This window comes from the organism of the source record quoted next, unplaced genomic scaffold, assembly GCF_019419815.1.
Source record: "Pyrus x bretschneideri cultivar Hongxiangsu unplaced genomic scaffold, Pyrus_bretschneideri_v1 Contig50, whole genome shotgun sequence".
Classification (NCBI taxonomy): domain Eukaryota; kingdom Viridiplantae; phylum Streptophyta; class Magnoliopsida; order Rosales; family Rosaceae; genus Pyrus; species Pyrus x bretschneideri.
In genome coordinates, this window is record NW_025999788.1 from 1,666,768 (window position 1) to 1,738,856 (window position 72,089).

Sequence of the window (72,089 nt, forward strand, 5' to 3'; positions counted from 1 at the left end):
CTAACACATAGGCAGAAACTTCCCAGTAAAGTTACCATTAGTAGTTCGTCCCCATATACAACCGCCAATACTATCCACACAAATTTTGATAAAACAAAATACTATCCACATAAATATTAACAATTTTATCCACAATTACTTTAGGAAGGACATAGATCAAACATTCTATATTCTAATTCCCACCATAGCAAAAATCAACCATAGACGACATAAGCATAGTTCGCGAAGGTCGTTGAAGAGAAAATTTTAGAAGAGGCCCACAATTTGACCAATAATCAATCCAAACTTTAATATTCATACCAAATTCGATACCCTAAACTAAACTTTTTTTCAGCAATTGAACACCATCGATGAATGATTTGTTAAAACTTAAAATGCACTATGAAATCCTTCAAAAAAGTGTAAGCTTTCGCAACATAATAATACATGGATGAGCGACATAGTTAATTTTTCTCACACAAATACACATTACGATTTAAATGAATGTGTAATGATTTTTTGCGTAGTCTAAAAAATTGCTTTTGAAAATAGCTTCTCCCCCAAGATATAAGCCTGAACGTGAAATTCGGTTGGGCCTTAAAGAAGCCTGCACTGGAAAAAAGAAAAATTAGACAAAAATGCAAAACCCTAATCTGAGAGCCTATAAAAGCACGGCCTCTCGCTGTGCTTCTCCATCTTCTCCTCTGTTTTTCTGTGAGTTTTTCTTTGTTTTCGATTAGGTTGAATGATAGAATAATTACAATAGCATATCAGATAAATTAGGGTTAATTAAGAAATAGTGAGGAAAGTGATGAGAAGCTTTGTCGCCCCAGTCTTACCCGCATCAACATATTTGATGCTTCCTGGTGATTGACTCTCTTTCTGATTCCTCCTTCTTTTCTTTTTCTTTTTTTCTATTTCAATTTTTTTTTAAATATTTTTTGGTGCAATGAGTCTGGAAGAGGCAAATTGGGGGAGGTGTGATGATGATTATCCATTCAATCATCCTGAATAATCATATTCTGATGACTAATTATTAATCAAAATTACATGCACTACCATCTGATCTCTCCCTAAATCCTCCACCTTCAAATTCCACCATAAATAATTCTTTTTTTTTTTTTTAATATCAACTCATGTTTTTGTTTAAATAATTGTAATGTAATTTTGCCCATTGGTATCTGATGTCCAGACTAACAAATGTGGCCGGGCATTTCCTAAGAACTTGGGCAAAATCGATTGACAAAAACAGGTCTTGCGACACAGCTTGCTTGCTTAAAAATATAAGCATTCTGTTACTTAATCCCTGCTTACAATTCTTTTCTTTTAATTAATTTTATAGTTTTGCATGCCTTGCAATGTCTTGGATTCAAGAAACTGCTTTGCAAAAATTGAATTTATTGATAAAGGTATGGCCGTGACATTTTAATTGTTAAAACCAAAAATACCGCATAGCCAAGTCGGCTAGAACAGTTGTATGTTTGTCGCGACTGAGATGTTTAACCTAGAACCTATGTCGAATGTGGTTAAATCCACAGATGTCAAAAGACGCTCCCTCGACCAATTTACCACAAATTCAGTTCAATCTTCAAAATTTTCTTAGGTCAGAGATCAAGAAACAAGATGTAATATGTCGCGTCATGTCACATAATGTGGCATAGAAAATTAAAAAATGTGAGTGCGAATAACAGTTTTCTATTGAAGCCCATGATTAACTTGCAGAATCTATGACACAATCTCGAACCAAATGCGTAAAATTCATACCAGAATCTGCTAAGAACATGCAATTTGTGCATTCTGGAGGTGGAAGAAAATAGGATCGTTCCTCCTCACCCCTGCATGGACATATAAAACGAGCTGCAGCGTCAGAAACAACATATGAGGAAGAGAGAATTATCGTCCCTAGAATCCTTAACACATAAATGCACGAATGGTTACTCGACTTGTAATCCGGTAGCTGTGTTTTAGACTGCATTGTTTCAGAAGGGAGATGAACACTAATCCCTAAACACAAAAACCGCATCATTTGGCCAGAAACACAGTATCAGTGCAGAAAATACACATACACATACCATCCGTAGATTCTGTACTCCGTTCTCTCTCCACCTCCGGTATAGACACGGCATTCTCAAGAATAGGAGGCTAATTATCGATGACATATAAAATGGCTATGAACCCATTCGATTAATCCATATTGTCAAATGACTAGTCATTTTAAATGCACTTGCAAATGAATAGTGGTACAAACATTGGGCTCTTTTTAACTCTATTACCACTTCCATCCTCTTGCATTGTTTGAAGGAGATCTCTGTGAGGTTTGGGAAGTTGTAGAGCATCCCAATCTTGAATAAGCAGACCAAATTCTGAGAGTCAGAGAATGGATAATCTTTACGTGCTTCAATCGGAGTGCAACGTGCGCATCATCAGCACATTATTCTGGCTCTATAAACCCCTCCATCTTCTGACGTATTTCAACTAAAATTGTTTCAAGGTTCGGAAGGTTGTACAGCGTGCAAATTGCCAGAAATATTGATGACCTTCAAGTTGTTTAGACTGCAAGTAACCTGTAACGAAGTTGGATCCGTAGTGCTCACTAGGTGCATCTCAGAGGTGTCTTCCCAGAGGTGTCTTCTGGGACAAACACTATGCTGTTTTCAGGTAACTTTCTTTGCAAGATTCGCCGACACAGAATTTGATTTGAACTAACATATCTGTCCAAGGCTTCTGCATTTAGGAAGTTGATATGGAGAATGGTTTAATGCCGAAGCGCTCCAAGCTCCTTTATGCTTGCTAGTTGCTATTGATCCCCACAAAGAACCTGAGTCATTAGTTATCAATTATCATTAACAGTTGTTCCAGATGGATTAACGCGCACACTAGTACGGCATGAAGTTGTCCAAACTAGACGGCTTTAGGAGAATTGAGGTTGGCCAATTCCCTTATCCCATCAGGCAATTCAGCTATGGGGGTATCCGAAAGGTCCATAACGAGAACTTTCTTTAGAGTTTGATACAGAAGGCAGAGATTTTAAGTTGCGACAATTACGCAGAAGGAGTGCTTAGTTTTGTCAAGTGAAAATGGTCGAGTATGGAAGGGTTTTGATAGCAGTATGAGACAGGTCAAGAACTTTGATGTTAGGCATACTAAGCTGCAAAAGTAATGTGGATAGCTTGGATTACTTTGGTGTTTCGCTAAGTGCCGTAAACTGATTTCCCATCATGAGGTTCTCTCCACTTCAGACAAGTACTCGATATGGATGCAAATTTCCGCCTTCTTCTTTTTGGACAAAAATGCACCTGCAAAACAATTAACACCTAAGGTCAAGGCTAAGAGCCTCACGCGTCCATGATGAATTGGGGAGGGGGGGCAGCTTTAGCCGAAGAACCTCCGATGCCAAAGTTAGAATTTAAGTGAGAAAGTGTTTAGAGAATTTTAGGAGAAGAATAAACTTAGGTTTTTTGGAGAAATGAGAGCTATTTATAGGGGTGTGGCCTGCCCTATATGGAGAAAATGGGGATCGGCCACTTATGGTGGTTTTTGGCTCTAATTGCAAGATATTATGTCAAAATAATATCTTGCAATCAATTAGAAAATTAATCAGTTAATTTTGGTAATCAATTCTAATTTGAAAGAATAATTGAGGGTCACCTTGTAGGGAGGATTTGATGAGGATTGATGAAATAGGTTTTGAATAAATACCTATTTTGATCACCTTTGACCTTAATAGGGCTAATATTGTCCACTGCTTGCGAGTGGGAATCCTGGTGTGCCTCGAGGGTAATTTTGTCATTTTTACCCAAAAGTCCACGTGTCGCCTCCATAATTTGCTTGATTATTTTTGGCTCCACAAATACCCCCACACCTGCTAGGTTGCTCGCAGGAAAGGGCAGCAAGTGTAGAGATCTCCAACTTTGATGCAGATTCCCACTTGGACTTGGAATTAGATTCTTTTAAGAAAGGGAAATAAATCGCCTCCAAAGCCTATTTAAACCTACCTTAAGTAGGGGGTTAAATCAACTTCGGAGGGTAATTATTTATCCTTACAAGAAAGAGAGAAAACTAGAGGATATTTGTTCTCCCTTCCCTAGCACTATTCTTTGCTTGCCCGTGCAAAGAACCATCTTCCATTGATTTCTTTGTCTTTTCTACATCACACCGATATAAGAAAAAATTAATTTTCCTTGTCTTTTTCTTGGGTGGTACGGCATGTCGGCTGGCAAAGGCTAAAAGTCAGCTTGGCATAGGCCAAGGAGGTGGTGTAGTAGGGGCCACTATTTGTGCTGCTCGGCTTGATTGAAACCAAAGGCTAGCTCGGCATGGGCCGAGGAAATGGCGTGGCATGGGCCACGGTTTGAGTTGCCACATCTGGGCTGTTTGCCAAAAATGATGAAACTGCTTGAGCTTGATTTCTCAGCTGCCGTAGATAGAGCTGCCAAGATTAAAGCTGCTGAAGATGAAGTGTCGGATGAGCGAACTTTTGAGTGCTAAGTGGCTGCTTCCGCTTGATCATTTGCTGCTTAGCTAGTCTTTAAGTATTCGATCTTTTAAGCTGTGTGGCCTTCTCGCATTTGAGAGCAATTAGTTTACTCTCTCGTACTAGAGAGCAATTAGTTCAACTGATCGCATTGGAGAGTAGACCCATATAGGTGTCAGGGAATTGGTTTACCCTCTCGCACTGAAGAGCAATTAGTTTATTCTCTCGCACTAGAAAGCAAACTCATATGGGTGTCAGGGAATTGGTTTACTCTCTCGCACTGGAAAGCAATTAGTTTATCTTCTCGCACTGGAAAGTAGACCCATATGGGTGTCGGGGAATTGGTTTACCCTATAGTACTGGTGAGCAGTTAGTTGATCCTCTTGTGCTGGAAAGCAGACCCGGATGAGTGTCGGGGAATTAGTTTACCCTCTTGCATTGGAGAGCAATTAGTTTATCCTCTCGCGCTAGAGAGTAAACCAAAATGGGTGTCAGGGAATTAGTTTACCTTCTTGCACTGGAGAGTAATTAGTTTACCTTCTAACACTGGAGAGCATGGAAGTCGTTGTCGTGAGTACAGCTGAAGAAAGTTTGACTGCTGGATAACTGAAATAATCCTCAGCCTGCGAGTTCTTGTTTGGCAGTCTTTTTGAGACTTCGAACTACTTGTAGAACCCGCGTAAGGGTGTATGCGCAGTGAGCTACTCCCATAATTATTGCGCCATCATTAGGTGTTTTGTCGTGTGCCTTTTTGAGACTTGGTTAGCGCAAGCCACTGGGCAAGATCAGCATGGCTGGGAGCCATGATGCAAGATTGGCAAAGTTATGAGCCATGGTGATAGATCAATGGCTACTGGGAGCCATGGAACAGGTAGGCACGGTTATGAAAGCAGAACTGGGGCTGGCTTAAGCCAGGTTTTGTGCAGCATGAGGAATTGGACCACTAGGTCTGTGATGCTCAGCTACCGGTGGTGTGCTACTTTAACATTGAATCGTCAGGAGTGTTGAGAACAAGGCTTACCCCCGGTTCTCGGGAGTTAGGCTGGTGTGTCCTTTTGGTACTCGTCTGCCCCCGGCACGCCATTAGGCTGAGCTGCTGCATTTATCAAAACATAAGTAATCTTTGTATTTGAAAATCTATGTGGGATAGTCCCGTCTGCTCGATCTTGTCAATGAAAAATGACCCGCTTATGTTGTTCATGTCTCATCAGTAGCTTCGTTGTGCTTGAAATCGTGCAATTGTTTGGTTGAGAGTTTCCAACTTCTTCATGAATTTTCTTCTAATGGGGCAGCTGAGCTTCCGATTGAGAGACTTCTTCTCTCCGTCCGTCGTGCTGCGTACTCCAATGTGAGGTGAAAGATGCTCTTTGCGGGTTTAACTGTGAATGAACACTTCACCTGGAAGGTTGCTCACGTTAATTATCGAAGTGTGGTCCCAACCATGAGCATATGCTTGTTTGTGGGCCTAGCCAAGAATGCACTCTTCTCCATGCATTAAGACAATAGTATACACTGTCTCGAGGACCTAGTCAAGAGTGTACACTGCCAGAACGCTCGTTCGTGACTGGTTGAGTGGCTACTTACCGGGACGCTAATGGAGAGGTTCATTGTCTGCCCTTGTCCTTCTTCGGGACACCTCGTTTAAGGCATGCTACATCTCGGTACGTTGTAAGAGTTGATTCACCAAAGTCATCTATTGTGCGAGGGAATTTGTCAACTCTATGATTGTCGGGACATGTGAAGTTCGCCATGTGGGATGGAAGGGCTTGGATGGTCAGTTTTTCCATAGGTGGTAGAACTATAGTGGACTCCGGGCGTGAAATTTGAGTTGAGAAATGTTAAATCTGTAGAGAAATTGAGTGAAAATGCCCTTGGTTCAATCATCGGTCCAGAAATCTAAAGCTGGGATGGTTAAATCGGTCTTGGACTAGTTGGGATTGCTTTGAGGGCCATGGGAGTAGGCTGGATCTCGGATTGGACAACGAGAGCTGATCGGGTCTTCGGAGCGGGTCGGGTCACTAGAGTGTACTGGGCCACATGCATGGGTTGCTTCTCGTGCAGTGCGCGTGGGCGTTAGGCCTAGGCTCGGCTCAGGAGCACGCTGGATCACGGCTTAGGCCGGCTCGCCTTGGGCTTGGGCCCTTGAGGGCTAAAATGACGCAGCTTAGATCCGCCGGTCATGGCCTCGACCTTGGAGCGCACTAGGCTCGCACTGGCCTTGGGCCTGCGAGGTCTGGGCTTGCTGCAGCTGCTTAGGCTTCAGCTGCCATTGCAGCTCCGTGGGCTTGAATGTGAGCTGCCTTGCGTTGGGCTGGTTGCCTTGTGGCATAAGCCTGGGCCTGCTTTTGCAAGGTGGCATGCTCACCATGGGCAGTGGGTTCGTCGAGGGTTGCTACCATAGTGGCTGCCACAGTGGTGTCGCTCCACTCGTCGTCATGGCAAGTCTCATGGATTGTCGTGGTCCAAATCCTTGAACGTTGGAAGTTTTGTTCATCGTGGGTTTCAAATTTCTAGTCATCGTACTTTTCCTTTACGTTAATTCGAAGAATTTTTCTAGGAACAAGAACGTATGAAAAATCTATGAATGAACAAGAAACGAAAAATCTACGAAAATTTATGGATGCAAATTTCCTCCTTCTTCTTCTTGGACGAAAATGCACCTGCAAAACAATTAACACCTAAGTTCGAGGCCAAGAGCCTCACGCGCCCATGATGAATGGGGGGGCTTTGACCGAGAACCTCTGAAGCTAAAGTTAAAATTTGAGAAAGAAAGTGTTTAGGGAATTCTAGGAGAAGAATGAACTTAGGTTTTTTTTAGAAATGAGGGCAATTTATAGGGGTGTGGCCGGTCCTATATAGAGAAAATGGGGACGGGCCACTTATGGTGGTTTTTGGCTCTAATCTTGCAATTAATTAGAAAATTAATCAATTAATTTTGGTAATCAATCCTAATTTGAAAGAATAATTGAGGGTTACTTTGTGAGGAGGATTTGATAAGGATTGATGAAATAAGTTTTGAATAAATACCTATTTTAATCACCTTTGACCTTAATTGGGCCAATATTGTCCGCTGCTTGTGCGTGGGAATCCCGGTGTGCCTCGAGGGTAATTTTGTTATTTTTACCCAAAAATTCACGTATCGCCTTTATAATTTTCTTGAATATTTTTAACTCTACACTTGCCTTGCATTTGCTTGCAGCCATTTTCCTCCGTTGGCCTTGGAATTTCGATTACCATCTCCGGACACAGTAATATTTCTGCAGTACTCTCTCAATATAAAGTTATTGACTTTCGATACAACTGCTGTCTTGCCGGAAATCAGCAATTCCATAAACACGTATTAACACTATTCATCCGGAAACGATAGTAGGAGCCTAACTTTCTGCCCCAAACCTATTTAATTAAAATTCATTTTGGTCTCACAGATGCATTTCCGAGGCCAACAGCTCTAATTTGGTCCAATTGTACGATGGCACTTCACGTGATTCCGAAGCTACATTGACAGCGGAATTAGTCTGAATTAATCTGTCATTAATGTACGGCGAGATAGCTTCTATATTAAAAAGAAAATATATCATTGCAAAAACAAGAAGTGATGAAAATACTAAACAGAAATATCAGGCTCGAATTTGTCTCTATTTGGAGCAAAAAGGAGCCAAAGAAATATGTTCAAACACCATTGCATGTGCACATCTTACCGTATATTCGAAGACAGTAAGCCTTTGATTTACCGACATCAAAAAATTTATTCTTACCATCTATTTATATTATCATTTGTATTATGTCTTTAGTAGATATGAGACTCATATGTGTTGGTGGACCATACCTCTATTACAAAAATTATAAAATATATGTTAAGTGTAGTCGTCTAACATTATATAATAGTAAAAATAAATATTCCATTTTTCTTTTTATAGAAAACTTCATTTTAATCCTTAAAAAAAGATGAGTTTTAGACTATAACTTTCTGTAAGATTAAAATCCAATTTTAGTCCCTAGTACATTTAATCATCTCATTTATTAGTTATATTTTAATGTTATATTTATCTTTTTATTCCTATTTTTATGTATTAATTACATTTAAATTTAATTTTCATTTCATTTATCATAATATATTTTAATATCTACATTTAGGCAACTAATTTTTTTTATAATATATAGTCCCATAACAATTTTGTATGTTCTTCATTTAGGTACATTAATACATTTAAATATTTTGGTATATCCATCAATACAAACATATAGGTACATTAATTCATCGATACAAACATATACATGCATTTCGGTATGTACATTTTTGTACACACATTTGAGTTTTTTTTTTTTTAGTACAACGATATATTTTACATTAAGGCGAGGGGAGTTCGGCTAAACCACACAATAAACAACTTAATTTGGTATCGAATTCGCCATCCACGGGATTTTAACCTAATACCTCTCAATTGAGTATTGACTTTTAGATACATTAATTCAATATACTATATTTCTGTATATACATTTCGGTGCGTACATTTTGGTACATACATTTCGGTATTGACATTTAGGTACAGAAATTCAATATAATACATTTCGATACATACATTTAGGTTCATTATAATGTATTTCGGTACAATAATGTAGGTACAAATATTTCGGTACAAAAAAGTCAATTTTATATATTTCGGTATAGTCATTTCTGTACACTTATGTATTTATATATCTTTCTATCACAAATTTCTTTTAATATTTTCTCATTTATGTTCATTCATAATTAAAGAACTAGACATGTGCATATTAATAAAATTAAAATTTAATGTGGAGAGATTAAATAAAAATACACATTAAATAACAAAAATTGAATATAAATTTTAATAAAAGTACACTTCAAAGGATTAAATTAAATATGTAATATTAATCTTTTACAAGGACTAATGTTCAATAACCTTTTTTTTACCACTCAAAATCTCTTTAACCCTTCGACCAAAAAATACCCTTCAAATAAAGTTCAAATCTCTTGCCAAAGTTGGACCGGAGTTTGCCTTATATGGCAAAAGAATAACTTGTTCCCCAATTTTTCGTTGAGAACAAAAATGGAGGGTGTGAGAGAGAGAGGGAGAGATTCAATCATGCAATGCAATGGTAAAAGAATCACGTGATAACTCAGAGGAAAACGACAACATCAAACAGTGAAAATACAGTGGGCTGAGCTGACGATCGATGTTCTCTCTCTCTCTCTCTCTCAACAGTTAACAGTCTCACCGTAACCAGACTCCAAAAAAAGGGATTTCAAATCAATCTTCTCTCAGGAAGCCGCAAGAGGCCCTACTTTACCCGGAGGCATTTGTGAGGCCAGAAATCCCTCTCTCCTGTGTGTTACTGTTCTCAATCTTTCCCCCCAATACAGTCAAAACAGCTACTGCAGCTTTCCCTACTCATTTGTCCAGATTACAAAAACAGAAAAATCCAGCACACATAACTAAATGGAATGCAACAATGCCATCAGCTCATCACTCATCACTCTCCACTACCAAACCCCCCCCCCCTCTCTTTTCCTCCTCTTTTCCTCCTCATGCATAGCAACTAAATGGAATGCAACAATGCCATCAGCTCATCACTCATCACTCTCCACTACAAACCCCCCCCCCCCCCCTCTCTTTTCCTCCTCATGCATAGCAACTACATACGCTTTAGACAGTTCGGGGGAATACCTAGTGTGATATTAGGGTTTAATCAAAGGATTGAGATCATACGATTCATCATTTCCCATTATCGCTCGTATCAAATATTAAATTAGTCTTTAAAAAGTTAGATGATTTCCAGCGTAATTAGACAGTTTTTGATATCGTCATTAAACCACATCGCCTGATGAAAACAAAACGCGAGAAACCATAATTGCTAATTGGGTATAGAGGTCAATGAGGTGAGCTTCAAGTACTAAACAGTGCACCCCCTGACAAGTCGGTGCCCTAGGAAAAAAATTCAGTTGTTTAGGGTCAGCAGCAGAGCACAAACCGTCGAACTAGAGATTTTTCAAATAGACGGGAACACACAATAATACATTATGTTTCATTATACAAATAGTAGAATATATGTGTTAAAAAATTAATAACTTAAAAAATAAAAAAATTTATCATTTATATAAAAACACGTGATGTACCATTAGTGTTCGGATCACCATGAAAAATTTCTCTTGCCGAACCCAAGGCCATGATGTGTCATGCAAGCGCGACCAACCATGAGGCTAGGGAGAGGGTCGGTGAAAAAAAAAATTCAGTGTATATCAAGTGTTATAATATAAGTGTTTGAATATTTAACAAAAAGAAACTCAATGACATGTAGTATGACACTTGATGTACCAGACTGTATTTTCAGTACATTGATACTCTAACTTTAGATCTAGTCTCCACAAGTGACCCTCTATCACAATAGTGGAGAGGAATAGTATGCTCTTGTATCACGATGTGAGTGCGAATTCTGTCGTCTCTCTAATATAACAAATTTATCATATAACAAAAAAAAATAAAAAATAAAAAACTTAAATCTAGTCCTGCGGACTTTGGTCAAACAAATTTAATGGAGTTTAGCCTTATAGGCTTTGGAATTGTTACAAATTTTTGGGGCATCAGCAAATGAATTGCCCTAAATAATGGAATAGAATTCTCTTTTCTTGCATTACGCTCACATTTTTCTTTTTGTTTTATTTTTTATACAAAAAATTTAAAATAAGACGTAAACATGACATAGTCGTAACCGTTTAAATAAGAATAAATGGAAAGGAAAAGAAATTAGAAAGGAAAAAAATCCTACTCCCTAAATAATACAATGGGACCTTTTATTTGTCCGAAAATAATTGAGGACTGTGCGCGCCTAAACCATAAAGTTTTGATCCTCTTCCGGTCTTCACCCAACATTTCAGTGTAGCACATTCATAGGGTGGACAGCATCATGATCTAAAAAAATGGAGCTCATTATTACCTTCTTTGTTTTTCAGAAAAATTTATGGGACTGCCGCAATTGAGGGCTTCTTCCAAGATATGATAAACTAAAATATTAAAAAGTTCTCCATAATCCGTGATGAACTTTGATCAGGAAATCTGGAAACTCTGAAATCTCTGCCTTCAGAGGCATCATGCGAGGAAAAGCACCCGTAGCCCTCTGTTTTGAAGAAAACTTGTATTCGACAGGACGTCAGGATATCTGTATCTTCACCATTATGGCGCGCGGGCAAGTTAAAACACGTAACGTCTAGTAGTAGCTTAATATACCGCAATTTTAAACTAATCGTAAGTTTCTCATCCCGCTTTGGTCCTTTTAACAGCTTTTGCAATGTCTCAACAGCAACTTAACTACAAGGGTGATCTCTGAGTTCGCACGCTCCTCCTCCTCTCTCTCTCTCTCTCTACCCTGTTCACTTTATCTGCACAGCACTCTGGCTTCACCAAAGGCTCCTTATCTGAACCCATTTTTAATACCAGAGAAAATAAAAACCAAAAAATAAAAAATTGATAGGGCGGCTTTTTGTTTTTGAGAAAATAAATTATAAAACAACACTTTGAGGCACACCTTTTGTTAGAGTGTGTAAGGTTCCTGCCCCCGTCGGAGTGTGATCAGACGCACAAGTACAAATCATTACTGCAAATCATGTTTCAAGAATATGAACACCAAAAAAGTTTAATGCATAATTAATTATAAATAACAATATTTTATAGATTTCTTCGTTCTTTGTTCTTTTGAATGCCGCCATCTTTATGTGAATTTTCTACACAACAAGATGAAAAGTATATTTCAGTTATAGAGCATGTGACATTTTTTGTGTACCAGACAAGCTTGACAGAATGGTTAACAGAGTATCGAACATAAAAAGCAGAGAGCATAAATCAAAGGAGTAGTTGGTGAATATATAAAATATATGAAAGGCAGTTAGAATTTGATCCTTTCTTTCTTTTTCTTTGGTTTGTTTCTGAGACAAATTAGCCAACCTAAGTTTTCAATCGAGTGTCTCAACAAGTCAAAACCTCGTCAAGCACACTGGTTGGTAGCTATTTCAATGACCCATATCGCATTATTTAGGATTTTGGAAATGGTTTGGTAATACATATGAATCAAACACAATCATGGTTCAGTCTTCAAAAATGAATTTTTTGGACGTGATCTTTTGATGATGAGATAAATAGAAATGCCAGGAGACTCTCTTAAAATAGAATTTTTCATAGATTTTTTGTCACCTCACAATTTAACATTAATTTTCATGTCATCATTATAAAACATGAGAAATACTAAAGAGTCTTGATAGGATTTTTACCGTTTGCACAAATAAAAATAAAAATACTTAAAAATACTTATAAGAAAACAAGGTAATTGTAGTACAAACGGTTTAAGCAATATCTTTTTCACATGGATTGAATGAAAAATTTGTATTTAAAACCAACTCTTAATCAATTATTTAAAACAAAGTTCGAAAAATGTTGATTTTAGAATTTAAAATAATAAAAACGAATTTAATAAAAAAAAATCAATTTAAAGAAAATCAATTCAAAGAGACACTATTTGTAAAAGCACTAGGGTTCCGCCATCATCTTAACAATCTTACGTAGTTCTTCCAATTACTTATGAATTACCCATGCATATTTTGAAGGTTAGATTTTCGTAATATATATCTAACATACAACCTGTTCGGACGTCAGATCAAATATAAACATGAAAAACTCATTGAGTTTTATGAAAAACCCTTTAAAAAACAATGCAACCCTTAAGACATGGTGTTCATTCTAAGTGAAATACAATTATTAACCATAAGAAACCAGCGCCAATTTTAGGAACTTTTCTAAATATCCTAATGGTCGCGAATCACTTAGATACTTAGATAGTTTAAAACTGTAAATTGAAAAGAAACTACATATTCTTGCTAAGGTATCTCTCTAGCAAAAGAAATTAGTTACGAACAATCATAAAACATAATATTATTAAGAACATGGAAAGAAAACACCTTAAAAATAAACTTCAAAAGCTCTCTAAAGTAGTGCACGTGTTCTCCTCCTTTTTTTCTAAAACCCTAATGGCTAAACAGCCTTATTTATACTACTACAAAATAAAACCCTACCTAGAAAATGTCTTAGAATAAAGTTAGGAAACATAATAAAATATTAAAATAGCAAATAAAAGGTTTCCAATTTGAACTGAAATTTGGACTTCTCAGAAAATCAGACTTTTGACTGACCAAATCAACTCCGATTTGGTCCTAAAATGTCTCTTTTGAAAGCTTAACTCATCCCCTACAAATCTTCAAAATGAATCTTCCTCAAAATAGCTATCTTGACCTCCAAAATACCCAAAATGTCCAGAAACATCAATCTGTAAAAGATGCACGCTGAGCCTTTATTTCATTGCCACGGTCAAACGGCTCAATAGAAAAATCTGAAACTTTGATACAATCATCTTGAAAGACTCATGAACATCCTCCAATTGGAATTGCTCCAAAATTCGTTCGTTTGATTACTTTATGCTCAAGAGGAAGTCGAATCTCTTACATTAGAAATAAAATTCAAAGTATCAAAATTCACCAAAATAAACAATAAATTATAACTAAGAATAGGGTCAAATACATAATATAAAATCGATTCATTAAGTCTCTCTCAGAGCGGACTCTGCATGGACTCTCCGCCACCTCATCTTTTTTGCACAATGTTGTATAATGTTGGCACGGAAATTGTGCCAAAAATACGAGGTGATGGAGAGTCTCACTTTTAAGAGAATCTCCTTACCATTTCTCATAAAATATTGTGGTAAAAACATAAGTGGTAGCGAGAATCACTTTTAAGAGTGTTCATTAGCATTTCTCATGATGATAAAAGGAATGAACATTTCCAATGAAAAATAAAGTTCATATTGTAAAAGTTAACCAAACTCATTCTTCATTCGATATCTGACAATTAATAACAATTTTATTGTGATTCACTTATAGGAGTACATTTTTTTGTTTCATGCGCACTCTAATTCCTTCATAACCCTGTTAATTGCTCAGTCCAATTTATTCTTATTTCAATTCCATGTACGTAAATCTAACAAGGATAATAAGACAATCTTTGAACCTCATTGTCACATTAGAAAAGAAACGCCACTACACCAAACTCTTATTGGAATTTAAATCTGTGCTGGCTCGAAGCCTCGAGCACTCAAACGACAAGACAACACAACTTAGCAAGGGTAATGTCGTTTTTGTTGTTTCTATATAGGAGGCAGATTGTCTGCCCTCCTAATATGGAGCCCTTCTCATGCCTTTCTATTTTGTGCGGTCACAGTTAAGCCACGTCAACATTTTATATTTATTTTTTTATAGAGATAATAAGATAAAAAACAATAGAAATATAAAATATTGACATGGCTTAACCGTGACCACACGAATAGGAGGGCATGGAGAGGGCACCATAACTGGAGGGCAGACAATCTGCCTCCTTCTATATATCCTAGTGCATGAAATTAAATTGGGTCCCATGCACGTTGGATTTTAAACATTATTATACAAGTAGAAATAGAGATACTTAACGGAAACCATGTGGTTCACTGAATATGAGGTGAGGATAAGTATTAACAAATGTGTGCAAACTTTGCTATATATCCAACATCACCCAATCATTGTTCAATTTGTATGATCTCTCCACCATGTATTTAATTAGCTAGCTACGTACGTGTTTTTGGTTCCAAAAAGTTTTATTTTTTTCTCAAAAGTATGTTATCATATGAGTTCAAATCTCATGAATGATATTGTTGATTGATAAATAAAATATGGAAAATATGCTATATAGACCATTTTTTTTTTATCATGTTTTGTAAACCACATGATATGATGGTTGATGATTGAATTCCTTATATTTAACCATCAACCGTCATATCATGTGGGCTAAAAAATATGATTCAAGTAATGAAATAGCACACTTCTTCTTAGTTTCCTACATCTGTTAAGCTGGTTGTTGAGTCAGTCGTTAACTGGTAACGTGGCACCTATATAAACAATGATTGGGTGCCACGTGTCATTAAGGGCTCACATGGAAATTAAAAAAAATTAAAAAATGAACAAATATGCGGCCGTTTCTGGGGACGAGGGTGAATGCCATATACAGTGCATCACCTCTTCCTTTCCTCTCGTTTGCAGCATCTCCCCCTGCGTTAACCAGCTCACACACACGTCCCAATAAAACCTGATCGCAAACTTCCTTCAAAACCCACTCGCAACTCACAGTTCTCTTCCTGTCTACAACATCTCTCTCGCCGTCGTTCGCTGTTCATGTGAAATTGGGTACTAGGCAGAATATCCTGCAAATAAAAATTTAACTTTACACATTAGACTAGTCAAATGAGTTAGTCAACTAGTTATAAGTTAGTTAGTGATATAAAGTGCAGTTGCAAGAACAAATCCTAATTGACCAATATGTTCAACTATTCAGAGTTTGCCCAGATTAGTTACAACAATAATTCCTAAATTTGAACATGTTTACATATCGATTAATTATGCAAATAGCAATGACAAAGCAATTGTGAATTAAATTATGCTGGATTGACTAGTCAAGCTCACAAATCAACTAAGTACAGATTTGTCAGTTAATTAAATGCAAACCTACAAATCAAACTTGGTTCACTACAAGTTATCATAGTCAACAACAATTCGGTTCATTGCTTATAATATGTAGTGTAGTCTCTAGCACATATCAAATAACAATTCATAGGATGCATGAAGCATGTGCAAGTAAATAAAATATGTGGACAAGTTTAAGAGACAAAGAATGCAAGACATCTTTGGCCGGAGAAACCCACCTCTGGGTTAAAAATTGGGGGACTTACCACTTGGTCCAATCCATAAGTGTAAACAAGATTCTTACACAGCACCACACAAAGCTCAATTCCTAGACCTAGTCTATAAAGTAGTTTTACCTTTGTGCAACATTGCCTTACACGAGACAGATTCCTTCAGTCTTCATGAAGTGGCAGCTTCTCCTGAGCTCTTCACCTTATGGCACTGAAAAAGGTGTTGTCTCTAGTCTTCACAAGATGACAACTCCTCCTGAACTCTTCACCTTATGACACTGAGACCACCACCCACAACTGCACATGATATGGAAATGATGATAGTGTGCAATCTAGATTCAATGACTAGTCAATTTCTTCTGTCAAACAGTTGAAAGAAGAAATTGACAAGAATCCGAAAATGGGGTCAGTTTAAATATTTGAAACTTGAAGAACTTGACCACCAAATTAAAACAAAACCATGAAGACAATCTAATATGCAGTAATTGGGTGTTTGATGCATGAACATGGTTTTGTGGCTAGGGTTTCAATGAAGAACACAATAGGTAGCTCAAAACTAAATCAACTCTTTTCTAAAAATGTAAAACTCATAACCAAAACAAATGAGCATATAAAACGAATTTAAGCAAGCAACTTCAAAGATAGATGTAGAAATATTTGATGAAGAACATTACCCATAAAATATGCTTAATACTCCTATGGTGCGTTTGTTGCATCGGACTATCTCAGACTGGACTAACTTCAGGGACTAAATTAGACTGGCTTAGACTAGACTAAGCTGGAATAATTTAGTGAAGTGTTTGGTGCAGCGTCGGACTAAGAAGCAGGACTACAATATTATATTATTTTTATATTAAATTAATATATATAATTAATATTTTACTATTACTTTATCTTTTTCCTTTTTTTTTTAGAATCCTATTCTTCTTACTTCTACAATCTCTGTAACCATTTTTCACCCTACCTCTCCATCCCGTCAAACCTCTCTTCATTCTCCCTCTACCTCTTTTCCCGTCAAACCCCACCTCCGCTTCTCATGAATCACAAAACATAAGGACCAAATTTTACAAGTTTCTCACAGATCACAAAATTCAAATACCAAATTTCATAAGTTTCTCAGCTTATTCCCCACCATCGACGAAAACCCCAATTGGTACTTAGGCATTTGGTATGCTTTCGGTCCCGACTTGCGTCTGGGTCGTGTACGAATGCGGAGATTGATGGCGAGCTTCTGGTGATGGTCGTCTGGTGATTGCAACCATGACGATTTTGCTGAGAAAGAGAGTGAATTGAACGAAGAAGAAAGGAAGGGAATCAGTGGATTGTTTTTCAGTTTTTGTTTGAGGTCTGGGTTTTGGTTTTTGGGTGGGATAATGAAGGCCCAAGGGAGTGGGCGAAGGTGCAAATCAGAAGGGAGAGGGGGAAGGAGAAGGGTGACGACGAGGGATCATCGGAGGGGGAGAGAACGGGACTAGCAGTCCACTTGAAATCGAGGGGTCTCCTTAAGAACGTTTAGCGAAACGTTCAGTCGAGCCGAGTCCTCTTTAATCCCATTAAACCTAATCCTTGTCCAGACCAAACAAGGAACTACAGTCTAGTCTAATCCAGTTCCCCCTAATCCGGTCAAACAAACGCCCCCTAGGAGATTTGAGATGAAGATGAAAAATAAAGCTTTCAAAAAATTTCCAATCTCAAACCCCCAAAAACCAAATGGACCCTAGATTGGTTTTTATAAAGAGGGTTGAGTTTCAGATAAGAAATGGGACAAGAAAAGCCACATGTCATGTGCAAAAGCAATCTGGAAAGATCTAGGGTTGAAAACGTATTTTTGGGAAAAAGCTGTCATATGGCCCATGTGGGCTATCTTAAAAGTGTGTGCCCAACTCATGTGAAAGCAGTGAGAAGTTTTGACATGATAGAACCACTAGACATAATGTATTGGAAATAATGGCATGAAATGCATATGAATGAATAAACTTTTGACGAGAGAAGTTAAGCTCTTGAGATGATATTTCCAGCAGCCATATCCCAAAGTAGCATTTTAACCATAAATCTAACTAGAGCATGATGGTACAATTTATAACATTTGACAAGGGAAGCCAAACAATAATCTAGACTTCACATCTTGTCTCCTCTTCCAATTTTGTCAAGACCTGCTGCACTGGCCTAAGAGTTGGCATGTTTGCCAACAAATTCCCCTGCGAATTCACCGCCACTTATTTCACCCCCTCCAACACCCAGAACTCCTGCTCCATCAACAACTCCAACGTCCTCACCGACTCCGTCGTCAAGATTCTTGAAACTTGGCTTAACACCCTTTTCAAATCCCCCTGCCCTGCCTCCGATTCCAAACTCTGACCGCCCGAAATCAAGTCCTTTCGCGACAACTCGATCCAAGAAATGCCCAAAAATAGGAATAAAATTTGTGGGGAACAAAATTTTGGGGATTAGGGTTGGGTGTAGGTTGATGTAGGGAGAGAGAAGGGAAATGAGGTGAAGATGGTAGAGGAGAGGGAGGAGATGGGTCGGGGAGGTGAAAAGGGAGGGGGAGGGATCATAAATCAGCATCAAGAAGATGAAGAGAAAAGTTTTTTTTTTTTAATTTTTAAATTTTAAATATCCACGTGGGCCCAAATTGACACGTGATGCTCAATCATTGTCAAGCACCGCGTCATCAGTTAACAAAGATTTTGACAGAAAACTTAACAGATGTATGAAAATGTCTCAGAATTATGACTTTATATACCAAACTAGGACAAAAAAAATTTCATGTACCAAATGTTGAAAATTACAAAAATTTAGAGTAGTAAATTGACAGTAACACTAAAATATGATAACAAACCATCCATCCATCCAAATGAGGATCCCTTCCGAATCCTCTTTGTGAGGATCCTAGGGATCCTCCAATCACGTCCGTTCATCGTACATCGTGCGACCAATTTTCATTAGGTATTGTTTATATTCAATTTTAAATAAAAAAAGTTTATAATGATTTCTGACTACAAGATATACAATAAACGGACGTAATTAAAGAATCTCTGAAATTCTCACAAAAATGATCCGGAAAGGATGCTCATTCCATCCATCCATCTAAAGTCTAAAGTGAAGTGGAGTAGCTAAGATAGATACGATGATGTGACCTCAAGTAGTTCACATGCCCCCACACTGTGTACCAACTTGTGTGATCAACTTAAAATATATATGGTTGTCAAGCTTAACGATAAGGGCAGGAATATATCCAAGTCACCCAACAGCAAATGTTGGCCCTCCATCCCCAAACCCTACCCTACACTTTCCCCAGCCCTACCCTATACATTTGTACACACTTTGCGTTCTCTCATCCTCTCTTTCTCATCTCTCGTCCCAACGATTCACATGGAACGAGTTCGTTACGAGTTTTACGTTATATGATATTACATTATTTGTTTGAAATATTCGTGTACTAGCAATCCGTTGTACGTAAATTGTTTTATTTTACGAGAGAGCAGCTCAGCAGCATGCGAAACAGAAGAGGGTGAATTGGACTGGGAGATGGGGAATCTGTTCAGAGGTATGACTGTCCATTAGCACGCTCTTTCTTTGATTCTCCATTTCCAGCCTTTTTTCTTCATTTTCCAATGGCACGTTCTTTTTAATTATTCACTTTCTTATCCCGCACAACTTTAACTTTGGGATATTTGTCAATCTTAAGAATTTAAAGAAAAATTTTGGGACATTTTTTCACTAAAGAGTAAAAAGGTGAATGATAAGAATAGTGAAAGTAAATTTTAGCAGTAAACCATCACTTGGAAAATGCAATTTCCATTCCATGGGTTTCATCAAATTAACCTATATATCCCATCCTGGAAATTTTTTTCAATATACCAGTAATATAGCTCGGCGCACAAATTGTAACAAAATAATTGGTTCAAAGTTTTTTTTTAAGCATCCAGTGTATTCCGATACACAAAAAATTTCTCCATTGACATTGTCTGAGTTAAATGGGCAAGAGTGAAGGAGTTGTCCAACAGTCAAGATTTAGTCAATTCAAATTTTGCTACAAAACCCTACGACATTATGAATACATGTCATTAATGTGGTTATTAGATCGTTAAAATGAAACAAAATCTCGTATTCTCTTCTTTTTTAATCATTGGAAAATGGAAGATTTAAATCATTTCAACATTAAAAAGAAAAATATATTAGCTGAGTCTACTAAACGAACTTATTTTGTTGGTCATGATTTGAGAAAGTTCTTGTCGAACCTAATCGATTTGGGCCCACCCTGTAGTCGCACATATGAATAGCATTAGTATGCACTCTACAAAGATAGGTGCAAAATATCGACGCTGGAATAATCTATCACTTTCTACGTCAATTTTGTATATTCTTAAAAATATGTAATTTTATCTTTCTAATTATCTATTGAACATAAATAAGACTTATTTTTTATCCATGCTCCTGAATTCCATTTCAATCTTACTTTACAAAAGCCTCGCATCGAAATCTACAAAGAAACGATCCAATTGATCAAGATGCACAACGAGGATCGCATCCATACAATTTTACACTTCTCGACAAATATAATCTGTTTCGGTATTCTAAGTGGTTATTCTATTCTAGGTAATGAATAACTTGTTATTCTTAACTCTTGGTTTCAAGAATTCCTATACAACTTAAGCGACACAATAAAAGCTTTTTCTATTCTTTTATTAACTGATTTATCCTCTAAAATTAAATTAAGCCACTTTCCCCCTAAAACTTAGTTTTTGCATCACTTTGCCACATTCTCCTGTTCCGTCACAACGTCTGTTATGTCCACTAACATGACATGATTAAGTCCCATCTATTTATAATTACAATTGACCACAGCAAGTAGCCTAACGTTAAGGGCGCAGACTTCAGATTCTCAAAAAGACAAAGAAAATATGGAAGGTTCTAGATTCGATGCTCCGAGATAGTAAGTTTGCTTGACTGTGGTCTGGAGGCAGGGTGGAATTCCTCAAAGCCTCTCCAAACCCAAAAATGGTAGATGACCGTAGTTTGCCATATTTATAATTACATTGCCATGTGTGCAAAAATAATATTAAAAAGTACTCTGATGTTTTGGGCCTAAAATACTTTTGTGAAGTGGTTTTATTTTGGGTTGTTTGATTGAGTTTAGTACAAGTAATTGTTTGTGTTCAAAACTGGGAAGAATGCTGGAGCCTGAGTTCTGTGCATGTCGGATGCTATCGCCCTTTCGCCGCGAAAGCGAGGATGAGGAACTTTCAATTCCACCCAGGCACTCCAAGGTCATTGTACTGGAAACAAGGAAACAATAAAACAAAGTCTGGTTTGGTGGCTCTTTACGATCCTATGAAACTTTGGTTTCTTGATTCAAATTTTCAAATGGGTTTAACAGAGAACGAATTTTTCTGGAAGTTGTTAGAAAGAAGTTTGATTTCGGTGAGTGGGTGGGTCGTTTGGATCATGGCAAGTTTAGGTAAGGAGGTGCGGAGGTGAAGGGGAAGAAGGAAGGAGGATTTTGATTTTATTTTTATTTTTTTCTTTTAGTTTCAAAATATTAAATATTTTCAATATTATTTTGTACACTTCAAATCTCAACAGAGATAAGTGGGTCCAAGTCATGCCACATCATTAAGTTTGTTTGAACGATGAAAAAATTGAGTTTTAAGAGCAAAGTGGCATAATTTTAATTTCATGGATAAAGTGAGACTGAAATAAAATTATAAGGGATGTGATAAAAAATAAGCTTATAAATAACTACAAATTTAGGGGAAAAAAAAAACTACAAATTTGAATTGCGTAACATTATTTTATTTTTTTTATGCAATTATATTGTACTTTAAGGTAGATTTGTGTCACCTATACAATATACTATTCATAATCATTATCAAACTCATCATTCATAATCGAACTCAATATCTATTTAGTTAGAATAGAGAGTCAAGTAGATTAAAAAGGGGGTGGTAAAAATACACTCTTTAAAGATCGACTTTACAAAAACCAACCAATTCAATTTCGTTTGATTTGTTTAATTTTCATTCATTGGATAACTGTTAAGTGACTGTACGATTTATATTTAATTAATTGTTTGTAATGAGTATTAATAAAGCTCATATATGATTTGAATCATTATGGCAGTGTTATACAATGATAACGAGAAAAGAAGAAGTTGAAGTAAAACGTCTAAGAGAAATGCTAATGAGACTCTCTCAAAATTGGAACTCTCCATAAATTTCTACCACTTCATGTTGTTGGCACAATGTTTATAATATTGTCATCAGAATTGACATTAAATTATGAAGTTACAGATAGTCCCACTTTGAGATAGTACACTTAGGATTTCTCAAAGCTCCAATAAAAAGTTGCTACAATTGCTTGAAATGAAAAATTGAGGAAATTGTAGCAATGATCCTTTAACTTTAACTGAATTGGAGTAATGATCCATCGACTAAAAATATGTGATCATTGGTCCCTTGACTCATCAAAACGTGCAGTTATAGTCATTTTCGTCCACTCTGTTAGAGCTTCCTTCAAAACGAGTCGTGCGCCACACATGTGAGGCTGAATCAAGGGGCAAATATGAAAGACCAAATGAGAAAAACTATAGCAACTGTCTTTCAACTTTAACCTAATTAATGCAATGATCCCTCATCTCTAGTCTAATTGTAGAAATAGCTCTTCCAATATGACTCATTTTAATTGAATTTTGATGGAATTAACGAAAAGAACTATAGTTGCACGTTTTGATGAGTTAAGAAATTAATAGTTGTGAATTTTTAGTTGATGAATTATTACTTTAATTAAGTTGAAATAAAAAGACTTTTTCTATAATTTCTCGTAAAAATGAAGTAGAAATTTTTTTATTTCCAAGGAGATGTCGAATAATAAAATGCAAGTGGGTTTTGTCACTGGAGGAAGAGGGGAGGGAGGAAGGAAGCAGGAAGGTAGTCGACCCAGACAGGACAGAAAAGATAGGTCCCAAGAAGGCCGGCGAATCCTGGTCAAACACCCACATCATTCCAAATCTAAAATTCCGGGAACGGCACCAAATAAAGTATAACAATAAAATCCAAGAAAATAATATAAAATACTATGAAATCCTAGCTAGGTACTTTTGAATAGGGTTTAGGCCGTAGGGGTGTTGGCGTTGGTAGGTGGGTGGAGATCCAAAGTGCCGAGACAAAAACCAGCCTCTGATCTGAGCCCAAAAAAGATTCCGAGCAGGCCTATGACCGCCTTCAACGTCCTCTGCGCCGCCCTGCCGTGGGAGGCGAGCTATGATGAGTTTTTATGAGACGTGACTGCCTAACTAAAGAGACGTGCAAACCAAAACCTCTCCTCCTCCTCCTTCACGCTACCACTTTCTTTCTCCCTAGTCTTCTCTACCACTGACTCCATAATTCCATATGCAAGCCCTCTGGACTAGAATTACAATTTAGGCTCTCGTTTCTTAGGCTTCTTGCTTGCACCATTTGGTTGTTAGAATTTTGTTATCGCACAAAAGTGTGACTAATACATTTTTATTTTTTGCCTAAAAAAAAGTTTAATGGGAGATTGGCTTATGCATGACATCTAACTGTTAGCTGATGTTATCGGTATGGATTTACGTAAGAATTTACAAATCTCATACAAGCGAGAATTGCTGACAACATGAATTAAACTTTGCTTGAGAATTAGACACAAACATGCTCTTACCAACTGAACTAACCCTCTTGACAAGTGTGACTAATACTTTGGTTGCCCTACATGTTAAAACTTTTTTCACTTGATCCCAAATTAACATCTAAACTTTGTCACTTAGTACTACGGTATAATGATATTTCTCTTTACTTATAAGTGAGTGATTTTATATTTGATTCTCACCAAAGGTGAATTTGAACCACATTATTACTAGTCAATTATGAGGCTAAGCCCACCCTTTATCCTTTAGTGTAAATAATATTGTTTGTTCAAAAAAAAAAAAATTTAAGGAGGGTGTATCCAATTAAGATTTTGATGAATTTTGAAAGAATTCATAAATCTAGGTGTATTCAATTCAAATTTTAAATGAATTTGTTAAATTCTAGTGGTATTCAATCTTGATTTTTGAAGAGTATCAAAATCTGATGGTATTCAATCTTGAGTTTTTAAAAATGTTGCAAAATATGGATGTATTCAAAATTCAATGAATTTGTAGGAATTTATGAGTTGAAGGATTTTGGTGGATTCTAGAGCGGAAAATATCAATACCAAAAGCCCTCACAAATCATGCCTCTACCCCTAACACTATGTTTGGATGAAGAAATTTAAGATTACTAAGGAATTTTAAAATGACAGAAATTGAATTGAAGGGATTTTATTTTCTAGAATTTGTGAAATTTTTTGTTTGGTTAACTTAAAAGAACAATAGAATTGATATGAATTTTGTTATTTTTAAGCTCTCAATCATAGAAATTAGGAAATGATACTTATTTACATGAAATTAAAACTTGGGAATTGGAGGTCCCAAATTCCAAGTTTTTTTCCACACAAAAATTCTAAATTCCTATGTTTATGAATTCAAACAAGCGAATTGGTGTATGTCAAATTACAGATACAGATTCTGTCTTTTATCCAAATTCTAAGTTTATTTCCCTCATCCAAACATGGTGTAAGATTTCATCGTGATTCCTCAATCTACAAAATATGAACAGATCTGGATATGAACGAACTCTTCTTCTAAGCAAACATGTAAAGGTAACATGCAAAGAAATCTACAAACTTCTTTTTCAATTTTTTTTGTCTTCTCTATATGGCCAAATCTTTATCTCGTTTCTCTTCAAGGAAGACAACTTGTAATCAACAATGTTCTTGTCTTCTCCTTATGGCCAATTTTGTTTATTATTTGTTTTAGAGAACCTTAAATCTTGATTCAACTCGATCGAATTCTAAGCATCAATTTCCTTGCTTGATCCTTTTTTTATTTGTTCAATTTCCTTGCCTAATTGGTATCTCATAATCACCCAATGTACGTTGTACTTGCCAACACCACTCCCTTTCATCATCACCGTAGAAATCTTCCTTTCGTTTCTACTTTTCTTTTGGCATCCTCGTTGTGACCTTTACATCTTTTGTAAATATTATAAAAGCTCCATTAATATTCATTAAACTCCATAAAAAAAATTCGTATAAAATTCCTTTTAAATCCATGTGAAGTCTATCTGAATCCATTAAAATTCATGTGGAGTTTATATGAATCTATTAAAATTCATAGACTCCCTGCAACTCTATAAGAATTCATCAAATTCTTAATTGAATACATCCCCTAAATAAACTTTTATAATGTGTCAAATTATGGCAAAAAACAGGTTGAGGGATTAAGAGTTACAACTTCAGAAGATGAAAAGCCTCGATTACCTCACATTTAAGAGAAAAACACTTCATAAATGAAGGCTAGAATGAATTAGAAGCATTGCTTAATAGTTTTTTTTTTTTTTTTTCCATGTTGAAGCCTCCCACCAAAAAAAAAGAGAATTGTACCATTTTTGATCCGTTGGGGTCCCCGTGTAAACCGGAGTCTAAATAATATGGTTTTTAATTTCAGTTTAGCTTCTAATAAAGCATAAAGTGCCCATTTAAGACGTGCCTAACCTCAACCTCTTGCCTAATTTCATGTTACATGCGGTATCTTCAATTGTTTAAGGCCTTAAAATCCTCTAATTATACGAAATCTTAGATGTCACATGTGGGTCTCCACCGACCCATTAAAACACTGCCATAAAACTAATTAAATCCCCAACATTAACATCGCACATTATAAAAGCCTAAAAAAACAAAAAGGAGCTGGCGCCTCTTTTGAATATTTGGCATCATTTCCCAAATTCCGCAAATAATATATATATATATAGCACTTTTAATGAAAATTAGATTAATTAAAAGCCCAAAAAGAAAATGAAAAATAATGCATGGATAAGCTCAACATGTTGATTCTAGCAGCACCAGTCCGCACAGCCTATTGGCAAGTCCTACGTACATCCGACACGCGTGATCTTCACGCACCACAGTCACAGTCAGAAATAGTCTTACACTAACGAAGATGGTCGGTTTGATGGATTAAACGACACCATCTAAAACTCTAACGACATAGCTAACATCTGGGATCAGAATATCAGAATCTGCCTCGTATTTACATACAACAAAACACGATGAATCAAACGACGCCTTCAAAACGGGTTCCCCCAATTGGGATTCAGGCGCTTCGGTCGGTGCGGTTCTTACTTTGACTATGATGGCCATAATGGCCGTGCTGGCCGCGGTTGTGGCCGGAAACGGTGCCGTTTCCTTCTTTCTTCTGCGGGACCGAACCGGAAAATAGCTGCCCGAACCCGAAAACCGACCCGGACTTTGAAGAACCGCGGAGAGAGCAAACCGGAACGTTGAGAACCGGAGTCACTCTGACGTTGGCCGAGTAGGACCGCTCCATTCCTCTGTGCTTCAACCTGGGCCCACCGTTGAAGCTGCTTGGACTACTCGAGCTACGCTCCAAGCTCTGGAAGATTATTTTCCCCGACGAGTTCATTCTCGGCGAGTCCACTGATACTCCTCTGCTCGCCACTGTACCCGATTCCTCCGTAGCCCTCCGCATCGGGCTCCGTCCCACCCTCGCCTGATCCGCCGCCGATCTCTGCTTCGTCGCCTCCCGAGGCTTCACCGTCCGTACCCGCGCTTGTCTCGGGTTGGTCCGGTGGATAGAAATGGTCGGGTTCGGGTTTGGCTTGTCCGAATCGAGCGAGAGCCTTGGAAGGTCCTCGTGCTCGTGGCCGGAAGACGAGGAGGAGAGCGAGAGGCGCGACGAAATCGAGACCGATTCGTAGTCCAAGTCTCTAAGCAACGGCAAGCTCAGGGAAGCGTCGGAGGCGGAGGGGGAGGAGGACAGAGATTTCGAGCTCCGGTGAAGGAAATGCTTCAGAGATTTAGGCGCGCTTGTGCTTACAGTCGCTGCCGTTTTGTGGCTCTCGCTCTTCGAGTTACCGTTGGTGGTGGTGGCGGTGCTGCTCTGGTAGAGCTTCTTTAGGCCTAAGAGCTCCCTCCACCGACTCGTACACCTCGGGGCCTTGGGAGAGAACAGGTACGGGTCCGCACCGATTATTTCGGTTCTCCGGCGGTACTGGGGCGTGTCCGGCGATCTGATCTCCGTCGAAGTCGGATCGTTGACCGTAGCTTTGACCGAGGAGAACTGAAGCGGCATGAGCTTCCCGCCTGAAAAGAGCTCGTCGGCGGGAAGCATCGCCACCGGATCTTCCAACCGGAACTCAAACTCGGCGCAGGAGACCTCCGGATCTGGACCGTCCGGCTGGTTCTTCGCCGGAGACGAGGCTTTGGCCCCGGCTCCCAGCTTCGAAGCGTTGTCTTCGTTGGGAAACTCGTGGCTGAAGGAGATTCTAGGACTCAGCCATCCGTACGACGGGAAAGTCGCTGGAGGGAACTTCTCCGGCGACACCCCGATGTTGTTGACGCAAGCGGAGGCCATCTCAAAAACGACAATGCAGTTGTGCGTTTGGGGTCGGAATCACATTGCCGGGGAAAATGGGTTGTGGTGGGAGGAGAGATCTAGGGAGGTGTGAGTTGGCGGTTTAGGGTTTGGGAGTTACAAGTGAGATAAGGGGAGAGTTGCTCGGTGTCCTTGAATACGGAGCATGCAAAAGATGTGTGCTTATATATATATAGCACAAGTGGAAACGCTCCATTTTATTTGAGGCCACGTCGCTCTCTATCATTTCATCTTTTGCTGTACCTGTCTTGTTTTTTGGTGTTTTTCCTTCATCTCTAATTAAATGATCAAATCTTGCTCCATTTTTGTGCTTTTGCTTTTTAGTGGTTGTTAATTTATTTGGAGTAGGATTCTCTTCTCTTCTGTTATCATCTCCTCCTCTCACTCTTCTTTTTATTTTATTCTCTATATAAAAATTTCAAAACAAGATGTAAACGTAGCGTAATCGCAACAATATAAATAGAAGAGGATGAAAGAAGAGAGAAAAAGGAGAGAGAATCATACTTCCAATTTATTGAAGTTAAAGAGGAGAGATTTAGTCATAGATTTGCTTTTGGAGTGAGATGTAACCAATTTTTATTTCAATTTGGTCAAAATTGGTGGTGAACTATTGGTATTTATCTCTTCCGAATCTAGAGAAAGCAATTTGAGAAGGGTATTTTATATGTGATCACGATCAAGCAAATTTACAATCTACAAAGTATCGAACTCAGAGCCTCTCATTATTTTCTTTAAAAAGCTGTTATTTGTACTTTTTCACTATGCCACTAGACTCACCCAACTTGGGTTGGCGTCAGGGTAACATCACAAGTATTTATACGCTTATAGCAATTGAGTAAATATATGACTTACACTTAAGAGAGTAATTGGCGGTCACCATTTTTAAGTGCCATTTCACCTCACTATTGTAGAGCACACCAAACAAAGAGATCATGTTTTTAGGGGTTGGACACACTTAGGGCTGGTTTGGTATTGTTGTGCTTTGAAAAAAAACTGCTTCTGCTGTATTGTGAGAATAAGCAGCTGTGAAATAAAGCAACAGAGTGTTTGGTAAACTTTTTTGTAAAAGTGCTTTTGAAAAAAAAAAAGTAGTATTATAGTGTTTGGTAAACTTTTATGTAAAACAGATGTGAAAAAAAATCGGTTTTTCAAAGTTGGGTTTTGCAGCTTCTTGTTTTTGGCTTCTTTTCACCCAAAACTGTGAAAAAAAGCTGAAACTGAATGTTTACCAAACACAAAAATAGCTCCCAACTTTTTTTTATACCAATTTTTTTTAGAATTATCTCAGTACCAAATCAGGTCTTAAACCTTCGAGCACAGCAATTGCACCTCTATTTGGGCTCGGACGAACTTAAACCCATTTACAAATTTGCTTTCCATGTGAGGCATTTCTGATAACGCTTTTGTCACTTTATGCCCTATAAACTACTTGGAAAAAGAATTTGACCAACTGGCGCATTAGTCATGGTATAAAAGATATTTTAGAGGTCCATAAAATGTCATTTATTGGCCAGGGCCGTAAGGCTATATGAGATCCTAACAACGTCACGACATACTCAATTATCTATTAATCTAACCATGTTAGGATTTTTAACCATTGTTGTAGCTCACCATATGTACTAATGCTCAACCACACGGTTAAATTGAGTTTAGTTTGTTTAGCACTTCATTATTGCTCTCAAGCTTAGTAAACGTAATTTTTATTGCCAAGTCGTTTAGATTATGAATGACGAATTGCTTTTGAGAGGAGCCATGCACCAAGTACGTAGCGTGTTTTGACAAACTTCCTAATCGACGAAACATGTACATTTACACCTAAACGCCTATTTAATAATTATTTATTTTTAAATTTTAGTTTTCACTTTTAATTCATCATTTTCCCTAGATATTTTCACACTGTAACTGAAGTGAAAACCAAAAATAAAATACAAAATGTTTAAGCAAAAAGCCCTACAAAAATGAATCTTTTTCCAGTTTAATTAGCTATTCAGATACTGGTAGAGGAGTCTGGATTTTCGTTGGATCCTCTTTATGAAGATTTCGGAAATCTGTAAATCATGTTCGTTCATCGTATATCGTATAATTAAAAATAATTTTAAATATTTTTATTTAAAAATAAATATAAATAGTATTTGATAAAAATTGAAAGAATAGGATTTATGGATCCCATGATCCTCAACAAAAGATCCGGAGGGGATCCTGTTGGCTGATAGAGGGAGAGAGAGTCGAGTCCGCTTTGGACGTTGAGGAGAATGTCCAGCAATGGCCGCAAGTACTCGTGCGAAACCGCGAGCCAGACCCTGGAATGGATCAACGCCATCGTCGACTTCGTAAGACCCTACACTTTCCTAACCAACGCCCACGTCGTCAATTTCTTCAAGGTTCGTTCTTCTAAATCTCCCTATGCCTCCTCCTCAGTCCCCTCAATAATCTGTTTGGATGCTGAGAAAATACCAGACCGGAAAATCAAAATTCATATCCCCGGATAAAAAGTATATTGCTTTTCAGGACCGGCTGTGGGAAGCTGTCGACGAGGAATGGATGGATTGCTTGCGCAAAGAAGCAGTGGAGAATCTCCTGCAGATTCCTTGTGGAGTGGTCCAGGTACTCTTTTTCTTGCTTTCTGTGTGGATTGAATTGAATCGTTGGCCATTGTTTGTAGCTTGATGCGGATTATTTGTGTTTGTGCTTGTGTTGTTAGGATCATTGGCCTGCTTCGCTTAAGAATTTTATTGTTACTTTGAGCTCTCTTGTGCTTCCTCGACAACAAGCAGACTTGCAGACGGTATGCATTCATTTCTCAGTTTCGGTTTTGCATTCGCATTCAAATTTGAAGTTCGATAATCAGATGTTGTGGTAAGAAAACCTGAAAAATTCAACATCTCATAATAACAATCATGTGAAAATGTGGGATAGGAAGTCATGGATTAAGATGATGACAAACTAATAAACTGTTGCGGTATAGTCGAAATAAAACTGAATCACCGGAATAATTGAAAATCAGAAGAGCAAATTTGTATCAGTACAAGATACTATTTCCTTATGGTACTTTCATCTCTGTGATTGCAGGTATTAGCTAGCATGGACATGACTTCGCTCAATAGCGTTCTCTCCACAGGCATGAATGCAAAGAAAAAACATGAAGTAAGTTGTTGACTTGTTTAAAGAATTGGATAGCGATGACTCTGTTGGTTTGACTGTCTTCCTGTTGTGAAACATTGGGGGTCAGAGAGATGTGTCTGTATGGTCTTTGATTTCTAGATGGGAGTTTCTGATTCCAAACTTCCTTTTAGCATATTTGAACTATGAATGCATATCGTTATTCTATTAAAAACATGATCTTGTATCTGCAGGTAGAAGTCCTTTCTGCGGTTGTTAATTCGATTGCTAGCAGTGTCAGGGCTAATGCAATAATTGATGTTGGCTCTGGTCAGGTAGTCCTGCAATCTTCTGTCTGCATTCATTGGTCCACAGTATCTGCTCTTTTGTCTATTGTTTTGTTTGATTCACATTCACTTTCTTTCACTTATAACCAAATTGCTAAATCATTTCCTTTTGCCTAGATTAAAATTGCATTATTCAGAAAATAATGGAAGGCAATGACTTTTCGTTTCTTTTCTTTTTTCTCTTGTAGTATGATGGTAGCAATTAGTCTTAAAGATTACTTTTTTTCAGTTTTCCATTCTCTTAAAAACTACTTTTTCAGGGATATCTTGCACAAGTACTTTCCTTTCACTACCAACATGCAGTATTTGCAATTGATGCATGTTCTCATCATGGAAGGGTTACTGATGCACGTGCAGAACAAATCAAGAAGTATTATGCTTCTCAAATCCGTAAATCTGTGTACGTTTCCTTCTTGTTTTGTTTTGTTGTTGCAGTAGTTCCTTCTTGAACATTATTTAATGTTTTCACTTGCGATTTTGTTAATTTTATCAGTTGACCTAAAATTTCCATCTCAAACCTCAGAGAGAAATGAATAAGGCATATTATTTTGTTGGAATTACCCATTTCTCAGCTCCATTTCCCATATGTAGACTATTTTTCTTTGAAAAGCCTAAGGTAGACATTTTTAGTTTGGAAGGCCTAAGTCAGATATTTATTTCTTTTGAAAAGCCTAAGTTAGACTTATTGATTACTTGCTGTTGTTTTTTTTTTGCGTTATTGTCGCACATCCTATGATCTAATTAGCACATTTAAGCAATTTCATTGCTGACTTGGATTGAGTAATTATTTTTGAGTCACTTTTTGCACACACTGGACTTATAGTTTACTTTTGTTCTGGGGTTAGATCAGGAAACAGGAGTTTGACTGTGCCTAAGACAATCACATGCAATGTGATGTCTATTGACACGTTGAAAGCTTTGGCTGACATACCACTGGATAAAGATAATGTCTCTTCATTACAAACTTCCTGCAAGGGAGACAGCGGAACTTCACTGGTTCTTGCTGGCCTTCATGCTTGCGGAGATCTTTCAGTAACAATGCTCAAGTGAGTTCTTCAGTGTGCTTTACACTTTATATTTCTATCTTTCAGAAATGAGGTTCCTTCCATATAATCTTGAGGATAGAGTGATTTATACCCATAAACCCCGATAGAAGTTCCTTATGATTGATTGAATTCTCTAGCCTGTATAAGTCTTTTATGTATTCCACCAATAAGAAGAGTTGCGAGTCGGGTCATATTGGTGATGTAGTGGTGATGTATATGAAGCAGTGTCCAAGTTGCTTTCATACCATACAAGAATTTGATTTAAGTGAAAAAATGAATAGCTGATAAGATTAAAGGGGGATAAAAAATGGTTGCGTACAATGGTTTCATAACCAGGTTATCCATGGTATTTGATATTTCATAAGTCTCAATCAGTTCTATATTACAATTGGGCCTTTACTCATCTTTTCTCTGTTTGTCAAATAACTCTATTGCATTAATAGATTCTTTGATGCAGTCTGCATATTTTAAATGGGTGCCATCCTTATCCTTCATTGACTGCAAATATTTTTTTACCATCAGTTAACCGTCTTCCCAGATTTTAATTATACTAAGTTTGATTGGCACTTGCTTGGGGTTCTACATGATCCATAAATTGGTCTTACTGTTTTCAGTAGTCTATAGAGCCAACAAAAGAATGTATTTGTTTGGTTATATGTATTTTACAGCGTCATATGTTTTTATCTGTCAGTATTTTTATGAAAGTGATGCTTAACTTTATGAATCAGGACCTTTATGGAGTGCAAAGAAGTTAAAGCAGTTGTTAGCGTTGGCTGCTGTTACAACCTATTATCTGAAGACGGTTCCAACCATGTGGGTTCTCAATGTGGTTTTCCAATGAGTCATGGTGTTAAATCTGCTGGTTTGTCACTTGGAAAAAGTTCGCGTGACCTTGCATGTCAGGTAAGTCTTGCTTCTCTCGAAGGAGAAAAGTACAGGAAATAGAAAAGTAAGAGGATAAAACGAGTTTTAAAAGTTTTTCTTATGGTTAAAAACATGCAGAGAATGACTAATTGTCAAGGGGGCATCAGGTTATCTGAGGGTTCTTAGAAAATCTAGAAAGTTTACCCAAGAGGATATGCAAGTTTATTCTTCAATTAATAAATGGTATAGATCTAAAGTCCGTGGGAGTCTGGGACTGATGACAACAAAGTGGGGTGAGGTTAACTAGAAGGATTGTAGATCATTCTGTATGCTGGGGAGAGGAGTTAAGTTAATTTTTTCCGAGGATATTTATTCTAGAGTGCTTTATCTTGTGTTCTTGCTTTACTTTCCTAGAGTGCGGAGAGGTGGAGATGCTTGGAAAATGATGCTGGCGTCCATAACTTTGAGCTGCATGCTTTCCGTGCTGCTTTTCAGATGGTATGCATTACTTACACCATTGCAGTTAGCCAGCAATTTAAGTTTTTTAAATGCATGGACATGTGTAAAATTTATTTCAATCATTCCTATGCTGCTTTCATCTCTCTCTGATTCTGAGTTCCGCCCAACCTCCTTGTTTGATGTTACCCTTAAAGTCCTGCATGGTATAAATAACATACTCTTGACTTCTGCAGGTTCTCAGCGTATATTATCCCAAAGTGATGACTACAAGTCCATCAATTGGGCGTCAAGGAAAGGCTTTGCGTCGCCGACAGCAGAGGGTCACCCCAGACTCCTCGTTGCATCACAAAGAAAGCACATTTTCATCCTTGTCCCAAATAAACTCTGATATGAAAGGAAGCTGGTCTCACATAAAACCCACAGTACAAGAAGCAGGTAACAAAACATTATTGTAATCTGAATGGAACTTTCTATTCTACTTAATTATTATTGTTTCGCTGCAGCAATCTTTTGAACTAATTAGAGTGAAACACATAACTAGATAAACATATGACACAGATGGCAGTTTTGACACGGTGTTAGAGACAACGACCATAACTAACGAAAATTCCTTCAACAAGGCCACCCAATGTGGGAAGAGCAAGTTCATTGGCAAGTATCCACTTTTCCAGAAATATTGCTTATCTGGTTTATCTCGCCTTGGTCTTGAGCCTCTGAAGGAAATGGATGTTCATGGAATATGGAAGGACGTTGAATCATCTGCTGTATGTTTACTTTCACCCATATAATACGCTGTACTCATACTTAGCTTGCTTATTCACATCCCATATAACATATCACCTAAACTGCTTTCTCCAACTAGTTTTTGAGTCTCTGTTTCCGAACCAATGTGACATCCCTTCTGTTTATAAAGTTAAACAGATGCAGATGCAATTATTTTGTATTTTATATGGATGATGCAAGAATCAAGATTAATGTAGCTTTTATTTTTTCTGATGACGTAAAATTAGGATAGCTCTGATGCAGATGTTACTGGGGCTTCTGATTAAATGTGGAGGGCTAGTCTCCAAGAGAGCCAGTTAATATTGTCTTAGCAGGGTCGGAAGGGCTTTCGGCTGTTAGGTTGTATAGCAATAGGAAGGACCAATTGGCTTTAGGATAAGTTGTAGTTGTGGGAAGGAGAATCATATTTTAAGCTGCAGAATTTCTGTCCACATCATTGTATAGGGATGGAAATTTTATGGAGATTTTGTTCTATGCCTCTGTTAGGTTAGTATTCAAAATGATGAAATAAAATAATGTTGGTTCTTATCATTGAAGATTCAAAAGAAAGTGAAATTTTGGGAGAAATGTGCATAAAATAAATTACATATGCCAAGTCCTGTATTTTGTTGTTTGGATTAAGTGTATAGTAATTAGTAAATGCCATCTGAATAATTTATTATGTTGACACATTGCAGGACTGCGTAGTTGAAATTTGCATTAGGTTCGCTCATCCTGCTAATTTCTTTGCTGGTTCCTCTTTAGTTGGTGAAAGAATATATAAGTTTACCATATGCGTTATACTTGCTGACCAATTATTTGTATGAACAGGAACTTATTGGACCTTATTGGTCTCTTCGAGCTGCTTTCGGCCCTCTTTTAGAAACTTTCCTTTTGCTTGATAGATTGTTGTTCCTCCAAGAGCAAGGGAGTTCAATTGAAGCAGAAATGCAACCAATTTTTAATCCTGCATTGTCCCCAAGGAATGTGGCCATTATTGCTAAAAAGTCGACGACACAGATGTGACTGTGGCATGAAATACGGTAAGTCATCAAACATCAAGTCTTTTTCAATCCGTCCTCCCCCGCCGCTGTGGCTCTGTGTGCGCATCATGCATGTTTGCGTCAAGAATGCCATATTGTACCTGTTAAAAGTAGTCAAAAACTGATAGCTTCTTGTGAATGTAGTTCTCCATATCTCATACGGATATTTGGTTTAAATACACAAAAGAGAGGCTTTCAGTGCCACAGATTGTGTTTATGAATCTGAACCTTTCATGTGCTGAGCCAGATGTCATTAAGAGCCCAGTGGTGAACGACGCTGGTGAAGCCGTGGGTTTGATCATTACTGGTTCTACAGACAATCTTCTAAGTTTGTTTTCAGGAGGAGATCCAGATCCGACAACTTATGCAACGCAGTTGCAAGAACGTGTCGATGCATCATCAGTACTGAAATTATTGCCAAGGCAGAAGATGTGTTGAAATGTGCAGTCTCGGGAGAAGAACTCAAGGACTTGCTTGTACTGGATGGATGTAATCAAATTGATTAAATGAGTTAAAACTTTGATCTAATAGATGTATTAAGCCCATTACACAAAATTGAAGAAAAACTAAACTCCCAAATCCTAATTAATCTCAATTTAAACTTGATCTTTTCTTGGTAGTGTTCTATTGCCACCTAACTCCAGTTTGTATCCCTTTTAGAAGTATTTGATCAAATCACGTTTTGTCGCAGAGGATGCTTTAGAGCCATCTCCATTACTACGAGGTCCGGGCCTTTTTGGAGCTGGCGGGCACGGTACATCTTCTGGTCGCGTCAGTTTGGTTCCTTTACCTGTTGGGGTTGTTGAGTTTGCTCCTGACATCTCGGATCACCGAAATCTGCTAAAACGTACGTACACTACTCCAACAAACAAACACAAGACGTATTGCAAACGTTCAAACTCAAGTAAATCAAAGGTGTGTGATTGTTGAGAATACTAAAGGCATGTATTTATACTGCGTTGTAGGTTTGTTTCGTTTCCCAAAACCAAAGGAAATCCTAACTATAACAGGAATATAGCTTAATCATAGAGAGAAGGGGAGAGAAAAGTTTTAAGATGTATAATACCTAAAGGGCAATGAAAAAACCAAGCAAAGAAATAAAAAAAAAAAAAAACTTTATTCATTAATTCAAGAGACTAACCAAGGTCACAATAATCCGTTACCGCCATTTTTTTCTTTAATCCTAAGTTAATTTCGAAAAAAAAATGTTAAATAATTTGGGAAAAAAATTGAATATGTTCAAAAAACACAGAGAGTAATTTCACCCTGTAATTGCATATGCCCAAATATTCAAAACTTAACCCTGGTATTGTCTCCTTAGTCCATACCCAAACATGGCTCCTCCTCCACGGCCTAGTGTATCAACGTTTACACAAATTTTCTACTTTTTCATCAGTAATTCAAACAATCGCTGTGGGAGTGGACTAGTGGTTGGGTACGAATTTTATGACACGTTATGGGTTCGATTGGTGAATCACACGATGATGGTTAGAGGGAGACTATGCTTCTGTGAGTCTTTCTAGCTCGTGCTGGTGAATCACACTATGGTAGCCTTTGTGAGTTTTTCCGATCCCCGAAAGAATGGACTGTCATGTCAAAGTCATCAGCTACTCCCCTTTAAGAATAAAAATAAAAATCAATAATTTAAACAAATCTATTAACAGTGTATTAACGTCTAAACAAATTTTCTAGTCTTCATAGTAAAAAAATCTTTTTTGTTACACTGCATCTCCCTTTGTGAAATAATTAATCATAGAACAATAAAAAACAGAAACCGATACACAAAAAAAAGTTGATAATAAAAGTTAAAAGACTTGTTGCCCAAGAAATCTGATCCTATAATCCAGCCACAAACAAAGCCAAAATCTCTCACCCAACGGGTACTCATCTTCCGACTCTTATCTCTTAATAACTAATTCTGCAAACCCTCATCACAACTCAAACATGACTTCTCCAGAAACATTACTGGGTCCACCGGAGATCTACAGGCCTAATTCCGCCATAGACCGCCGCGAAACTCCCACCATCACAACCTTCAAACAAGGCCCTCAACTGGGTCAAAAACGGTCTAAGCATTCTTCCACATTCCCACGCTTCTTGAACCCATGCCTAAAATTATTCTTCAATGCCGGCACGAAGATTAATAGTGACACCCCAACGCCAGCCACGACCCCTTCCAGTTACAGCTACTATGGCCGGCACGAGCAGGGGCGGAAGGATCTGATCCACTATGTAGAGAGGGCATGGAATTTTGACCCTCTCACCACTCTCAGACTTACTTTTACCCTAAGAATGGCGGGGAAGCTCGACAAAGAAGGGTTTTACAAATCCATGTTGTGGGTGCACGAAAACCACCCTTTAACCCTTTCTTTGAATGTCATGGTTTTTGTGGAATTAGGGTTAATCAAAGATCTTTTGGGGATCCTTTATATGGTTTTGAACGACTCCATAACAAAAGAAAACCAACCGTTGAATACGGTGAACACTGTGGTTACGAATACGATGGGTGCTATGGCTATGAATAAAATGGACGCTATGCCATACTATGGCTATGAATTATACGATGGATACTATTCTTGTGAATACAATGGATTATACTATGGCTACGACGGATTCTATGGCTGTGGATATGAGGGATGCTGTGGCTATGGCTACAACGGACGCTATGGCTATGGCTGCAACGGATGCTATCGCTATGGCGGGGACGCATTCTATGGCTATGGATATCGTGGATACTATGTTTATGACCCATATGGCTATTATTGGTTAGGGGAGGAAGAATGTGTCTATGAGGAAGAGAATAGAAAAGAGATAGATGGAATAGATATTCAAATTGACAGCGCCAAAATCGCGGTTGAGAGGTACCAAAATGACCGTGATTTTCGAAACTTGCACGATCGAATATCAGGTATGTTTGCTGAGCTATTGATATCAGATCTCGTGTTTATGGAGGCTGGTGAGATTGGAAAGATCAGTTTTGCTTCTAAATTATGTCCTTCAATTTTTTCTAAATTCGATAGAGCAACCCTGCTATGTGAAAACATAGCAAAGAGAGTTTTCCCACGCCACAGCTATGAGGAGTACAAATATGTTGAAGAAGCTCATTACACTTACAGTGTTCGTTATCGTTTGCACAAAAAAGTGCTTGTTCCTCTGCGCAAAGCCTTAAAGTCATTGTCAGTGAAGACAACTGCAGCTGTTGTGCGAAAGAACGAGAATGCTGCTACTGAAACAAAGAAGTGCTCGTCTTCCCCAAATCTTGAGGCCCTGATTTCCATGCAAGGGTACTGGAAGATCCTTAAGAAAGAAAGGGAAAGCAAAATACCCTTTGAGCTTCACATGAAGATAGATGCAATTTTTGGGATAAGCATTGGAAACTGGCTAAAACTTCCTCACCAAGTCACAGCTTACTTAGATAAGGAAAAGGGTAGTGATGAAATTGCTGAGCTTCAATGGCGGCAACTAGTCCAAGAGTTGTCAAGCAAAGGGAAGCTCAGGAACTGTATTGCAACATGTGACGTCACAGGCATGAGAGGGACAAGCAAGGAAATGGAGTGCATTGCAATGGGCTTATTAATTTCAGAACTGAGTGAAAATCCATGGAAAGGAATGGTTTTCTCATTCAGTGATACTCCCAAGCTTCATAAGATTGAAGGAGACAATCTTCGGTCCAAATGCGAGTTAATGAGGCAGATAGAGTGTGCTGAGAAATTGGATTTCTTAGAGATTTACAGCAGAGTTTTGGACATTGCAGTCCCACAAAAGCTAAGCCATGACAAGATGCCCCGGCGGATTTTTGTGTTCACCTGCAGGGATTTCAATGAGGCCTTCAAATATGATTGGTGGGATGACTATAAGGAGGCTTCGAGTCGTTACAGAAGAAAAGGGTATAATCTGACTGTGCCAGATATGGTGTTTTGGAATCTTAAGGGAGAGATTGCTGAGCCAGAGGTCATTTATAGCCCAGTGAAGGAGAACCATAAAGTGGGGTTAATTATAAGTGGGTTTTCAGACAATCTGCTCAACATGTTCTTCAATGGAGAGTCGGATTCAAGAACATATGCAGCTCAGTTCCAAGCACCTTACGGTATTGATGTACCGGATTTCATTCCTAAAGCTGAGGATATGATGAAATGTGTAGTTTCAAGAGAAGAACTCGATAACTTGCTCGTATTAGATTGATGAAAACTACAACTTTATAAGGTGCATTTTGTTGGGATGCACAATGAGGAGACCTTGTTATAAATTTTGTTCAATCATAGCTCTGTCATGAGGAACAGATGATCTGGTCTTGAAATAGAAGAGCTTCAATGGCGGTAACTTTAAGTGCATACAGGTTGAAACTACAATTAAGCACCTTCGACCTAACTTGTGTTGGATAGAAATTGCTTTTCACTCTTTTGTGCTCAGAGAAAGAAATTCTTTTTCCATCCTAACTTGAATCTTCTTGTCTAGAAGAACGCAATTGTTATGGAAACCAAACCACATTCAAAAGATAAAGGAAACTTATGTCTTTCTGAATAGATGTTATTCTGATCGAAATGCATAAATTCCTCGATTATGTACTTTTTAAATCCTTACTGTTGCAAGCATTTCTCATTTGGATTCTGAATCGATCTCTCTTACTCAGACAAGAATGACTAACTAGTTATACAAGTCTGAATTTTTCGGTAAAAAGTTTGTTTCAACAAGCACGACTCCTATTTAACGAAGTTGCAATATATATTAGTTCCCTTCTACTTCCCTCTCCGTATGTTTCTTCAACGATGTGAAACAATTTGTACAGAAAATCAATAAAGTCCTTGATTGAAATTGACAATGAAAATAATAGAGGTTCATCCTTTATTACATTATATACATTCATGATCATAATTCAATCCATTGCAAGCAGGCTCTTGAACTCTTCTAATTCCACCGCCCATTTTATCATGTCATCTGCCTTTGGAGCAAGTTTCATCAGAGGCGGCACGTCAATACCAAAAACTGGTGAAACTGAGCTGCATATGATGTCGAATCCGCCTCGCCTTTGAAGAAAAGGCTGAGCAGATTGTTGGAAAACCCAATAATAATCATCCCCCCTTCTGATTCTTCACCACTGGGCTATTAAACACCTCTGGCTCAGCAATTGGGTCCTTCAGATTCACAAAACACCAACTCTCCAAAAGTGATTGTTTTAATTTCTGAAATCCTTGAATTTTATGCTCTGTTATTCAATATCCTTCGAGTTTCCACCAACAGCCACCACAGCCAATGCAGCCAACTCACAACTACAAAACGCGAAAGGGTAGTTCTATCCACACTCCTATTTTCATTTCACATACTATCTCAATATTCAGCCGTCGAATCAAATGAATTGAAGAAGATCAATGACAAAAAAGTTAACAAGAATGTGTAGTAGGTAAAAAAAAGTACGTGAATAGCACTATTCAACTCTACACATTACTTACTTTTTGCCGATGATAGTCTTTTGTTCTGTCGTGCTACTGAGATAGAGTGCTGCCATATCATGAAAATTCTTGAGTTGTATGAAAATGCATAGGGCAAAAGATCAATCTTGAGAAAGTGGGTGGAGCGACATGAAAAATATTTGGGTTTGCCAAAGCTGATTGGAAGAAACAAAAGCCAATGTTTTGGGTACTTGAAGAAACGAATATAGAAAAGACTACAAGGGTGGAAAGGAAAATTACTAAGTGCAGCAGGAAAAGAGATATTGGCCAAGACGGTGGCCCAGGCAATCCCAAACTATACCATGAGTTGCTTCCTTCTCGCAAAGTTCTTCTGTGAAGATCTAAATAGGATGCTAGCGTCTTTTTGGTGGAATGGAGATGAAGGGGAACGGAAAATGCATTGGTGCTCGTGGGAGAGATTGTGCATGCCAAAGGCGGAGGGAGGACTCGGGTTTCGAAATCTTTATGCATTCAACCTTGGAATGCTAGCAAAGCAAGGGTGGAGGCTGATTTATAACCCCCACTCGTTGGTTGCAACAATACTAAAGGCCAAATACTTCCCACATGAGCAGTTTTTGGAAGCACCTTTACATCCTAGCTCTTCGTATGTTTGGAAGAGCATATGTGCAGCAGGAATTGTACTTAAAATGGGATCACGTTGGTAGGTGGGAAATGGCACCACCATCCGTATTTGGGAGGACCCTTGGCTGCCGTTCCCTTCATCGTTTCGACCCTTCTCCCCCAAGCCACCGGGATGTACTTTGAGGACAGTAAATGAATTCATCAATCCCCTCACACATCGGTGGAAGATTGATTGGTTACCATCGCTGTTTTCAAAGGAAGAAGAAAGCTCAATTTGTTCCATCCCGTTAAGTATCCGCTCACCACCGGACAAATTAATGTGGCATTACGAGAAAAGTGGGAGGTTTACAGTACGTAGTGCATACCATCTTGCTTGGCGATGGCTACAACCACCTACCCTTGAGGCCTCTTCATCAACACAGTAGAGTGCAAACAAGCTTTGGTCCAGGCTGTGGAATGCAAATGTTCCACCAAAAGTGAAGGTGTGTTTATGGAGGGTTACCAATGACTTCATACCTGCCCGGGTACTCTTGGCAAAATGACATATAGCTACGGATTTAGCTTGTGTCTGATGCAACGCCCACGGAGAGACCATCATCCACCTTATGAAGGAATGTCCATTTGCAAAGTGTGCTTGGATAGCTTCAAGTCTTGGACCATTGCTGAGAAATGTACATCACCAAAATTTTCTGTCATGGATAGATGATGTGGCTAGTTTAATTTCAAAGCAAAACTTTGAGATTTTCCCTACGATCTGCTGGTCGTTGTGGAGTGAAAGAAATGGCAAGCAATGGAATGATAGGACAGACCCTCCTGATGTTTGTGTCAACCGGGCTATACTGTGGTGGCAGGAATTCACTCGAACCTCGGTGCTAGGGCAAGGTCCTCGGGTACAAATCCCCTCCAAATGGGTTGCGCCACCATCGGGGGGTCTCAAAATGAATATAGATGAGGCCTAGAACGGGGAACGTAATGTGGGTGGTTTTGGTGCTATTGTCCGCGATGAAACAGGAAACTTTGTGTCAGCAAAATGTGGCAGGGAGGAGGATGTATTTTCTCCTCTCCAAGCAGAAGCAGTGGCCTTGAGGGCAGGTTTGTCTTGGGCGGTTCACAAGGGTTTTCAACATATTTCTTTCGAAAGCGATTCACTTCAGATTGTGGAGGCGTCGTGCGATTCCTCTCCAAATTTGTCGTTGATTGGGCAAATTGTAGAAGATATCAAGGTGCTTCTCCATTCAATCACCGAAGGTAAAATTACCCACACTTGTCGCCAAGCAAACTCGGTTGCTCATCGCCTTACATAGGTTGGTCTCTTGGTGCAACAAGATTGTATATGGGATGTTACTCCCCCAAGTATTGTCACCGACTTACTTGTGGAGGACAATGTACTGCCATAATTGGCTCTGGATGTAATTTTCTCGTACCGCACATTTTTGAAGTAAATGAATCTACTACCGTGTCTTCTCAAAAAAAAAAAAAAAAAAAAAAAAAGAAAGGGAGAAATTGCACTATACAAATGAATAGTGATTTGGGATGAATTTCAGTTTATTTACAAGATTGCTACTAGGCTTTTTTTTACAAATTTGCCACTAGGCTTAAGAACTAGTATGTGGGCTGCATCTGAGCTTTGACTCGGGGAGAGAGAAGGAAAGGGGACAAAAGGGCTGATAGATTGGAGAGAAAGGGGTGCTACGATTCTTGACTCGGAGATAGGTGGGTGTGGCTTTGGCTGTTACATCGGTTGGAGGGTCGTTGGGGGAGGAGAGGAGGGAGACAGAGGGACTGACAGATTGGAGAAAGATGGGAGCTACTGGTTTCAACTGAGTGAGAGAGAGATTTAGCTAGGTCCTCTGCCAGGACCTATGGGATTTTCTCTAATTTTAGATAGAGAGATGGACAGGGGGAGAGAGAGAAAGAGGAGAAAGCAGGGTTGTGTGCATTTTTTGGGGTTAATGGGTTACCGCATAGAGTCGGTGAGGAGATGATGGATGAGGAAGTCTCTGTTTTTTAAATTAAGGGGTTGCACTTATTTAATTTATTTGTTTCTTGATTAGTTTTTGTCCTTTGCTTATGAGAAAGCCAAATTCAGCTTTGTTTTTGAGTTTATTGTTTTTGGTTCATTCTTTGCTGTTTTATAGATCATTTGCTTTTTTAAAGTTGTTATAGATATTTTGTTCCTTCATTAAAATTGTCATAGATCTTTGTAGCTTGTTTAGTTTACCTCTAGGGTTAGTTGTATGTTATTGTAAATTAGGGGGTTGTGCTATGTTAATTGCTTTGTTTCTTGGTTGTTTTTTGTCCCTTGCTCCTAAGAAAACCGAATTCAATCTTCTTTTTCAATTTATTGTTTTTAATTTGTTGTTCACTGTTTGATTTGCCATTCCATTTATTAAAACTGTCATAGATGTTATTACCTTCATTAAAGTTGTCGTATATATTTTTATATTGTTTAATTAGCTATTAGGGTTTGCTCTTAGTTTTTGTAAAATATGGGGTTGCACTGTGTTGATATTTATGTTTTTTTTTTTTTGGTCCTTTGCTTATGAGAACCAAATTTAGACCCCTTTTTAAGTTTATTGTTTTTAAATTAGGGAGTTTAGGCTGTTTAGTTCACTGTTACGGTGAGATTTTTGTCTTTATAAATTAGGGGGTTGCACTGTGCTCATTTGTGTGTTTCTTCATACTTTCCTACTGTTTGCTTCTCAACAAATCACAATAAGGTTCCTTTTCCACTTCACATCATTTGAGTATCCTTCTGTTGCTAGATTGTTTTTCCATTTCTTGGTTGCTTCTGTATTTCTGTGATGCACTTTTTTATTTGATTCTTGACATGCATGTAGATCAAACACAAGCATACAGATCAAAGCATGCATTCACAGAGTAGGCACCAAAGAGACCATTACTAAGGTATTTGTCTATCCATTCTTAATTTTGTTAGATGCCAGACAAAGTAATTTCTAATACAAATCTCTTTACTGTGTTCGAATACAAACTCAATTTTTTGCTATGTGATGTATCCTTACAACTCAACCATATGCATGTTTTTGAGAAACAGAGAGTTTCATCCACTGGAATGTGTAATTGATAACAGCAGGTTCATCCTAACCCTTTCACTATCATCTCTTTCAACCATGAGAATTTTTTTTCTTCTATTTTTTTGTTGATACAACAGTGAATGATTATGAATGGTTTGGTAAATCTTTATGAATGGTTTATGGTTACGTCTGGATTCTTAAACTGTGGTGGTTAATGTGGTTTTTAGGTGAATTTTTCAAGTGAGGGAGAATGGGTGGGTGGTGGCTTTAAAATTGTTATTCTCAATTGGTATATAAATATTTGGGAAAGTACAAAAAACTACTTCAACTATTGGTGTTACGACACTTTCATACCTCATCTTTTAAAATTGACAATGTCATACCTCATCTTTAGAATTTGGTCCAATGTTATACCTTTCGTTACTTGGTTGTTTACTTTTCAGTTAAATGCTGACGTGGCTTGATTCGAGGCCCACTTTCTCTTAAAAAATTAATAAAATATTATTAAAAAGCTAAAAAAAAATTATTTAATATTTTTTAAATATTAAAAGAAAAGTAAAAAAAAAAAAACCCTCAATAAAACCCCCCCCTTAACCCGAATAAGAATAAGAGGAAGAAGAAGGAGGAGGAAGAGGAAGAAGAAGAAGAAGAAGAGAGGTCATGAAGGTTTCCCAATTCCACCTTAATGGGGTCTAGGTTTTTTTTTTTTTCCCTTCCTCCTTCTTTTGCATATTCGGGGGTTTTTTTTTTTTTTTTTTCTTCTTATTCTTCCTCCTCCTTCCTCCTCTTCCTCCTCCTTCTTCCTCCTTCTTCCTCTTCTTCTGGGTTACAGATTTGGATTTTTGTCTTCTTCTTCTTCTTCTTTCTTCTGGGTTGCAGATTCGGTTTTTTTTTTTTTCTTCTTCTTCTTCTTCTTCTTCCTCCTTTTTTTTTCTGGGTTGCAGGAAGGGGACTAGAAGGGACAAGAAGATGAAGATGGGGGAGAAGAGAGAGAAGAGGGGCCAGGGGGGAAGGGTGCGAACAGAAGGTTTTTTTTTAATAACTTTTCTTTATTATTTTAATATTTAAAAATTATTAAATGAGTTTTTTTTTTAGTTTTTAGTAATATTTATTAGTTTTTTAATAGAAAGTGGGACCTGGATCAAGTCACATCAGTATTTAACTGAAAAGTAAACGGCTAAGTAACGGAAGGTATAACATTGGACCAAATTCTAAAGATGAGGTATGACATTGTCAATTTTAAAAGATGAGGTATGAAAGTGTCGTGACACCAATATTTGAGGTAGTTTTTGTACTTTACCCTAAATATTTAAATGTGCAGAATATGGATATCATACAAGAAATACAAGAATTGAAATTAGGAGGGTTGAGGGCAGTTTGCAAGAGGTGGGTTCAGGGATGTTGAAATTCGCCTAGGTGCCGAGATTAAATGTTGCCGTTTCGTTGTCACATGGATCATCGTGAAAGGGGCCGGCAATAGTTGCCTTGGTGTTTCTGTGCACCGAGCGCAGCGTCAAGAGATAAATGTGAGAGAAATAGTGAGTGGTAGAGAGCGGATGGGACATGATGGTGTGGCGGGTTGGTGGCTCGCCAAAGTAGCAGGTCAAGTGCTAATAGCTACTCGAATAGGATGTTGGTGTTGACCGTTCTCTTAGTATGCTCTTTCGAAAGAAAAAAAACAAAACAAAACAAAGCTATGCATTACCGAAGTTTGAAATTAGGGTATTTAATCTTTGGCATGCCATTGTCTTTATTTAATCATTCTTTGAATGAAATTCCGATGGACAATTGAAATAAAATGAACAAAAACTTGGAGGAGAAGTTCTGATCCTTCTCCAAACTGTTAGTAAAGCGATGGTTAGATTAGGATTTTTTTTTCTTCTGCATTTTGTGATTGGGATCAAATTGCAGCTCGCACTTGACCTGATTGGAGTCTAAGGCTTACAACTATATTATATTTTCTTCGTTTATGTAGTTTCATGGCCAAAAAGCCAATATATGCAGCAGGGCTGCTAAAATTCAGCGGATTTGTTTTCAAATTGCAATTTTAGTTGGTTTCTGAAGATTCTAATGGATTTCTGTTTTTAAACTCTGAAAATTTTACTTGGTTTCTTCGAAATTTTTAGTTAGTTTCTCTAAAAAATATGTCTCTCAATGTGTGTGATGTGAGTGTTGTTAGTTTGGGCTATGTCTGGATTTTTAAACTCTGGTGGTTAATGTAGTTTTTAGGTTAATTTTTCAAGTTGGGGAGAAGGGGTGGGTAGGGGCTTTAAATTGTTATTCTCGGTATATAAATATTTAAATGTGCAAAACATGGATATCATACAAGAATTCAAATGTTCTTCCTGCATTAGGTTGGAGAGCATGATCATTTTCTGTTTGCACATCACAATGTTTGTATTGAGTACTTCTTACGCCATTGAGGCACAAATGTTCTTCCTGGATTAGTTAATTTTCTTTATATCAAAATTGAATAAATTCAATTTTCCTTTGTATCCAAATGTATTAAAGTAATTGTGATTGAAGTTGTACCCTGTTTTTATTGAAGCCCTATTTTAAATGTATGATTGGTTTATGTGAAATGAATGAAAAAGAGAGTTACAATACCTTGTAAAATTCAAAACGAGAAATCGTGAAAGAGAGCAAATGAAAGTACGAAATCAAATTAAATTTACACAAAACATTTAAAAAAAATGATAAATCCCATTGGAATCCAAACGTCTGATTTATGTTGGGTTTTCCACTATATGCACTCGACCTACAAACCCATTCCCCTCATTTCTAGCAATCCCCTCCGAGCTTCTTCTTGGTTGAACAATCCCAAAGCTTTGAACAAAAGAGATGATGATGTCGACCAGAAGATTTCCTAAAAACTATGAATTTAAGATAAATAATTTAAAGCGATGGTGATGTCGACGAGAAAGTTTCAGAACGAAAGAGGTGGTGATATCGTTAACGGCGTTGCAAAACATGACCGAAGACGGTAGCGGAGAACTTACGGTGCTCCAAGTTTCGTGAAGAAAATCGATTCTTTTTCGTCTTCTTCTAGTCCGTTTAATCTCTTAGTACAACTTAAAGCTATTGGACAGTATAGTATCTTATTTGTTCTTTTTAAGACAGACTAAATTAAGATTCATAAACTTATTTGGTACAAAATGGACGATTGCACATTCTGAGCTAATTTGAAAATACTTTGAAACTACATGAGTACATAATATTCTGTAGCAACATAGGTGTTGGAAACCCCACGTTGGGAGTTTGACAAAACAATTTACAAATTATAATTACATGGTTTCATTTGTGATCATACCGAAACATTTTAGGATAAAACATGACTCCTGCAGTCCTACTTGGCTAGTAGGTGGATAAGTTTAAAACAAATATTGGTGTTGGGTCATAGACGTCTCTCTAAAAACTTTAACAATAGGAAGGCACCCACTGAATACAGTCGCCTCATCGAATCACTGTTAGCTAAGCATGCGGATGGGGGAATTGAGAAAGACGGATTATTTGTCTGCTTTCATTATGCCACCTTTCCCTCCCAAATGATTAGTTCTCTTAAAAGATCTATAACACTAAGAAACAACACTACGCATATTCTTTGAAGAAGCTTTTTCGGCAGCATTGCATGGGAAAAATAAAGATCTGAAGCCTGTGTGGAAAGTGGAGAGCCTTTCATCTCATTTAAGGCAGGTTTAGTTTTAATGGAATAAGCAAGCTTGGCTTGCCTTGGTTAATTTGTCTATTCAGGTACAACTGTTTGTGTCGTAACACTTGGATGGTCTCGAGAGAGGACATGTGTAAGTTCACGTTTGACTGGTTTTCCTCGTTTACGGTCCTTAGACCGGATGGTCACAGCCCACTACACCACTCATAACGGTATGGGGTTTTCCTTATCTGAAAACGGCACTGTATGATGCTTCCTTCCTTTTGTTGCAGGTAAAACAACAAAAGAGTAGACATCAGCGGAACTAATAATTTATATACCTTCGGATAGACATGCAAAATGACTAGCTCTCATGTGGTTGTCGAAAGTTAACTACTCACAACTCTTTTGGAACTGAAAAGGATGTTTTCTGCTTCCTTCTTATCCAGGAAGATGTTCTCGTCTTCAAAACGGCATCGTCTTAGTTAGGTTTAGAGTTTGTTCTAGCCTTCCAGGAAGATTAAATCCATGTTTAAAAGTATGTTTTCTTCTGTTATGCACAATATATTATCAGCAAACAAAGAATACCAAGTCAGCTTTTCCCATCAAAAGCCGTAGCCAAATTTTTTATCACGTCTCCTTTAATCACGTCTTTCTGAAAGCTCGTTTTTGTAGTGGACTGTGGATGCCTTGGCTTCTCAAGGTCATTTCGTACAGTTGGGTGAAAATTTGTTTTGGTTCTCTTCCCGGTTCTACCAAACGGCCGGGTTTGTAGCAGTTGGGTGTTGGAATCTCCGGTTGTCCCACATCGGCCAGAGGGCTAAAGAGAAAGCAATTTAAATAGAATTACCCCATTTTAACTAACATCAAAGTTTTTTGTGATAAAATCTCACACCTGAGAATTGGGCAAGTGATAAAGTGAAGACAGTATCGGTATTGTTGGACTCTGCCCATCAACCTGAAAAATTCTAAATTGGGTGACCTAGGGCTCTTTTAATGTTTTTCTTCTTTAAAAACGAGGGAGCTTCTAACATGAGGGGCCCGCCCGGCCGGGTTTTCTAAGGAATTGTAGGCTGCGTTTGAATAAAATCAGACGGCTAAAATGTTAAAATGCACGTCGGCCTGTTCTCTAAAGGAGCCAACCGGTAGAATATCAATTTCTTGTCCAAATTTTATAACATCAGTCTCTTTCATGGCTTTTAGCATTTTTTTCTTTTTGACAACAAAATAAAATGAAAAAGAAAAGAAACATTTGCCTTTGTAGATAGTTATGTTGTGGTCAACAGTCGATCTACGGAAACCCACCATAAAATGCTTTATGCTACCTTTATTAGCCTTGAATTGGTCTTTCAAATCTGCTGTTTTGCTAAAGAAAATGGTCGACAAACTGGGCATTTTGTCCATTGATGTTATTTTCACCCCAAAGAAAGTTGCACTACTCCAAAAGGAATGACATTTTATTTTGGCGCCAATCCAAAGACTCCATGCCATAATTCAATTTCATCGGGGCATGAATATGTGCAAAAGTTGCTAAATGGACATCCTGGTAAAGTGTTTGACCAAGGGCCCATTCAGTGGGCAATGAGTTGTGACCAATTAAATGTGTATTTCAACAGTTGTACATGTCAAACCTGGAAACTGTAGAGCTAATTCAATTTACAACATAATATTGGGCATGTGGGTGCTCAAGAAAGCGGTGGAAATTATGAGTTAGGGTTAAGGTTTATTTAGCGTTTTGGCTCTTTTTGGGGTTCGTTGGTTCAAGTTTGGCTACGTATATGAATGTTGTCCAATGTAATTTAGCATTTCAGGTTATTGTTTTTACAGTCATGCTGAGATTTTTGTCTTTATACATATCACATCTTTGACGACTCATGAAGTTTTATTAATGACTCTTTTTCCATTTTGGTTTTTTAGAAAAAAAAATTGAATCATCTATTTCTTAAATGTAATCACACTCGTAAAGTTTGGCAATTACTTAATCAATTTAGCGATGACATTCCTCATCCATATTTAAACCTTGTTACTTGGCAAGTACTTGAGAAAATTCTTCATAGAAAATATCTTCATTACCTGTTAAAAAATATAAAAAAGAAACAAAGTTTAGTATTTCGAACTAATGATATTCTTTTTCATTTGTAAGTGAGATATTTCACGTTCGATTCTAGGCAAAACGAATTTGAACTAATTTATCATGGCTGGCTCATTTTGAGGTTTACCTCACTCCACCATCCCTTAAGATGGATAAATATCGAATGTCTTAAAAAAAAAAAGGAAATAAAGCTTTCTCTGAACAAAAAATACATAATACACTAGAAGCATTCTTACATATTAAGAAATAGGATTAAGTACCTAAACTCTCCAAACTTTTTAGTGTCATTCCAAATTGGTTTCAACCTTTTTAAACATTTTAAACAAGTACCCAACCTATTGAAAATGTCATATTCGTTAAGTCCCTGTTAAATTTCTCTTAAATTAACCAAGGCTCACTTTGTGTATAAAATCAATAGAAGGGCATAGAAGCATGACCTCCACCAACTAACGGTCACCACCACCCCCACCAGACCATCACCTCCAAACCCAACGCACAACCACTAACTCCACCCTATAACTCAAGCCACCAACATCAAGAAGAAGGTCATGGAGGTTGCTAAAATGCTATGGAATGTCATGATGCAGTCACCGCCATCTTCACTGCACACACACACACACACAGACAAAAAGAGGAAGTTCTACGAGCCAAGAATCGGTGAAAGGGGAAATCACATGAGCAAAAACAAGCTCCTTCTTAAGCTATCTGAATTCTTAACCCTCTTCTTTATTAGAGATTGCTTTTCTGATGTAATTTCAATTTGGTGTGTCCATTTTCAATTCAATTTAACACATGTTTGATCATTGGGTTCCATATTATATAATCTATGTTTGAAATTTAGATTTTGAGGCAACTATATTAATGTTGACCATGATATACCGACTTGGTGAGTTTTGAATATAAAGATTGGGATGGGGTATCGGTGGTCATAGGTTGAGCTTGGAGGTGGCGGGGCTTTTATATTTTCTGATCTTCATTTTTGTTTTCCATTTGATTTGAATTTGTTTATTTATTTTGATTTTATCTTTATGTCTTTTTTGAAGTTAGTTTTATTATTATTTAGTATCCATGTAAGTTAAAATGTGAGACCCATGGTTACCACATGTACATTTAATGCAGAATTAAGTGGGGTTTAACGAATGTGACATTTTTAATAAGTTAGATACTCGTTTGGAATGTTTAAAAATGTTCAAACCAATTTGAAATAACACTAGTACTTGATCCTAAGAAAATTTTAACCGATTTCTGAAAAGCTAACAAATATTCAAACTCGAAAGATGAAGCAAAAGGATACCCGTCAAATTGGTAGGATTCCTCCTCGTCCAAATTGGTACAAAAATTAAATTTTGATGGTTTTGTCAAACCCAATGGGATTAGGTCTGTTGGATTTGTCACCATATTTGATATGTGTTGTTCATGCGTTTGACTTTAGTTTCACCACACATGAGGAAAATGTATGAAGACATAGAATGACGTTCCAAATAAAATGTTAAAAGACTTTACATATACTTATAAGAAATTAGACTATTTACCTTATTACCAATTTATTTTAGGTTTTATTTGGTTTCTCAAATATGTCAACTATATGGCTAGGTTTGGTATTGGGTTAAAAAAAGGAAAAGTGAAAAATTCTTCCACCATAGATTCATGGGAAATAAATAAAAATGACCCGTTTTCTTAATTGGGACAAAAATAGGACAAACCGGCCATGCACACCATGCACAAAACTGAAATTACTAAAATACCCACATATAAATACTAAAAACCCTCAGCTCATTGTATCATTTTTCTCATTTGGAAGAGATGGATGCCGTGAGAGCTCTGTGAGCTCTGAGTTTTTGAGTTGAGCTTAGATTTTGAAGTGAGGGAAGTCGATAGTGAAGCTTCAAAGTGAGGGTTTCTAGTTTGCATCAGTGTTTGATTCTTAAAGATATGACCTTTGCACTAGATTTTTCTAGTAAGTGAAGCTTTGGCAGCCATATTTCCACAACCATCTAGTCTGTCTCTCTCTCTCTCTAACTCGGTCATCGTCTCCATTTCTGCATCTAATTACTTGTTTTTTCAATTGGTTTTGTGATTTGTAGAGATGGGAAGTCGAAGAAAAGAGGGATAGGGAATAGAGGGCTCAGAATGTGTTCTGGAAATTTTCATTTGTTTGTGGGTTTTGTTATTTTAGTTCCAAGTTTCTACATCAATGATTTATGGAATAAATGGGTTGCTTGTAAGATGAATTAATACTTAGAAGTTAAATTAGGGTTTGTGTTTCATGTTGGGGCCTATGGATTGTGGAATAAACTTTACTTTTTGACGTACTACAAAACTGGAATGGAACAATTTCTGTTCAAGTGTTCAACTGCAAAAATTTGTGAATTTTTTTCCATAATGTGCATGTGGTGTACATATGGTGTGCATGACTACAATTTAATATGAGAAGTAGGAATGTTCACTAGTTATAATTCACATATGTTGGGCCCCGAAATTTAGCGAGTATGACGACAACCTAGTTGGTCTCAACGAAAAACAAAATTGAGGAAAAACTTAGAGGACATTAAGGGTCATGCGTGTCCATGAGATAATGACAACGAGTATTATGTTTTCCACGTGCATGGTTAAGCGGTGGTTGATATACTTAACAAGACATTTCAAACTGCCACAGTAACCTTTTATATTTAACAATTATGTTTTATTTGTATCCACTATACCAATAGGTCCCCGTTAAAGTTTCTTATTAATGCGAAAAACAGCTTGTTGCTCGATCTTCAATTCTGTGCATATGATGTGCATGTGGAGTGCATATAGTGTATATGGTGGTGACGTCACAGGTGATGACATCATTTTTTCTGATTCCAAAGATAGAGTTTGTGAGCTCTGGATTTTTGGGTTGGCTTAGATATGTGAGCATATCATGTGCATGTCACTAGAAATAGATGATTTTTAATGGGATTTCCAAAATCTAGGTTTAGGTCAAAGATTTGTAAACTAAAGATCTTCAAGGGATTTCTAGAATCTAGGCCCCATATATTCCCGTTAATTACACGATGCACGTCCACAACAAAACCGATATCATTGCATGTATTGTTACAGATAACAAATTTGGGATTTTTTTTTTTTTAACTTAAAGGGAGCAGGCATGCATCAGGGGAGGAGAGAGAGAGATTGCAACAAAAAAAAGGGTGTCTTTAGTTTTTCATAATTGATTTTCTTCGACATCTGAAAAAAAAAATTGGACTGCAAATTGGTTTTGACCCATATGGGTTTTGAATGGGATTTCAAATTTAGGGAAGAAAATGATGATTTGAGGAAGAAATCCCTAATCTGCAATCTACAAGCACAGAAATCTATTCATTTCCCAAAAGGGCCAATCAACAAAAGCAAACAATCTCCAAATAAATCTTTCACTAATCTAAAACAGCTCATAAATATCAATTTTAGAGAGAAAATGATTGACACGCCCCGACCCTGATATCTCAAATATCAGGGTAGGCACATGCTGGCCGATGCCCGAAGGTGATGAAGCCATTTTAAACATGCATGCAGACAAAATATGTAATTAGAAGAATTATGCTAATGTGGAAACGTATTCAGAGCATACAACTAATCAAAATATGTGAAAGGATTATTATGAAATAACTGAGATTACAAAGAAAGTGGGTCCTACATTGAGAAGACTTGAAGATACCTATGCAGAGGTGTCCTGACGCCGGGATAGTGCGCCCCGATTCTAACTCCTGAAGGGGGCGCAAAACAAAGGGTGAGTGGACCAAAGTTTACAATAATAATACTAATAATAAGAAAACCATTTTCTTTCTGAAAATACTAACCCCTTGTTTTGAAAACACATATATAGTACAACATAGTAGGTTTTCTGAAAACTCTAGCATGCTATAAAAAAACATTCGTAAAACATGTATGTGTAAATCGATGCTCAATAATGGCAATATCGTCACCCGAAGGCAAATCCATAAACATCCATAAATCACATTCATGATGTACTCAACTAGGGGTATCATAGTGGCTCGAAGGCATAACCATCACCAAAGGTGAAGTTGTACGACACCAGGTTACGCTAGTGAAGAAAATAGGGGTCTGTTACCCGAAGGTGAAACTATATGACTCTGGGTTACGCCAAAGAAGAAATATACATACACATACATATATATACACACACACACACACACACACAAACACATAACACACCGACACTAGCCCTGGGCTAGTGAAGCTGGGAGTATGTCATAGATCTCATCAACTATGTTCTATGGCCATAGACGTCTACATACTCGGTTGTGTGTATGTGTTGTATGATAAGCCACTAGATAAGCACCGAAAACATATTTCAAAATCTCATATCAAATCACCAGAGCTCAAAAGCTCAAAGCATCATCTCATTAATCCATAATGAAACATATTCGTAAATCCGTAGAATTTCATATACGAAAATCCAATAATTCATATCCTTTCGTAAAACGTAAATTCGATATATCATAAATAATGCATAAAACGTTAAATCATGAAATCATGCTTTTCGTGAATGCAAGCGTAATATTTTATAAAAACATGCAAGTTAAGAAGGGGTCCACTCATAGATTTTCCATTGCCCAGGAACCATTTAAACTAGCCAGGATGGATCGCTTCCCATCGACGCACCTAAACACAATTTGAGACCATTTAGTAAAACTCTACTAAAACGATTGAATTTGAGAAAACGAACAACGGATTTGGATTCGACACGTTGGAAAACCTAAGGAGGGACCTCGGGTTCCTTCACGCGCCGAGATGGGTTGTCAGAAAATTCGCTACTGCTGCTGTGGACGGCGACGAAGCATAATACCTCCGGCAGAGGCTCGTGGGCTCCATACACTTGCCATGATGCACACCAATGTGCCGGCCCAGGGAACTGGGATTAGGTCCGGATCGGGTCGAATATGGGCTTTGGGTTGTTGGGTTGGGCATGGGTTAATGAATTACATGGCCCAAAGGTTTGGTCCGAGTTATTGTATTGGGCCTAGCAGCTGGGTTGGGCCGGGTATTGGGTTATGGGTCGAGTCGACCTGATTTCAGATCGTGGATTGGCCGGACTCCACAAATAAGAAAGCTAGAGCTTTCCAAGCTCTGATCATCCCCAAAACTTAACTAAAGCTAGTCATGTAATATACCAAATTGAATCCTATTGTGAGGTTTTGCACATTCTCCCACCCTTTAGTGGGATGCATTTTAGCTCACCCCCTCAAATAGTGGTAATGCTCACCACACCATTCTATTTATCACGCTTGAATGAGTTTAAATTTTGAAATTTGTGTTTATCCACTACATAGATCTCAAAATTTAGACTCATTTAACTGTGACTAATAGGGTGGTGATCATCATCATCACTTGAGGGTTGTGAGCAAAAATATTCCCTTTAGTAAAGATAATATATATCGAATATATAAAAAATCATAAAAAATGAAGCAAACAAGTATTGGTACTCCTAAAGCCTAATTGTGCACTTCTTATATGAGGATTTTTTTTTTTGGGTAAATAACAAAAAACTACCTCAACTATTGGTCTTACGATACTCCTTTACCGCATCTTTTAAAATTGACAATGTCATACCTCATCTTTAGAATTTGGTCCAATATTATACCTCTGTTAGCTTATCCGTGAATTTCTCAGTTAAATGCTGACATGACTTGATTCGGAGCCCACTTTCTATTAAAAATTTAATACAATATTAAAAAAAAAAAAAAAAAAAACTAAACGCCCATCTTCCCCTTCCCTGCATCCAAAACATAGATCCATTTCCCTGCAACCCCCAACCCCTTCCCTACCCACGCCAACATCTCCCCCCGTCAGTCAATAATCAAAACTATTGCCTTCTTTCTCATCACACATTTCTCACTCATCCATTTATCTCATCCCCTCCTCATCCACTCCACCACCACATTTCTCACTCTCCAAAAACTCCTCCTTCTTTCTCATCACACTTTCTCTCTTTAAACTCATCCCCCCTACTCCTCTCTCTCACTCATCGCTTTCTCTCTTTGCGCCTGTTTCCTGCAATGGCTCACACCGATTGCTCAGCTTTTTCACTGCTCCAGCAATGGCCGCTCCTCCGCCACCCGGCCGCTCCAGAACAGACTCTTCGTCGTCGATTTCGTCAGCTTGTACGGTAAATCAAAGCAGACTCGCAGGAAATTCGGAGCCTCCTCTGACCATCGCACCTTCCCTCATTTCGTCTCCAGGAATTACCACTCGATCGCCGCTGCCTTGGATCAATCAACTCCGATGACTCCGATGAGTAAAGGCAGTAGTAGTTTTGATTATCGATTTTGGGAGAGGGGGATGTTGGCGTGGGTGGGGAAGGGGTTGGGGGTTACAGGGAAAGGGAAGAAGAAGGGATCTGGGTTTTGGATTTGGGTTAGAGGGAAAGGAAAAGGGTCGGGGAAGATGGGTGTTTTGGTTTTTTATTTTTTATTTTATTTTTTTAAGGGTAAATTATTATTTTTTAATATTTTATTAAATTTTTAATAGAAAGTGGGCCCCGAATCAAGCCATGTCAACATTTAACAGAGAAATTCACGGCCAAGCTAACGGAAGGTGTAACATTGTACCAAAATCTAAAGATGAGGTATGACATTATCAATTTTAAAAGATGAGGTATGATAGTGTCGTAAGACCAATAATTGAAGTAGTTTTGTGTAATTTACCCCTTTTTTTTTTTCTTAATTGAGAGAGTTTAAAGTGCACAATTAAAATTTTAAAATATCAATCACAATTCTGAAAATAAACAAAATAATAATAATAAAGTAATTCCATAGAAGATGGAAAGGGTAGAAGACCAAAAACTACTCTACTGAATTTCCCCCAACCCCACCCCCATTATAAATGTGCACATCAGCAGGTTGGCACTGATATGTACGTAGGCAATATTAAATTAGTCCCCTCTACCCCTAAAGGATGGATTGTGCTATTCAAACCCTAATAATTTTAATTTTTACACGGAATTACTATTTGACTTAATCCCCGCTTTGCCTTCCCCTCTTATTAGTTTTCATATATATATATATATACCTCCCACTTGGCCTTCTTCGTCTGAGAATTGGGATCTCTCCCAACAAAATATTCTCCCTGCTCTGTCCTCCCTCTCTCTCTCTCTCTCTCTCTCTCTCTCTCTCTCCCTCTCTCCCTCTCTCTCTCTCTCTCTCTCTGTGGAGAAAATGAGCAACATAAGCATGGTGGAGGCAAATTTGCCACCAGGGTTCAGGTTCCATCCAAGAGATGAAGAGCTTGTGTGTGACTATTTGATGAAGAAGGTGACTCAGTCTGATTCAACCCTTATGATTGAAGTTGACCTCAACAAGTGTGAGCCTTGGGATATTCCTGGTAAGGTTGATTGTCACTTATACACATATACACATAGATACATATATACATATATGATCACATGTTATATTCATTTCTTCTGCGTGAAGTTATATATATATAGCGATCATGCAAAATTTCAATTGCCATTTAAGTTTTTAAGTTCAGTAATTCCCGTATGCATAAATATTAACAACCTCATTATAAGTTTATAATTGTTAATAACCAGGAAAAGGAGAGTGCTGTTTTCAGCTCTCTTTCTGTTTGAAAATGTTTTTCTAGAAAATATCTATACTTATAGCTATTTGGCAACTCAAAAATACTATTTTCTTTGCTGTGTTTGTGCCCAAATTTGTGGGTGAGGTAGTGATAGCAACCGGACTGGCTAGAGTTGTTCAAAGTGTTGTGTTCTTGCAGCTGGTCTGCCACAATTTTGTAATTGATAAAACCAAATGCGACTTGTGTTTAGTCAGTAAAAAATGGTTGATTTTTGTGTCATGGCCTCTACCAATATAGTGATATAGGAGTGGACCAATGATATGTGACGGATTGGAAAGTGATGCTGATATATTAGCATGTTCTCGCAATTATTGTGATTAATTAGCATACAATTAATACTACAAGTTGCTTAACGAATTCTAGGCATTATTTTCCTATTCTTTTCTTTTTTTCCTTAGTCTTATATATAATTATTGACTTTTAGCTTTCCATTTTCTTTTAGGGTTTGCTGGATTAAGAAAACAGTAATTTTAGATTTATATAATTAGTTATCGTTCGTGCAATGTAAGCCGCTTTTAATCTTCGGATAGAACAATAGATTTAAGATTAAAAAAAAAAATTTAAAAAGATGTCCTGATAATAAACCTTATGTGTGCTAAGGTATCACTCCTTTTTTGTAGTATCCTGATCTAGTTAGGTAGCAAATCACATTTGTAGTGAATCATTATAAACTATGCTTTAGTTAATTATGGCAATAATTTGACTATTTTTTTTTTTTTTTTTTTTTTTTTTTATTTTGGTTACGTATAATGGAGGAAATCAAATTTTGAGATAGCCTAATCCTAACTCATTTCAATATCCATCCTCATCATTGAAGCTAATTCACCAAGTTTAACAATTTGATCCTCTTTTGTACCACTACAAAAAAAAATTTCTACAATTGTAGAAATGATTTTATTTTCAGGAACAATTATATAAAATGATGATTAGTGAAAACATTAGAGAAAGTGATGATTAATGAAAAACATTTGAATAATTACTTTAGTAATGAGGTTTTGTAGAACTGAGTCCTATCTTTCACGAAGACTTACGATGTATGGTTCATCTGTCAAATTTTAGCACACTTTGGTCATTCAAATGCGGGCAGACAACTTAATTTGAACCATGCTTGATAGATGTATGGCCCACTTTTAGAATTCCCACTTATCGACATCTGTCAGCCGTCTACGTGCGTATACAACAAACATTTTTAACATCTCTATCTCTCTCTCTCTCTCTCTCTCTCTCGCAAGTTACAGAATAGGCTGATTTGAATCGTCCGGAAGCTCCCAAATAGGCTGGTTTGGATCGGCCGGAATCTCCCAAATGTATAGGCAAATTCATTTCCCATGGTCCTATCTTTACTTATTTTGTGTATAATACAAAAATTTCTTAATCATTTCTTTTGAAGAAATGGACTTTCTTGGTATTTCCTAACCAAAAGTTATGATAGTGATTGTGATATATAACAAAGCAAACCCCAAAGTCTAGTTTTCATCCCGTTGTATCCACACACGTGTATTCAACCAGGTTGGAAGGAATTAAACTTTCGTTTTCTCATCCTCACCGAAGCCATTTGAAGGCTTAAGGCTCACCATCTTCCTCTAGTCATATCTCCTTTTATTTATTTTATAACTTTAATTCTAGCAAAACAGTTATGTGATAGAAGTTCTCTTAGTAACAGTTTTCAATTCATAATTATTGGTCGTTCCACTTTATATACATGTATCAACAATTAACGATTGCTTATATATATGTAAAAATCTGCTGTGCACATAGTCGCTCATATATGTAAAGGTGGTTTTGATTTTAAGTTCTCAAGGACAAGACGCCAATACATACATTAAAAAAAGAATTATAATTCTTACCCATGCATGATTCACAATCAACTTACACTTAACTCACACTTTAAAGCAAAGAAACCTTTTGTGAATTACACAAAAGAGAAAACGAAAAAACCTTGCGGTGACTTGGTCAATTGCCATTTTATGTTCAATAATTTTCTCTTAAGACTTGGATACCGACCCCTCATCAACTGCATAATAGTTGGATGTAGTTCAGCTATTTTGGCCATGGATGATGATGAGTCACCACCATTTGCTTTTTTGTCGCCATGTGCTGGCTATCAAGAAGTCTTCGGTTGACATCACTGCATATAATGCATATTAATTTAATTGAAACTGGAATAAACCAGATTTGATCTGAAAAATATACCAATATATGGCAAGAATGTATACATACAAAAATACATACAGATATAAATAAATATCATATATATTATTTAAAAATTTATTGATGCATGGCAAGGAAAAATTCAGTGCATGTTTGAATTGGTAATATTAGGTATACCAAGTTTTTAAACTAAATTTTTTAAAATATATTATTTAGTTGTTGATGATTGGATTATTATTTAAGTGTTAATTAATGTGTTGCTTATTTCCTACGGGTATTACATCATTTGGTTTCAAAATTTGGTTTACATAACGTTACCCATTATGAAAACCCTCTAGCTATGTTTTATAATTGTTCCCTCAACTATTATACTCTTTAAGTTTTAACCCATTAATAAAATAATAAATGTGGCATGTTGTTGTTTGTCTCAGAGTTCTGCGTTTAGGGTTATGGTCTCTTTGTTGCATGATGTCGTTTGTCTCAGAGCTTAGGATTTTGAGGTTGTTTTACCGCTTGTGCGTTCTATCACATTTACAATCATATATAACTTATCTAATAAAGGGGGTTCTCACCCATGTGATCCGTTACGTCGATCTCTCTTAGAAATGTGGTTCAAATAACAGTGTTGGTGACTCATTAAGCGATAATTTTTGCAGAAAGTGCTTGTGTGGGAGGAAAAGAATGGTACTTCTACAGTCAGCGTGATCGTAAATATGCAACAGGGCTTCGAACAAACCGTGCAACTGCAACGGGGTATTGGAAGGCCACAGGAAAAGATAGACCGATCCTTCGCAAAGGAAGCCTTGTTGGGATGAGAAAAACCTTGGTTTTCTACCAGGGTCGAGCTCCCAAAGGCAGAAAATCCGATTGGGTCATGCATGAGTTTCGGGTTGAAGGTCCCCTAGGTCCTCCTAAAATCTCTTCGCTCAAGGTATACTACATCGATCCTTCATTTCATTTTCCTTCTCAAATTTTGACCATTATAATCAAAATACTCTGAGATGTTATTGGCATTTTAGGAGTCATCGTACACTTCTTGAATTTTTACCTTGTGTTTTTATAAACAATTAGTGCTAATAACAACTTTCTTATACTTCATATGCGTCATTTTCAATCATATTACGAAAACCCTAATATTACAAGAATTAAATGCATATCAACTCCAATAGTAGGTCAGCTAATATAATCAGAGAATGTAGTCTTTACATATATATATATATATATATATATATATATTTCCAAACAGCATTCTGCTAGAATTTAAAAAGGTAATTGGGTGGCAACTAGCAAGTGGGATCTTACAAGACAATTTCCATTATTTGTAATAAGATCTTTGACTTTTTTGAAAATATTTGTTTTTCCTCTTCATATATACAACCAAAACCCATATTTCTCCACTTGTCACGACTCGAAAATTAGATGCAAGATTAGCTGACCTAAGCAGATCCTTCTTCATATATTATATGTAGGCTTCTTACATCTTAGGAAAGTCAATTTATATAGTTAATTCACATCAGCTGTAATGCATTCTAATTTCATCTATGTTCAACTTTCATGCAATTTAAAGTCCAAGGACTAATTTGTCCCTTCGCCTAAAGTATTGTAACTGTGGCTGCTACAGATTGTTAATTGACAAGTATTAATCATGCCTTTGTCATCTATTCTAAAGAAATTTTATGATACCGAAACACAAGTTGTATGGTGTATTATTTTCTATATTAGGGCTGGTGAGCGACAATTGTGATATATATGTCCTACTTACAATTATTCGTATTATAATTCGAGTTGAATATATAACATTATCCGGCCACAGATAGAAAAGTTGCTCCTACTTCGGGTTTTTTTTTTTTTTTTTTTTTTATGCTTCACATATACTAACAAAATAATTTCCTATGCAGGAAGATTGGGCTTTGTGCAGAGTGTTTCATAAAAACCGAGAGATAGCCGCCAAACCCAGCATGGGAATTAGCTGTTACGATGACACAAGCACTTTAACTCTGCCTGCCTTGATGGACTCCTACATCAGTTTTGATGGCCAAACTCAATCTCGGACACAAACTCAGACTCAGCCCCAAGAGTCTGAGCAAGTGCCCTGCTTCTCCATGTTCTCCCAGAACCAAAACCCATTTTTCACGCACACTGACATCACTAGTTCTCAACCAAACATACCCACCAAGCACAATAATAACAATGACACAACTACATTTGGAGGGTTGCCAAATATGACCAATTTTCTTGATCCTTTTTCATGTGACAAAATTGTGCTAAAAACTGTTTTGAGTCACCTTACCAAGATGGAAAGTACTACTTATCCTACTTTGAATGGCTCATCACCAAGCTTTGGAGAAGGAAGTAGCTCAGAAAACTACCTATCTGATGTCGGTATGCCCAACAATATTTGGAGCCACTACTGATCTCATCATTTCATGTAGAATTCAAACAGAAAGAAGAAAAAAAGGATAAGCGATTGTTGTCAAAAATTAAAAATTATATAGAAATTAATATATGTACGTGCTTGTATTTTCCTCCATGCTATAGTAATTAAATCTCGCATCTGGTTAAGTATACTGCTTTTTTTGTTGCCAATTCTAGTTTAACATTTTCATTGTACGTGTAACCCTTGCCTCCATTGCGGAATCTTAAGGTTAATTAGATCATAAAACCATGGATGGGATTGGAAGCTAGTTTCTTGTTGTTGGATAAGATGATTGAATTTATTCAAACATCATGAGATCACACCAATGACATTTCATAACTGTCCATCCAAAATTCAAGTATGAAAACCAGGGACGAAAGATACATCTTTGGTTTGAAAGCTAGTTAGGAATTTGAATGTGTTTTTCTTTTCAGGGTTAGATTTTAATAACGAATTTTGGTTTGTCGTCATTTTGCTTCTACTGGTTCGTATTTAAATTTATCATGTATATATAAAAGCTTTGCAATCAACATTGTTGTCTTAATGAGTAATGCTAAAGAGATTACCTACTTAAACCAATTTTGTAGACCAAATAGTGTGACAGTTGATGGTAATTAGATTTAAATAAAGAATTCAATTATCAACTATCACATAGTGTAATTTACAAAATATAGTCTAAAAATATAACCTCCCTAGCTAGCATCTTCTTGTCTTAATTAGTAGGTAATGATGGTACCCAGTCATTGTGAATTGGGGTTTCCATCTATTCTATGACAAAATAGTCGTCATCATCTTAAGAGATTTAAATTTTCTTAAACTAAAAATTAATTTTTTTAAAAGATGAAATGTACACTTGGAACACTTTAATCTTCCTTTGGATTTTTCTTTTTTTTTCCTTATAATTTTGTTATCTTTTACAAGAAAGAATTGCCTCTTTAGCTTATAGCTAAGTGTGTTGACAAACATAGCATAACAGTTAACAACCAAAAGATTCGGTCTTATTTTAGGTTTTATTACTGTCTCTTTCCTATCTGTAAAACCAATGAGGATTAAAAACAGTACGTGTGCGTGTGTGTGTGTGAGAGAGAGAGAGAGAGAGAGAGAGAGAGAGAGAGAGAGAGAGAACAAAATCCTTGCGAGCTCCGCACAAGGATTCGCTGACAAAAATTCTTAAGGCAGCGTTGGATATTTTTCTCCTCGCGAGGAACATTATGACTGACTGTGGGCTCTGGTAATAAAAACGTCAGGGAATCTGAGCGAGGAAGATGATGATACATATAAAAACACTAGCTTTGTGTTGAGTTATAAGAGATACATGCACGATGCATATACCATTACTTATTAGTTTTTTGTTTTATTTTTTATAATTAACTTAATATGCATGTATGTTGTTATTGTCAAAGACCTATTTCGTCCATTAAAAAGATGTTTATAATTAATTTCAACTCTTGATATCAAATTTAAGAATGGACTGATGATCACTATGAATCTCTAGTCGCTAAATGACCAATAAGACTGGACTCTTGGCTCGCATTGATAATTTAATGACCGGAAGTTTATGTACAACATGACTAAATAATTTTGGGTATTTACATTGTATTTTCAGAAGTATAATTAAAGTTCAAAGCAAAAATATGCATGATAAACTAAAAGCTAAACAACTTAACACAAATTGTTCAACTTTGAAGGTTAATTAGCTTCCAAAAAGATTTGTACTATCTATTTGTTCTTGGTCAAATGAAGTACTGTGTATCGAGCTAAACAACTTTAACACAAATTTGCATTGTAAACCAATCAAACGTTAAGCATATATTATACAACAATTTGCACAGTTTTATTACAAATGGTAAAACTCAACAACAAACACAATATATTAAAACATAAACACTTAGTGTAATTATATATAGAAACTCAAATCACTGACTTGTTCTTTGATGATAGAGGCTTGCAGAGCAATCTCCTAAGACAGAAACTCGTCCCTACACTTGTGCAGCAGTTCGTTGGACGTCTATCTTGCAGGATACAACTATCTAATCCAAGTTCTTGCACTCGAACTTGGATTCTTTGCGAATTGGTTGTGTGGTTCTCAGCGAAATATGAAGGAATGAATCTGGAAAACTTAAATTCTGGTTTCTGAGTTTTATTGCCATATATATAATGGCATCAGTTGAACTTCTCCAACCGTTCATTCTTATCAAGTTTTTGTAAAAAGAAAACTGAATGCAACCTTTCACAAAAACTGATCATAACTGTCAAAAACCGAATCCAAAAAATCAAAAACGTAACTTGTGTTTTTCGTCCATCCGAGCCCAAGAGCCCCAAGGCCCAAGGCCCATCTTTGACATTTAATATATACACCCAAACTCTCCAATTCTAAGGCCCAAGGTCCATGGCTTTGGCCCAATTCTTTTCAAACTATAAGTGAGTGAACTCACTTATAAAGACTTAATGAGAAACATGTTTGGGCGATGTGGGACTCCAAGTCCCACAGAAAACACAGTTCCAACATTACCCCACATTTTCTATTCAAACTTTAGCAATACCCCACATTTGAATTGAAAATAAGATACTAGTGACATTAGTAATGTACTTCCAGAGAACTTAGATATGATACGCATCGGGATAGGTGTCTTTTGGACTTGAACCTTCTCTAGTGAGTACTTACCGGTTTTACCTAATGAAGCAGTGAATTTTCTATCTTGAACTGATCATTCTTTGTAGTAAAATCGAAACAATAAGTATCACACATATCACATCTTGACACACGTCAATTCATACGGTTGTGTTCATTTTGGTCCTGAACATATCCTGGTTTCATGAGACCTTTAGAGAATTGTAGCCATACCAATTCTCAAAGATGCGACCCCACATCAATCTCATATAGGTAATGCTAATGAAGAATATCCTGTTCTATTCATCTTAATCATAAGATATTAGCATTATTAAGAATAGTTATTCACCCTTTTCGTCTAACAGGCAACACACTGTTTTCCATCATAAGAATGAGTAAAGATTGTGTTGTTTACTTTGAGTTTTCCTCAACTAGTTTGCCTATTGAACCTAGACCATGGGATCTCCAATTAGCTAGGTTAGGTTTCCGTCAAGTTATAACTCATTGAGTTGGCTTTAAACCCATTCCCCTCGATGTAAATGCCACTTGATCCTTGGATAGGCCTTTTGTCAAAGGATCGGCAATATTCTCCTTAGATTTAATATAATCAATGGAAATAGTTCCATTCTTGAGTAATTGTCTAATGGTTTTATGTCGTCGCCTTATATGTCTCGACTTCCCATTATATTCAGCGTTTTTGGCTCGACCTTGTGCAGCCATGCTGTCACAATGTATACATATTGCAGTCACAGGCTTGGGCCAGAATGGAATATCTTCCAGAAAATGTTTAAGCCATTCAGCTTCATCAGCAGCTGTATCTAAAGCTATAAACTCTGATTCCATTGTCGAACGTGCTATACATGTTTGCTTGGATGATTTCCATGACACAGCTGCTCCACCAAGTGTAAATACATATCCACTTGTGGATTTACTGTCTGTGCTCCCTGAAATCCAATTTGCATCACTATATCCTTCTAATACTGGGGGATATTGAGTGTAATGCAAACCATAGTTTAGTGTATGCTTTAAATATCTTAATACCCTTATTAAAGCATTCCAATGATCTCTTCCAGGATTACTTGAATACCTACTTAGTCGGCTTATTGAATAAGCAAGATCAGGTCTTGTACAATTCATAATGTACATCAAGCAACCTATAACTTGGGTATACTCCAATTGAGATACGCTATCTTCTTCGTTTTTAGTAAGTTTATGAATGGGATCAAAAGGAGTTACTGCAGGTTTACAATCATAATGTCCAAACCTTCTTAGAACCTTTTCCACATAATGTGATTGAGTTAGGACATATCCATCTGGATTCCTTAGAATTCGAACTCCAAGAATCACATCAGCTAATCCCATATCTTTCATGTCAAAACTGGAATTTAGCATTTTCTTTGTGGAGTTAATCACATCTTTGTTTGTTCCCATTATAAGCATGTCATCAACATATAGACATACAATAACACAAGCATTTTTCGTTTTCTTAACATAAATGCATTTATCACTTTCATTGATTACAAATCCATTCGTAATCATATTATGATCAAATTTTTCATGCCATTGCTTAGGCGCTTGTTTGAGTCCATATAATGATTTAATCAACTTACAAACTTTCTTTTCTTGACCCTTGACAATGAAACCTTCAGGTTGATCCATATATATTTCTTCGTCTAATTCACCATTTAGAAATGCAGTCTTGACATCCATTTGATGTATCTCAAGATTGTACACAGACGCTATAGCTATTAATAACCTTATAGATGTTATTCTAGCTACTGGTGAATAAGTGTCAAAATAGTCAAGTCCTTCTTTTTGACGATACCCTTTGGCAACTAAACGAGCCTTATACTTGTCTATGGTACCATCCGGTCTCAATTTCCTCTTGAAAATCCATTTGTGTCCTATTGGTTTATTTCCAGGAGGCAAATTAACCAATTCCCATGTATTATTTTGCATGATGGATTCTATTTCACTTTGAATAGCTTCTTTCCAATAAGGTGCTTCAGACGATTCTAATGCAGCCTTATAAGTTTGAGGCTCTTCTTCAGTCATAAAAGTGAGGAAATCAGGACCAAAATCCTTTGCAATTTTTGCTCTTTTACTCTTTCGTGGTTCCAAATCTTGGATTTGAACTCTCGAAGTTGAGGCATGATTATCGTCATCATTTCTTGTAGTAACCTCATGTACTCTTTTGTTCAAAACATATGACCTATCTTTGTAAGGAAAAATTTCCTCAAAGAACTCAACTTCTGCAGATTCAAGTATAGTGTTTATATGAATGTCTGCAATTTCAGATTTATGAACCAAAAATCTATATGCCGAACTATTATAGGCATGACCAATAAAGATACAATCCACTGTTTTTGGTCCAAGTTTTTGTCTCTTCGGAAGAGGCACTTGAACTTTTGCAAGACAACCCCACACTTTCAAGGTTTTATATGTAGGTAACCTACCTTTCCAGATTTCATAAGGAGATTGATTAGTCTTCTTATGTGGAATTCGATTCAAAATCGTATTTGCAGCAAGGAGTGCCTCACCCCATAAATTATGTGGTGCACCAGAACTGTTCAACATGGAATTAATCATATCCTTCAATGTACGATTTTTCCGTTCAGCCACTCCATTTTGTTGAGGAGTATATGGTGCTGTTGTTTGATGTATTATTCCATGTGTTGAACAAAATTCTGCAAAGTCTTTAGATTCGTATTCACCACCTCTATCCGATCTTAAGACCTTTATTCTTTTGTCTAGTTGATTTTCGACTTCGGCTTTAAATGTCTTAAACATGTTTAAAGCTTCATCTTTACTATGAATCAAATAGACATAACAATACTTGCTGCAATCATCAATGAAGGAAATATAATAGTTCTTTCCTCCACGAGTTGGTGTGGATTTGAAATCACAAAGATCACTATGGATTAAACCAAGAATTTCGTTGGATTTTTCCACTGATTTATATGAGTGTCTTGCATATTTAGATTCTGTGCATATCTCACATTTAGATACTTTGTTCATGGAACATTTTGGCAATAGGCCTAAGTTAACCATTCTTTGAAGAGAACGAAAATTAACATGACCTAATCTTGCATGCCATAATGTAGAGGACTCAATCAAGTAAGCAGAAGAAGCACTTGGCTTGTTATTGTTATTCATAGCATTAACAGAAAGTACATTCATTTTGAAGAGCCCCTCAGCCAGGTAGCCCTTTCCCACATACATCCCACCTTTGGTGATTACAAACTTATCAGATTCAAACACAATTTTGAAACCTTTGTTACTCAGAAGTGATCCAGAAATCAGGTTCTTACGAATATCTGGAACATGCAGAACATTGGTAAGTGAAAGCTCTTTTCCGGAAGTGAGTTTGAGCGTCACTTTTCCCTTCCCTGCAACGGCAGACGCAGTTGCATTTCCCATGTACAGATTTTCTCCACCATCAACAGATTGGTAAGTAACAAATAAATTTCGATCAGCACACACATGCCTTGTTGCTCCTGTATCAACAAACCAGTCATTTGAATTAGTCAATAAATTGACTTCAGAGACAACAGCAACAAATGTGTCTTCTGCAACATTTGCTTGATTGGAACTTCCAGAATTCTGATCCTTCTTATGGCGGCAGTCCTTTGCCCTATGACCTGTCTTTCCACAAACCCAGCAACCTCCTTTGATTTTCTTGAAGGTTTTCCCTTTCACAGCAGTCATTGCTTTCTTTGCAGCATCCTTGCCTTTGTTTTTCTGATGGTGCCTTGCCTTGTGTGAGTCACCTCCTTCCACAACATTGGCCTTTGCCTCCAGCGATGAGACATCATACTTCTCATTTTTTCGATGATCCTCCTCCACACGCAGTTTGAGAATCAACTGATCCATGTTCATGTCTTCAGTTAGATGCTTCAGATAAATCTTGAAGTCCTTCCAATTCGAAGGCAGTTTCTCTATGATAGAGCCAACCACAAAGCCTTCTTTCAGACCAAGATTTTCTTCATCTAACTCATGGACAATCACTTGGAGTTCTTCAACTTGCTTGACAACAGACTTGTTGTCACTCATCTTGTAATTCAGAAATTTTCCAATTACAAACTTCTTGGAACTTGCCACTTCAGACTTGTACTTCTTATCCAGAGACTCCCACAGATCTTTCGCTGTCTTATATGATGAATAAACATCATACAGAGAGTCATCTAGAGCATTCAGAATGTAGTTCCTGCATAGAAATTCACTGTGAGTCCAGGCTTCTATAGCCTGCAGAATTTCGGCAGGAATGTCTCCCTCTTCTGGTGCTTTGGGGGACTCAGAAGTAATCACATGACTCAAGTTCAGAGTTGTTAAGTAGAACAACATCTTCTGTTGCCAACGTTTGAAATCAACTCCCTTGAACTTCTCAGGTTTCTCAACATGTTGCTTGACAACACCAACATTTGATTGATCCATAGTTTCTGTCTTAGATTGTTAAAACCAATCAAACGTTAAGCATATATTATACAACAATTTGCACAGTTTTATTACAAATGGTAAAACTCAACAACAAACACAATATATTAAAACATAAACACTTAGTGTAATTATATATAGAAACTCAAATCACTGACTTGTTCTTTGATGATAGAGGCTTGCAGAGCAATCTCCTAAGACAGAAACTCGTCCCTACACTTGTGCAGCAGTTCGTTGGACGTCTATCTTGCAGGATACAACTATCTAATCCAAGTTCTTGCACTCGAACTTGGATTCTTTGCGAATTGGTTGTGTGGTTCTCAGCGAAATATGAAGGAATGAATCTGGAAAACTTAAATTCTGGTTTCTGAGTTTTATTGCCATATATATAATGGCATCAGTTGAACTTCTCCAACCGTTCATTCTTATCAAGTTTTTGTAAAAAGAAAACTGAATGCAACCTTTCACAAAAACTGATCATAACTGTCAAAAACCGAATCCAAAAAATCAAAAACGTAACTTGTGTTTTTCGTCCATCCGAGCCCAAGAGCCCCAAGGCCCAAGGCCCATCTTTGACATTTAATATATACACCCAAACTCTCCAATTCTAAGGCCCAAGGTCCATGGCTTTGGCCCAATTCTTTTCAAACTATAAGTGAGTGAACTCACTTATAAAGACTTAATGAGAAACATGTTTGGGCGATGTGGGACTCCAAGTCCCACAGAAAACACAGTTCCAACAAGAAGAACAGAAAAACTAACACAGATTGACAAATCTAATTATTATAAAAACAATTTCTTATACAATGTGGTCGTTGGGTTTGGTATGTAGGGCATAAAACTAATTATAATATAAGTTCTCCATATTGGAGTACTTTTTTTTTTTAACAGAAGCGAGAGTATTTTATTACAAGTAACAATCAACTATAAGATTTGTTAGATGGGTATATTTTTTCATAAATTAATTATAATATTAGTTCTCCATATTGGAGTACTTTTTTTTTATTTTAACAAAAGCGAGAGTATTTTATTACAAGTAACAATCAACTATAAGATTTGTCAAATGTGTACATTTTTTCAATGATCAATTTTTTGATCTAGAGATGATTCACACAAGAAAACAAAACATTTTAAACTCCTATATGGCCACCATGAAAGACCACTAGAACTAAGAGGAGTTTCAACATAAATCTGCCTCAAAAACGGCTGATGCAACAAACCTAGAACAAGTGCCTCACATAAAGCCACTGCAAACAACGAGGCCACACAAATTGCCGAAGCAACACAAACAAATCGACCAAGCGACACTTAATCTACTAGCCTAATCCACTCTAACAGCTACAAACAAAACATAATAACAAATTACAAATAAAAGATTAAAGCCGATAAACGTCCACAATTTTGACAAGGACAGCATAGGCGTGGGTGACCCAAGCCAGAACCCCTGTCGTTGCGGCCGTCGACCACCACGAAACCAAAGCAACCTTCATAAAATCGTCACGTTAGCATCAGAAGCCACTGAAGTCGTGTGGGTCGCAGCTTCGCGAGGACCGCAAGCGTTGGCATCCTTGAAAGTAGAAAGATCATTATCAACTAAATTCTAATATGTTGCTACTTAGTACTACGGTCTGGTGGTATTCCTCTTCGCTTATAAGTAAGAAGTCTTAGATTCAATTCTCGACAAAGACGAAATTGAACTACACTATTGAAATCTATTATGAGGCTAAACCCACCATCTTCTCCTTATTAGAATATGTTGTGGTCAGATGCATAAAGCATTTTCTTAATTATATAAAAATACTAAAATGAAAATTAATATCTGAAAAATACCATCTCATGCATGTACATTTTTACATTAAGCGACTAGATTCGTATGACGTAATTATTTACTTTTTATATAATAAAAAAATTTCGAAGATTTAATACATACCACACGTATGCGCCCTTTAAATCGGGGTCCTCTAAAAAAATCAAATCCATTATCTTCACTAATACTTTGGGAAAAAAAAAATATCTTCATTAATACGAGGAAAAGTCAGCACACTATTTTATAAGGTCCCTTCATCTTTCTCAACTCTGAACCATGATTTAGATCTATAAGTATTGGGCTCTATCTTGAATCAAGGCCTAACCCACACAGCCCACTGTCGATTCGGTTTACCTAAAAAATTGGGTGAAATGTGGAACGATTCACGTCGGAACAAGGGTGTTTTACACACCCCCTTCGCCCTCCCCCTATTACGTTTGATGACTTTTCTTGCAGGTGTGGCTATGGTGGCTTTGGCTCTTGGTGGATTGATTTTGTGCAATACTTTCAGATGTGGGTTTGGTTCGTTTGCATTTTTCTGTTTGGTGCGATGTCTTTCTTCGCGGAGGTAACAGCGAATGTGGCAGTGGTGACCGGTTTTTGGCTTCGGGATTTTAGGGTCTTTACTATTTGTTGTTTCTTTTGTAGCCAACGGGCCTAAATCAGTGTGGGCCTCTCTTTGTAGTTGAAGTTGTAGCTCTCATTGTTTGGGCTTGTACTTTGTTTAGGTTTAGACCTTTCTAGCACAAATTGTATCTTCCTTTCATTAATGAAGCTTCATTTTCGACCAAAAAAAAATCAATGAATTTCTCTATATGAATAATTATACAACTTCCTTCTTACAATATGCATACGAGTTCAGCTCATGATAGTAAAACTTTTGTATGTGTCTGTATA

At 37.2% G+C, this 72,089-nt stretch overlaps 3 protein-coding genes, 1 long non-coding RNA gene and 2 other non-coding genes across 12 annotated transcripts; 4 read left to right on the forward strand and 2 right to left on the reverse strand.

The window, feature by feature from the left end:
• The first annotated feature begins 783 nt into the window (after nt 1-783).
• On the forward strand, nt 784-868 carry LOC125470635. Its single transcript, XR_007252931.1, has one exon. It is a non-coding gene; the product is annotated as a small nucleolar RNA U31b (small nucleolar RNA).
• Nucleotides 869-952: 84 nt separating this feature from the next.
• Nucleotides 953-1,051, forward strand: LOC125470632. The gene has a single exon (XR_007252928.1). It is a non-coding gene; the product is annotated as a small nucleolar RNA Z195/SNORD33/SNORD32 family (small nucleolar RNA).
• A 14,171-nt stretch (nt 1,052-15,222) lies between these two features.
• LOC125470556 lies at nt 15,223-18,984 on the reverse strand. The gene is made up of 3 exons (XR_007252850.1): nt 16,906-18,984; nt 16,358-16,528; nt 15,223-15,742 (listed from the first exon to the last, which is right to left on the reverse strand). It is a non-coding gene; the product is annotated as an uncharacterized LOC125470556 (long non-coding RNA).
• A 7,141-nt stretch (nt 18,985-26,125) lies between these two features.
• Nucleotides 26,126-27,997, reverse strand: LOC103929238. Its single transcript, XM_048569668.1, has one exon. The coding sequence runs from the start codon at nt 27,705-27,707 to the stop codon at nt 26,427-26,429; it is 1,281 nt and encodes a 426-aa protein (XP_048425625.1). The 5' UTR covers nt 27,708-27,997; the 3' UTR covers nt 26,126-26,426.
• A 1,904-nt stretch (nt 27,998-29,901) lies between these two features.
• On the forward strand, nt 29,902-36,333 carry LOC103951974 (methyltransferase-like protein 25B). Of its 7 annotated transcripts, none has more exons than XM_009363482.3 (13): nt 29,905-30,109; nt 30,237-30,332; nt 30,430-30,513; nt 30,798-30,872; nt 31,082-31,162; nt 31,435-31,574; nt 32,020-32,220; nt 32,949-33,123; nt 33,499-33,582; nt 33,777-33,978; nt 34,102-34,307; nt 35,137-35,348; nt 36,040-36,333. In XM_009363482.3, the coding sequence occupies exons 1-12, from the start codon at nt 29,981-29,983 to the stop codon at nt 35,329-35,331; spliced, it is 1,668 nt and encodes a 555-aa protein (XP_009361757.2). In that variant the 5' UTR covers nt 29,905-29,980; the 3' UTR covers nt 35,332-35,348; nt 36,040-36,333. The 7 variants fall into 7 exon arrangements, with proteins under 7 accessions (XP_018504121.2, XP_048425801.1, XP_009361757.2 ...); XM_009363478.3 differs by lacking the exon at nt 36,040-36,333 and adding an exon at nt 35,493-35,954; XM_009363477.3 differs by lacking the exon at nt 36,040-36,333 and adding an exon at nt 35,596-35,954.
• A 20,775-nt stretch (nt 36,334-57,108) lies between these two features.
• On the forward strand, nt 57,109-62,491 carry LOC103929240 (NAC domain-containing protein 21/22). The gene is made up of 3 exons (XM_048569726.1): nt 57,109-57,515; nt 60,581-60,855; nt 61,823-62,491. The coding sequence occupies exons 1-3, from the start codon at nt 57,350-57,352 to the stop codon at nt 62,336-62,338; spliced, it is 957 nt and encodes a 318-aa protein (XP_048425683.1). The 5' UTR covers nt 57,109-57,349; the 3' UTR covers nt 62,339-62,491.
• Nucleotides 62,492-72,089: the final 9,598 nt, after the last annotated feature.

Bases quoted from the DNA above. Each gene is read 5' to 3' on its own strand.
- LOC103929238 (XM_048569668.1), bottom strand. From the start codon at position 27,707: ATGGCCTCCGCTTGCGTCAACAACATCGGGGTGTCGCCGGAGAAGTTC.
- LOC103951974 (XM_009363482.3), top strand. From the start codon at position 29,981: ATGTCCAGCAATGGCCGCAAGTACTCGTGCGAAACCGCGAGCCAGACC. The intron at 30,514-30,797 runs GTATGCATTCAT...CTGTGATTGCAG, and splicing joins AACAAGCAGACTTGCAGACG to GTATTAGCTAGCATGGACAT. The intron at 34,308-35,136 runs GTATGTTTACTT...TTGTATGAACAG, and splicing joins AGGACGTTGAATCATCTGCT to GAACTTATTGGACCTTATTG.
- LOC103929240 (XM_048569726.1), top strand. From the start codon at position 57,350: ATGAGCAACATAAGCATGGTGGAGGCAAATTTGCCACCAGGGTTCAGG. The intron at 57,516-60,580 runs GTAAGGTTGATT...TAATTTTTGCAG, and splicing joins TGAGCCTTGGGATATTCCTG to AAAGTGCTTGTGTGGGAGGA. The intron at 60,856-61,822 runs GTATACTACATC...TTTCCTATGCAG, and splicing joins CTAAAATCTCTTCGCTCAAG to GAAGATTGGGCTTTGTGCAG.